Source organism: Nesoenas mayeri, assembly GCF_963082525.1.
Source record: "Nesoenas mayeri genome assembly, chromosome: 2".
In the NCBI taxonomy this organism is placed as follows: domain Eukaryota; kingdom Metazoa; phylum Chordata; class Aves; order Columbiformes; family Columbidae; genus Nesoenas; species Nesoenas mayeri.
In genome coordinates, this window is record NC_137543.1 from 13,712,532 (window position 1) to 13,784,620 (window position 72,089).

General features: G+C 41.8%; 2 protein-coding genes across 8 annotated transcripts; one reads left to right on the forward strand and one right to left on the reverse strand.

The window, feature by feature from the left end:
* Positions 1 to 8,166: 8,166 nt before the first annotated feature.
* Positions 8,167 to 35,494, reverse strand: FAM91A1 (family with sequence similarity 91 member A1). Of its 7 annotated transcripts, none has more exons than XR_013921839.1 (25): positions 35,343 to 35,494; positions 33,539 to 33,623; positions 32,691 to 32,842; positions 31,765 to 31,822; positions 30,090 to 30,157; positions 28,699 to 28,812; positions 27,214 to 27,304; positions 25,615 to 25,677; positions 24,483 to 24,589; positions 23,672 to 23,710; positions 23,452 to 23,564; positions 22,436 to 22,554; positions 21,900 to 22,012; positions 21,618 to 21,704; positions 20,759 to 20,891; positions 19,918 to 20,066; positions 19,314 to 19,448; positions 17,056 to 17,169; positions 16,068 to 16,140; positions 14,724 to 14,873; positions 14,144 to 14,251; positions 13,724 to 13,847; positions 12,612 to 12,681; positions 10,186 to 11,226; positions 8,167 to 9,645 (listed from the first exon to the last, which is right to left on the reverse strand). XR_013921839.1 is itself a non-coding variant. In XM_080339513.1 (24 exons), the coding sequence occupies exons 1-24, from the start codon at positions 35,412 to 35,414 to the stop codon at positions 11,050 to 11,052; spliced, it is 2,514 nt and encodes an 837-aa protein (XP_080195639.1). In that variant the 5' UTR covers positions 35,415 to 35,494; the 3' UTR covers positions 8,167 to 11,049. The 7 variants fall into 7 exon arrangements, 5 of the variants coding, with proteins under 5 accessions (XP_080195639.1, XP_080195640.1, XP_080195642.1 ...); XR_013921840.1 differs by having other exon boundaries at positions 8,167 to 9,742; XM_080339513.1 differs by having other exon boundaries at positions 8,167 to 11,226.
* Positions 35,495 to 43,026: 7,532 nt separating this feature from the next.
* Positions 43,027 to 66,958, forward strand: ANXA13 (annexin A13; the record flags this gene model as incomplete). The annotated part of the gene is made up of 12 exons (XM_080339062.1): positions 43,027 to 43,041; positions 44,475 to 44,549; positions 56,077 to 56,155; positions 58,791 to 58,885; positions 60,292 to 60,462; positions 60,993 to 61,026; positions 61,113 to 61,192; positions 62,353 to 62,421; positions 62,638 to 62,739; positions 64,642 to 64,717; positions 65,552 to 65,664; positions 66,839 to 66,958. 12 exons carry the CDS (start codon positions 43,027 to 43,029, stop codon positions 66,956 to 66,958), a joined length of 1,029 nt encoding a protein of 342 aa, XP_080195188.1.
* Positions 66,959 to 72,089: the final 5,131 nt, after the last annotated feature.

Consider the following 72,089-nt stretch of genomic DNA (forward strand, 5'->3'; position numbering starts at 1 on the left):
GAGATTGCTTCTTCCACGCTCAGGATCAGAGCATCCCCACACGTAGGAAGTCAAGGAAGGGAGCCAGGAGGCCTGCGTGGTTGAATAGGGATCTACTGGGTATGCTCAAGCAGAAGAGGAGAGTTTACAGGTCATGGAAGCAGGGGCTGGCCACTTGGGAAGAATATAAGGCTGCTGTTAGAGGATGTAGGAAGGCAGCTAGGATAGCCAAGGCCTCCTTAGAATTACAGCTGGCGAGAGGGGTCAAGGACAGCAAAAATAACTTTTTCAAATACATAGCGGATAAAACTAATACCAGAGGCAATGTAGGCCCACTGAGGAATGGGGTGGGTGCCCTGGTGGCGGAAGATACAGAGAAGGCAGAATTACTGAATGCCTTCTTTGTCTCTGTCTACTCTGCCGGAGGCTGTCCTGGGGAGCCCTGTACCCCTGAGACCCCAGATGAAGCCAGGTCAATGGAGGAGCTTGCTTTAGTTGATGAGGACTGGGTTAAGGAGCAATTAAATAGTCTGGACATCCATAAATCCATGGGTCCAGATGGGATGCATCCGCGAGTGCTGAGGGAGCTGGCTGAGGTCATTGCTGGACCGCTCTCCATCATCTTTGCCAAGTCTTGGGAAACGGGAGAGGTGCCCGAGGATTGGAGGAAAGCAAATGTCACTCCAATCTTCAAAAAGGGCAAGAAGGAGGACCCGGGTAACTATAGACCGGTCAGCCTCACCTCTGTCCCTGGGAAAGTAATGGAACAACTTATCCTTGGTGCTATCTCAAGGCATATCAAGGATAAGAAAGTTATTAGGGGCAGTCAGCATGGCTTTACCAAGGGTAAGTCATGCTTGACCAACCTCATAGCCTTTTATGAGAATGTTACAAGGTGGATGGATGATGGCAGAGCCGTGGATGTGGTCTACCTTGACTTCAGTAAAGCCTTTGACACAGTCTCCCACAGCATCCTAGTTGCTAAGTTGCGGAGGTGTGGTCTAGACAATAGAGTAGTGAGGTGGGTTACAAACTGGCTTAAGGAGAGAAGCCAGAGAGTGGTAGTCAATGGTGCGGAGTCTAGTTGGAGACCAGTATCTAGTGGAGTGCCTCAGGGGTCAGTACTGGGGCCAGTATTATTCAATATATTCATTAACGACTTAGACGAGGGAATAGAGTGTACTATCAGCAAGTTTGCTGATGACACTAAGCTGGGAGGAGTGGCTGACACGCCAGAAGGCTGTGCTGCCATCCAGCGAGACCTAGACAGGCTGGAGAGTTGGGCGGGGAATAACCTAATGAAATTTAACAAGGAAAAGTGTAGAGTCCTGCATCTGGGCAGGAACAACCCCAGGTTCCAGTATCGGTTGGGAAATTACATATTAGAGAGCAGTGTAGGGGAAAGGGACCTGGGGATCCTGGTGGACAACAGGATGACCATGAGCCAGCACTGTGCCCTTGTGGCCAGGAAGGCCAATGGCATCCTGGGATGTATTAGAAGGGGGGTGGTTAGTAGATCAAGAGAGGTCCTCCTTCCCCTCTACTCTGCCCTGGTGAGACCCCATCTGGAATATTGTGTCCAGTTCTGGGCCCCTCAGTTCAAGAAGGACAAGGAACTGCTGGAGAGGGTCCAGCGTAGGGCAACCAAGATGATTAAGGGAGTGGAGCACCTCCCTTATGAGGAAAGGCTGAGGGAGCTTGGTCTCTTTAGTTTGGAGAAGAGGAGACTGAGGGGTGACCTTATTAATGTTTATAAATATATAAAGGGTGAGTGCCATGAGGATGGAGCCAGGCTCTTCTCGTTGGCAAACAATGATAGGACAAGGGGCAATGGGATCAAGCTGGAACACAAGAGGTTCCACTTAAATTTGAGAAAAAACTTCCTCTCAGTGAGGGTGACAGACACTGGAACAGGCTGCCCAGGGGGGTTGTGGAGTCTCCTTCTCTGGAGACATTCAAGACCCACCTGGACAAGTTCCTGTGCAACCTCACTTAGGCGTTCCTGCTCCAGCAGGGGGATTGGACTAGATGATCTTTTGAGGTCCCTTCCAATCCAGAACATACTGTGATACTGTGATACTGTGACACAGGGCTGAAACTGCTTTTGGGGACATGCGCTTGGGCTGTGCTGCTGAAGTGGTCCAGGGATCCCTTCTAAGCACAAAGGCAGCGATGGATGATGTCTGCACACTGCACCGAGCACACACAGAGGCTGACAGCTGGGTTGGCTAAACAGCACAAACTCTTTATCTTTGAGAAAAAGCAATCGGACGGGGGAATGTGGCTGGCAGGCTGCCGGGCACACGACAGTGATGTCTCCCAGGGTCCGCTGTGCCGGCACCGCACCTGCACACGCTGGGAAGCCTCGTCTGCCCTGTGGGAACTTGCAAAGGTGAGGTAAAAGCAAGAAGCCAAGCCAGGAGCTGCTTTCACAAGCAGCTCATCCATCCACTCTCTGCAGGAGGAGACTCAGCCAGGAATAGGGATAGGAAGGGAGAGGGCCTGTCTGGAAAAAACATTTTTGGAAAACCAAGAGCTTCTGGGTAGCTGCTCTCACTCCTGACCTAAGAGGAGCAGACAGAACAGCACTTCTCTGCAATACATTGGTCTTGTGTTTCAAATGCAAGACTGCTCTCTGTTGGACTGGAAAAGCCCTCTCCACTGTTTGCATCCTATTAAAACCCCGTTAGGCAGCAACTGGTACTTTTCCAGTGTCAGCAGGAAAGCAGCACCGCTGGCTAGGAGTTAAAAATCAGTTTATTAAAAAAGTAATGGTTTGTTCTGCCTCCTAAGAAAGCAGTATCTAGATTTTTCCCTTGATAAACAAAGCAGCTGTTCTGCCCAACTCAGAGCAAGGACTGTAAACACTTCTACATGGGATGCTGATTTTTTAATCTTTCTAGCCTTGGGCTACAGAGTTTCTTTCCGTAATATGCAGCTACTTATATGAATTATACTAGTTACAGCAACGTAGAGCACCCCATTTCAGAGTAATGGCACACCTGGTTCAGAGCAGGGACCAAAAGCCCTGCAGACAAAAAAGACATACACACACATATAGGCATCTTGGGCCCGTGGGGTTCTCTTTCAGCAAATAAGCACTTTTTGTCCAGGGTGGCTTGTAAAAAATCCCCAACCAGTTCCAGTTTTGCTGGTGTAAATGCAGGTTTACACAAAGTGTGCAGAGAACGTGTCCACATGCAGCTTCACACAGGCGTCTCCTGTGGCACAAGCAGAGGGACCTGGGTATCTCACCCACTGCCCTCCCTGGGTTTCCAAAAGCAGAGGTTGATTCTGGCATCCCCGGTATTTATGCAACCCCATGGGTATATTTTGTAGCCAAGGTCAAGCTCTCCATTGATGGACTTTGGACAGGACAGGCTGCCTTTGCCCAACTCCTCACTTAAAAAATAGCTCAGCAACATTCCCAGGAGCTGCTGGGTCCATCAAGTCAGTCTTCATGGATAAATTCTTTTTTTCAATGCATTAACTCAAGTCAAAAGGCAATCTCTAGCCCATCCTGTCCAGAGAAACTGTATTTTATTTTACCTTGTTTCACTCATACCCCATGGTACCTGCACCCCTATACAGCCAGCCTGAAGATAAACACACAGAGCACTTCAACTATAGATCCTGCTGTCTGTTTAGTAATGGATTTGAGATACAGCTGCTCTGAAGAGTAGGAAAGACAGCACCTCCTTCTCCCTTCTGAAACATTATCACATGTGTGTTACCATGGATAAACCTTCAGCATCATCACTGACATGTATCCAGTCCCCTGCATAGCTGTAAAATCTGCCCTCTAGAAAGAGGGCAAGAAATGTTGGTCCAGTGAAGAATACAAGCCAACATAATCAGATTTGTTTGCCAAATAAACTAATGCTTTAGAAACTGCTGTATGGAAATTCAGCTAATAATACTTTATCAGACTGCCTTGGAAGCAAGTGCCAAGGAGAAGAGCTCTGGCTGGCAATTTACAAAGTAAGAAATACAGAAACGGTCTAAACAAATCACCAGCCAGGTTGCTGGGACACTCGAGTCTCATGCAGTTACTCAGCACAGAACCACCTTTCCAGAGCTGGACTCGGGTTCTCCAGGAAAGCTGAGTCACATTAATCTGCTTTTGTTGGGTGTACAGCCAACAAACAACAAGAACATGAAGCCGTTGCATGTAAGGAGTGACAAAGTCCCACACCCCATCCGTGTCTTGGGTTCCTGGTTCTGCTTCAAAAGCCACAACTCGGCCAGCCTGGAGCTAATGCTTAACCTAAGGGACACTGTTGTGTATCACAACACTTATGGTATCAACACAGTCGTTACAACTGATGAATGTAACTCATCATATCAATATTTGCCAAAGGCTTTGTCCTATTATTTAGGTAGTTTTATAAAGAGATACGTGATACTCTGCAAGTAACATTTTAACCAAGTCTATTTTCTGAAGCATCTTTATCCATGAAGGAGAACCCTGCCGCTTAATTATATTAAACTGCCCTATTTCAGTAACGTTCACTAGCAAAGAATATTGACCTGAATAATACCTTAAAAACAACAACAAGACAAATGCCTTTTTTTCATGATGCTGCCTGTTGCTGGAGGTGAAGACAATAGCAAGAGAAGTGCTGACACCTACAGGGCAACACATTTCTGTGTCTAGAATCCGCCATCTGGTAAATCACACTGTACGGTCCCGTTCGACAAGCACATGATGTAAGAGTATGACAGCTACTACATCTGATTTAATTGTAAAAATTATTGAAGTAATACCTCATCAGTCCTTTCCAAAATACGTCTTGTTTTTACACATCAGGTGAAAACACCATCCAGGCCAATTCATGTTGATTGTTTCAAGGAGTTCAGAGAGCTGGAAAAATAAGCCATGAGAGAACTTTCCAGTTCTATTTCTACTCCCTGTTTGTCAGTCTGCTCACAGCCTTGGCATCTCTCATTTCTGTGTCTAACTTCTTTACAGGTTTTTGGGGGGTAAGAATGGTCCCCAAGGACTTCTAATGAAAAGGTATGATTCCACTTCTCTGTTCTGCAAGACTGAGCTCTAGGATGTAAAAGGTCAGACTCTTCTCCCCTTCACCCAGCACATTTTCTACACTGTTACTCCTTGCCACTCCTCATCATTAGCTTATTTCACGTTTATATTCCCCTGTTGAATATATTCCTTCTATCACAACAACTCTTTCCAGTCAACAAGGCTGAGCCAAGACTCCATTCACTAAATCTTGTGGCTCATATGAATGCTATACGTGTCACAGACTATATATGCTACAGAACAGCTTACAAATGACTGCAAGTTTAGCATCGATGTCACACGGAACATTTTATTCCTGATGACCAACTTAATTCTTCCCATCGCTTCTAAATCTCTCTCTTCCCAGGATCGGGGACTCCACTGTCCTGCAGCTTTTGAAGAAGTACTTTCCAACTGAAGAAACAAAGCAGCAGTGTCTTGCCAAGCCAAATCGTTCAGTCGGAACCTGTGTCTGAACCTCTGCCTGAATTCAGCAGCTTGTGGGAAGTAAAGGCGCAGATAACTCACAGAAATGTAGAGCTATCAGTGTATGCAATGCTACTCTTCAAGCCCATGGTGTAAGGGGTGGACTCATGAGCGGGGTAGAAGCTGATGTTACTGTGATGGAAAAACAGAATAACAGAGATTCCCCCAATCCCTGTGGAGGAATAATTCCAGGCACCAATGCAGGGTAGGGGTGGACCTGCTGGAAAGCAACATTGCAGTGAAGGACTTGGGAGTTCTGGTTGATCATGAGTCAACAATGTGCCCTTGTGGCCAAGAAGGCCAACAGTGTCCTGGGCTATATTAAGAAGAGAGTGACCAGCAGGTCAAGGGATGTTATCCCCCCCTCTACTCTACCCTCATGAGGCCACATCTGCAGTACAATGTCCAGTTCTGGGCTCCCCAGTGTAAGAAGGATAGAATATTACTGGAAGGAGTCCAGCAGTGGGCTACAAAGATCATTATGGCCTAGAGCACCTTTCTTATGAGAGAGAGCTCTGAGAGAGCTGGCTCTGTTGAGCCTGGAGACGGCTGGGAGGGGATCTTACAAATGTTTATAAATATCTCAAAGGTGGGTGTAAAGAGGATGGACCCGACTCCTCTCAGTGGTGCCCAACAATAGGATGGGGGGGTACCAGGCACAGACTGAAGCACAGGAGGTTCCATCTGAATATGAGGACAAACTTCTTTCCTTTGAGGTGCCAGAGCCCTGGAACAGGCTGCCCAGGGAGGCTGGGGAGTCTCCTTCTCTGGAGACATTCAAACCCACCTGGACACCTTCCTGTGTGATCTGCTCTGGTGAACCTGCTTTAGCAGGTGGGTTGGACTGGATGTTCTCCAGAGGTCCCTTCCAACCCCAACCAGTCTGTGATTCTGTGAACCCACGTGAACATTATAAATAACAGGAAAGACGAGAAAAGATTCAAGGTTGGATTTTGCATGAGCGCGACAAGCACACTATAAAGTGACCAAGAGGGATGTGTAAGCTGATCACGGGTAAAGAGCTGAGGCTGCAATGCAAGAACTCATGGGAAACAAAATGTCATGAAGAAAATAGGCATCACAAAAACCATTATTTTCTATCTGTAGAAGGAAAGCAAAAGCTACAGCCCAAGAATGACAAGTTAAAGTTCTATGATGGTAAAACCACAAAAAGAACTAAAACCCTTATTTACAAACAAAGTGGTAAATAGGTTGAAACAAGACAAACACAGAAACAACTGTTCTCAAGTGATTTTATCATTGACTCAGACAACACAGAACCAGTTCAGAAGACAATGAAGTCACCTATGAAAGCCTTGCAACAGATTTCCTCACAGTTTATCACAGTGCTTTTTGCAGCTGGGTTGCTTCCTACAGATACATGACATCAAGAAATAAAACGTGGAGCCAGTTCTTTAGTATCTTCCTCTTTTACTTGAGGGGAAAACAAAAAGAGAAAGTCAATAAAAAAGCAGCTCTCTCTGAGGTTAGGAAATGAGCTTAGCTGCCCAGTAACCACCAAAAACTCTCCTGTATTGACGTACATAACAGAGCCACAAAGAACTCACTACTGCAGAACAGTGGTGGTTGGAGCAGTGGTGGGTTCCTCAGCAGCAAAACACCCCCGGAGCTTGAGGCCCCAGAGGCCATTTGGTGCTGCTGGACCAAGAAGGCAGCAGTAGCTCATTGCAGCCCCACAAGTACTTTACACCTCCAAGCCAGCTCAATTCCTAAAGCCTGACCAGCCCCAGCTCACCAGAAGGCCCATTTCCAAAAGGTATCTTGTATCAAATAGTTCCTAAGCAAGTGATCTTGATATCAAAGTCATCCAAAGTTTTCTTAAAGAAGCATTAAGAAGCATCACTTTGTTCCAGGGGATGGGGAAAAATTTAATATTAGCTTGAAGTGCTGAATGATAAGACCAGATACGTTTCTCTTGCAGTCTAAAAGGAGCCTTAAGGTCTATGGCAATGACAAAGCTAGAGGTGCCCATACGGAGTATTCAAGTGAAACAAATGACCATTGGATGGGGCAGGGGAGGGGGGCAAATCTACATATAGTTACATATACATTCTCAAGAAAATCTGAGCTAGAATAAAGGAAGGTTTAAACTCAAGAAGGGAGTTATAAAGGTTCTTTCACCATCTAGATCTGTAGTTCTGCTTTACATTGTAATCAAACACTCAGACACTCTGCAGTTATACTGCTAAGATGAATCCTGGGCCTGGCTTACTTTTAAGAAATAAACTAATGAAAATTTTGGTCTCATTTCTTCCAAGTTCCCAGCCAAAAGTATCTTTAGTCAAACAAAACGGATGAGACACCACACACACATGTGCCTTCAGATATCCAGTACCAAACACTACAGGTTTAGATTGTAGCTGAAAGAGGCGGCAGAACATTCATCATCCTCTTGTACTTTCCCTTCTTCTTAGAGGTTAAGCATATGGTATGGAGATGACCACAATAAAATAAGGTTTCCATTGATAAAATGACATTTCTGCAGGAAAAAAATACTTTGAGATTTGGTATTCCTGAGCACTACAGTGACAGTGTGACATTTTAGTGCTATGCCCAAGAAGAAAACTACTGCATGTGAAGGATTGTGCACACTGTTTGACCTACACCACAGTTTATTTGTAAACAGTTTTTACATGTGCCAATAATTTAATTGAACACAGACTTTGTACAATTCAATGTATAATATTAACAACGTCACACTAGAAGAGTGCAACTGTATTCTGTTACAGTCATACTTTAAAATCTTCAAAATACAAACCGTTTGGAACACTGAACAAGAAAGGAAAAATTGAGGACAATCATAAAAACAAAGAACTGTGAAATAATATGTCATGATCAGAACAACTGAAAACAAACCGCACACTTTCCAGCTGGCTGCTGAACAACTTCAGGTATATCCATCTCAGATGAATAGCACTTGGGCTGTGCCAGAGCACAAAGCCAACTTCTCTTCTGCAAGTTAAAAAAATCCTGCTGAAGACAGAAACTTAAAACAGGTTTACAATGTGTAATGCATGTGATTTCTTCCCACTGCCAATAAAACTACCTGAAAAGACGTTGATTTAATTTGTCTTTATTTGCAATGCAATATAAAATAGATTCTTTTGGTATGAAGATCTTTGAGATCTTATTTTTACATCACATTTAAAACAAAAGTCACATAATTTGAGTAAAGCCTCTGGACCATCCCAGCACTGGAGCTGTAGTTGAGTTTCAGGTATTTTATGGACTTCTTTGGTTGCAATCTACTCAGTAAACTTTGGATATACAGACTTGAACATTTAAGCTCCTAAACTAGTGTTGAAGCACCTAAGTTAGAGTGGCTTGAGTTCTAAAACACTGCAATGTAACTGTAATTCTCACCATTAACTCATGGGTACTAAACTCCGAAGAGCCGACTACTTTTATTTAGAAACTTTAGACAACCTAACAACAAAGTGTATCCTTCACTTAGTAACATAGAAGAATATGCAGCGAGAACAAGAAATTTTCATCCATTTTCAAACTTCCATACAACTTGTGCTATCATCATTTTACATACTAGTATAGACAGTGCATGGCAAAATTCAATACAATACGCCCAACTAGCTCATTACTACAGCTCACCGCAGCATTTGAAGTAACACCTATAGTACTGAAAGCGTAAGTCAGTGCTAGTGCTAGATACTGGCCTGATCTCCACATAACAATTCTCACAGTAACTGTTTCCTCTGCCATTTCTAGCAGATTGACATCCAATTCCCCTTTAATTTCTTTTGAAGGAAATAAGGCAACTTAAAAAACCAACAAATACTATGGAGAATATGCACATCCAGTACAAAAGTCACTGTGGTGTAAATTATCAACTTTATATAGATAATCTAGCTCTGTAATATATGCAATATACCAAGGTCAGCTGCTGTTGGTAAAATACAAAATCAAGACAGATGTAAGAAAGCAGCACTGAGCAAACTGAAGTACTACAGACTTTCAGTTTCTTGGAGCGCAAGTCCCACGTTTACACTTTAGGAATGTATATAAAGCAAAGGAAAAAAACATAAGGATGGACTTTTCACAGTTGTAACTGAAGCCACTGCATTATCCTCTCACGGTATGTTTGTCCTTTCCAAGCTTCTGTCACGTTTTTTCTCACAGCCCTACAGAACAGGATACAGACCCACGTTGCCATTTTTCTCCCTGCTGTTGTGCAGCATCATCTATGCCAAAGATTCTTGGCGCATTATGCACTGTGGGCTAGTAAAGACAGGGTAGTTAAGTCTCATTTTTAATTATGATTATTTAAAACAAGGCAGTTCCAGCAGAGAAGGGAGTTGGCAGAGTACTTTAGACAGTCGAGTTAGAAGTCTTAACATCTTACATCTCTTGTTCTCCTCATGTGTTAAATGGGACAGACTGGTTTTAAGTTGACAAAAAGTTCTTAATGACTAACATAAACAAAGTTAAATCATGCTACATAAAATCATCCCCTACAAATAAAGCCAGAACATGATTTTAGATGAAAGAGTTCACTGTTAATGTTTGTCATAATCAGCAGCTAATGGTTCAAGAAAAATATTCAGAGAGTTCTCTGCCTACACATCCTCTACTTTTATTTTCCTTTGCTAATGACAGCCATGTGAAAAGTCAAGAGTTCTGTTCTTTCAAACATTAATCAACAGGACAGATTAGTTACTTACCTTAAACTCAATTTATAACATCAGGGGTTTTCCCCCAGCAATCATCACCAGCTTCAAGTAACAATGAGGGACTAACGCAGAGTGATCACATCTCAGACACTCCTGGTTTCATCCAAAGCACAAGATGAATCCATTATCACAAAGAACCCCATGAGCAGAGCTGATCACTTCAGCCCTTCCGTAATCCTGCGCCTCCATCAAATTCTGCCAGAGATGAGAGTGCAACACTCGTCTTCAGAGGGGCCTTAAGTCACCAGCAGGCCTTTGAGTCCGCACTAACTCGCCCTCCTGAAGCATCAAATCTCTTTCCACCATACTAAACTGTCAAGGCCCCAGTGTTAAGCTGGACTACACAATTCAACAATTCTTAATGCCCCATATCACCATGGTACTTTTTTTTTAAACAGCTGGTATCACTGAGCTTTCAGAGGAAGAGCCAAATCTCTTACCTTCATACAGAAAGATCTTCAGTAATACAGTACAAAATTAAACAGAATTTATGTCTGAGTAACGAACATAGAAAACTACTATTGCAATTTTGTGGTGACAGCATAGAAATTTAACAATCATCAGAAAGCCTAGAAAGGGCGTGTTTAGTTATAAAAGAAAGATTGTCTCAAGATAAAAACAGTGCTGACAGCTTAAAAAGCTCTCTGTTGCAGCAAGATATGCAGTAATGAGTAACAAGTTCTAGACGGTTTAAGCACTTCCCCAATACTGCAACACAACACATTTTTGTAACACTATTTTTACACGGGTTATGCTGCAGCAGTACGCTTCTTAGTGGTTGGCACTAGGAATTAACCATAAGAGAAGAAAGGCATTTAGTGATCAACGCACGAGAATCCCTATTTGACCTGTTCCTTAGGTGTGGTTGAAAAAAACTGCGGAAGGAGCCCATCCGTTCCATTCGGATAATACGCCGTCCTTGAACACCAGATTCTTGGCGGGAAGTGGAACACCCAGATCTGCAGAAATAGGCTGCAAAAGTGAACTTGAGGAACCAGCGTCGTGGAGCTGATCCAGTGTTGAAATACCTTCCTAAAAGCAAAAGGAAGAAAGAAAAGTGTCTTAAAAGCAATACAAACAATGAAGGATTTAACAGGTAGACTATGACAAGCTAATCTCATCTGAAAATATACTTAGGGTTTCTGAAGTGTGTTATTTTAATCCCATAAATACCAAATCATTATGGACATAAGAACAGAATAAACACAAGGAAGCATGAAATAAGCATACATTTGCCTCAGCTGCAACTCTGAACACGTTATTTGGGTTCCAAGAAACCTTCAGGGAAGCCTATGGCTTGGATTTGAAGGAAAGGCCTAGGAACATGAATGTAAAGCTAAAAAATCCCAAGGAGAGCTATTTATCCCATCCTGTGCTAAGAGCTATGCCTATATTTGGAGGCACTGACTTGACCTATTTTGAGTACTTTTTTTGTTCCCAGAACATCTTAAAAATCACTTCAGCACCTTCTTTTTTTCTCTCTATACAGAACTTCATCAAGAAAAGAGCATCTCAGAGACAATATTTAAGAGATTAGGACAGGAGTCACTTCAGACTATTTGACAGACTGTTTCAAGGTCTCTAACCTACTGAGAATCTCCAGCATTCTCATCAAGAAGTGGTTTCATGGTCACATAATCTATAACGCTACCTGGTTAAGTAATCTGCAAGTTCCTTACCATACTGAAAAGAGAGAATTTTAGAGAAAAGTATCATAAGACATAAGCAGTTAAGCAGTCTCCATGTTACATGGGGACATGTCTTGCTAGCATACATGCAGAACTACAGGAGGCTGCATACTTGGGATTCCCCCTTGCTTGCTACACAAGACCTTTATTCTCTATCTATGCTCTTAAACTCCTCCCAGAATATGCAGTTTTACATATTTATACTCATTCATCATGATTTTCTAGAGGATCTTTGGACAAGGGCAAAAAGTATCAAGTTTGAAACACATGTTAATGTATTTTATTTTTTCCTAGGGGAACATGGTTGACTTGAGATGCAGATAGAAGTCTCCAAAGGTTAGCACAGCCGTGGTTTGCAGGAAATCTCCCCACATATTTAAGAAGCAACCAAGTAACCAGCAGAGTAGGCTGCCTCACAACAGGAGGAGTGAAGAACTATTTTGTTGTGCAAATTCAATTAAAAAACCCAATGAAACTAATTACACACAAGATGCAATCACAGAAGTTAAGGCACAAGTACTAAATAAGGCTAGAAAAGGGACGGGGAAGTACTAACTTCTTACAACCAGTAGAATTTGAGGTTGATACTTCTCTTAGTACAGTTACAATTTTTAAAAAAGCAAATAAAACAAACCACACATTCCCATACAGCCAGGAATAGCAAGTAGGAGGGCAAAAAAGGATGACAGATCGTACAGAATGATTTACACCTGGGTTATTGCTCCTTACCTGGAATGAATGAACAAAATTAAGGACCTGAAGAGATAGCTTCCTACTGGAATGCAAGAGTTTTTGAAGGCTGCCAAAAAACAAGAGAGAAGCAGCTATGTCCAAGATGCACAAAGTTAGACTAGTAAAGTACCACCATAGTAACTTGCTCATATGTAACTCCAGCAGTACCTAACATAAGTGACAAAGTGAAAAGCTTTCACACAAAGCTTAATAATGTTGCCATCACTGAAGAGGTGTTCAACTTGACTCATCTGCTCCTGAGTCTAGTCAGCTGAACGCTATTTTCCCTACCATTTACACTGCACTACAGTGAAGCCATTGCGAGTGAAAAATACTATTTTACAGCAGATACTGTAAATGGTATTAGATTTTATCATGTTTCATTCTTATCTGGCACAGTCTGGTAACGTGACTTTTAAGCAGCAGATTAGAGACACACTGTTAAAAAAGGAGGTCAACTACTATTATAAAATCCTTAAGCCATATTTTGAAGCAGCGTTATTTTTGGTCTCCAGAACCATGCCCTAGAAAAATGAGAAAAAATGAAACAAAAAACTACCATGCACACGGGCAAAACAAGGAGACACACCTGAAAAATCCCATTGTAGTATTTCATAAAGAAAGGCTACCATTAAAAGCAGAAAACGGCTTGGTCATAAGCCATGACTACACTTAGCAAATAAGATACCAATAGTAAAGAAACGAGCTAAAAGCATTTTACATCAAAGCATTACCAGTAAGCTTTCCCACCCCATAATGGTCAGGAGGAAGAAAGGAAGCCTGTGCTAGGCTAGGAAGGGGAAGTGAGTAGGAAGGCATCCAAATTTACCTTTTTTCCTGACATGTTCATAGACAGTTTACTAAGAGAACGAATTTTCACCTTACAGGAACTAAAAATCAGCATAATCTTACCACAGCAAAGGACTACTAGATTGTACATTATAGCTGGTATCTATGAGCCAAAAAGCAACCACCATACACACTAGAATTAGGTACTCTCTCTCAGTTCTGCTCCTGTAGTCATAGGGCTCTATGTATCATTTTTTGCAGAAGCTCAGGACATGACACATACAACTTGTTAAACATGTACCTGATAAATCACAGCTCACCTTTCTTTTCTACATAATCCATGAGTGGCAATTTTCCTGCACACTTTCTGATTCAACTCAGAGCTGAAGAGTGGAATGCCAAAGCATAATTCCAGGGGAACCCATTCCAGTTCTGTTGTGGGTACTGTAGAAATAAAACCAACAATCAAATTTTAAGAAAAGACAAAGCGAGAATATTGAGCCCAGAGTCAGTTATCACAGACCAGGATCCATTGGATAGTTCATACTTTTTAAGACAGTTCATCTACTGAACTGCTCAAATATTTAAGGGAATCTGACTTTTATTTTTTTCAAGGAGGAAGAACAGTTAGTGTTGCACTCATCCCACGCAAAAAATCAAACGACGTGTTCAGATCCTTAAAAACAAGCTCTCTCATCGGACTGAAAACATTTAGTACAAGCCACTCATCTTGTTTTTACCTTCAAGGTTTTGCCTGATAGCAGAATCCATTGAGGTTTCTTCTATTACCATCTCGAATGATTCTGTGCTCCCATTTACATCAGATCCTGATGCCAGTTCAGCCTCTCCTAAAGACAAAGTTCAGTTAGCACCTGATGTAAGGAACATGACACAAGCTTTGCTCAAAGACCATATAGCTATAAAACTGAAGGAAGGGACATAGAGAAACATAGGGCCTGACTCATTTTAGAACCAAGAGTCACTTAAGAATCCTCAACACACAAAAGATTAAGTTCCGGCATGTAAAAATGACTCAATTTACTTTTAAATATTTTGAAATTATTTTTCCCCTTCTGTTGACTGTTCTAGTCCAGTGATTTTTCAGTCTGTATTTGCTATTTCCAAGCTAGTCACAAAGCAGAATTAGGAAGTAACCCCACTGCTAATAGATTTACACTCAAAACAGGTTCCTGTCTGTGTTGGAGAGTATTTTCTAGAGTTCCAAATCAAAGAACTTAATCATTCGTTCACCTTTAGTAAAGGGACTGTACACAAAATTAAGGGAACACTGCCAAAAAAAGACAATTATTGGTAACCAACCTCTTCCATCAGAAGCATTGCTCAGCTTTCTGCTAGTGTGCCAACTTGAAGGATTCAACATAGTGACGTAGCCACAAAAATGCTGCAAGTCTACTTTGTTTCTCAGTATTTTTAAAGCCGTATGATTGCCCATGTTCAGACGAGAGAAATCTAGTAGAAAACAAAACACAGTCCAGCTTACTTTCCTCCTCCATAACCACACAGATCACCTCTAGGCCAGGCTAAGCTTTTTATCTGGATTTCTCTCTTGTAACGCTCCATCTTAGTGATCGCATTAGTAGATCTGTGATAACGCATAAGTGATCAGTCTTTCCACACCAAGAACTAATTGGTATTGTTTAGTAAAAGAGTCAAGGAGAAAGAAAAATACAAACAGAAGGTGATCTCTCTGTCTCTCTCACACAGCAGATATGGCAAGGCTCAGCTGGGAATCAGATGTCCAGCTCTTTCAGTGTCTCTTAAGGCAAATTCAGTACAATAATACATGTTCTGTATCTCTGAAATTCTGAAGAATTATAATATAGTATTGGAGGTTAACAAGGAGTTTCAATATCAAGTCATCCATGTTAGAACTTAGAGATCCTGCCTTCAAGATTTTTCACCTAGCATCAAGTGGGAAGAAAACAGACATCCCAGAGGCAGTGAATATAAAAGTAGCTAATTTTGAACCTAGTGGAAACCAAATTAGGAAGTTAGTTTTACTCCTAGTCACCACAGATTTTTCTAAGTGGTAGCTTAAATAATATGGAAATACATACTTTCTTGACAGCTCTCAGTTAGGAAGGCTATAGCCTCAACTACGCAAAGCTTGTGTCCTACTAATCAAAGACTATTTCAGAACATGTTAATTCCTGCCTTTCAAAATCAGTTGAGTCAGAAAGATTTCAAAAGAATAAGAGATTTTGCTACCAAAGCTCTTCCTGGGGAAAAAACCTCCATAACAGTTCCTAGTGTTACTACTCAAGATAAGTTTGCTCTGTTTTGGTCTCACCTGTCTTACATCTAAGAGGTACTGAATAGAAACATGGAAGTTAATAAATATGCAGTTAATAGATATGCTAGTTAATAAGCAAGTCTGTACAAAGAAAGATTTGGAGGTGTTTGTAGAAGTTACTTCTTTAGATCTGTGCTAGGAGAGAAGAGAAGCCAGAAAAAACATTCTAATTAGGACAGATAGAAAGAAGACCATTATCTCTAAGCTCAGAACAGACTTGTCAAACATTTAAATATTCTTTCCATTTTCTCATCAAACTTGACTCCTAAGTACAAGAAAATATGTAATAAAAGGATAACTGCAAGAAAATTAAATATCGTGTAGATATTACATTACAGACAGTCAGTTACCTCCTTGCTGCTCAGCTTCATCAAATGGGAAAGGTATGTGCATTGTCTCTCCCATCCCGTGCATGCCATGCCCCTAAGTATCAAGAAATAAAATTAGAAAGAGAAAAATCCACTCAGCAGCTTACCTTAGTCCTACTTGTGCTTACTTTTAAGATGTACCAGTCAAGTTAATGAAACAGATAAGCAGATCATTGAAGTTCTTGCTTCGATGAAATAAGTAATAAAATAAAATACCCCATCTTTCCCCCTAAAATGCATGCGAGCAAACACACTGAAGTTAAACTTCAGTGAGGAGGAGTAAGTTTTCTCGCCAATTACTATTATAAATGGATTTCATAATCACCAATCCCTTCTGGAGCAAAATTGAGTTTCCACCCCTAAGTACAGAATATTTTTGAGCAGTCAAGGTTTTCATAAATGGGCCTTTGAGAATGTGTAATTTTATGTCTGTTACAATATTAAACATCTATTTATTTGAAGGATTCATCCTGAGAGTTCAGCTGAACTTATGAAACAGAAAGGGAAGCTATTTTACCTGTCCTAAAGAGACAAACCCAATCTATTTCTGCTGCTTGTGACAAAGCACGTGTTGCCATAACTTACAGTAAGAGCTGAACACCAAGCACCACAAAAAAGTGCATTTCTTGAGTAACAGTTCAGACTCCCAGCTACCTTATACCACTACCATCTGAAAACCTTGTGGGCTCTTCATTTTCATTCCAGTTTCCTATATTGTCACTCTCCTAAATCCACATCTAATGGTTAACTAGTAAAACTCTATAACATCTGCATATGTAATACACGTTCAGTTCCAAACCCATGTGTTAACCACCACTGAATCACAGCAGCACTGGCTACAGAAGTTCAGCATCTTTTTCAGCTCTTGGCAGAAGTGAAGCTCTCCGACATTGTTACTCCCCTTTATCACATAACAGCTTAACTCAAGGAATCATGCATGTTTTCATCATTTATACAGAGTGCTCCGTACCTGAATTAGAACTGCAGAATGCGTTAAAGCGTCATTCAACATTGTGAGCACATTTGAAGTAGGAACTACTCCTGGGTCGTGACCCCAAGATGTTATTAGTAAGCGATCATAACCCTGGAAGAGAGAAATTAGGAGTATTTACAGTTGTAATGGACTATCCAAGCATGTAAAGTGAAAGACTAGAGTTAGACATTAGCATAGTGTTGCAATTAGGAAGTTACCACAGGTAACTACAACTCTGTAGTGTTATATTTTGTACCAATGATCACTCATGTTCATATTCCTGGTAAAGACAGAAGTTTGCCAACCTCAAAGTTAAAATCCTATTTTGGACAGGAGGTATTGGTCACTGATCCCTGTAGAACTATGCGGCCATCACAGCAGCCTCCTAGCAAATAGGAGATGAAAATAATCCCACAAATTTAAAAGCAAAATATAAGCTAGATATACTAACACCTTCAAAAGAGAACAAAGATATATCAGCCCCCACAATACCTATCCAATGGGGAGGGACGGGAAGGCAAGAACACTGATTAGGAAGCAATTTTCCTGTTTCTCAGTTTTCAAGATTGAATTCCCCTGCATCTCCATAAGATTTCTAGAAATGTCTCGACAGCTCTCTAAGAAAATGAGACAGTAAAACAGTAGCAGGAGACAGGAATTCACGTGTGCACACAGAGGGGAAAAAGCTCCAATAAGTTCATGATTGTGCAGAATGTGAGATCATTTAGTACAAGAAAACTTGACCTATTAGCACACTGAGATTCAAGTAGCACTGAAGTTTTTCAAGGCTGCCACACTGAATGCTTTTTACAAATACAAATGCACAAACCATACATTTACTGGCAGTTTAAGCTAATGACAGCTGAAGTTTGTATCAAGCTCATCGCTAACGGCCTTACAAAATGCCTTCTGCACTATAAGCCTTGATTTACTTAATCCTATGTTCTCTTAAATTAAGTCTTAGGAATAGAAGTATCACAAAATTTTGAAATCGGAGAGGTAAAGTACACATGAAAGAGGTTAGAGGAATGGAAAATACACTTACAAATCCTAGAGCCAGAGATAACTGCTCATGTAGGTACATTTAACAATACACATCCCACTATAAATATCTCTATACCATTCTGATAAACTTAACTCCTTAAGCACCTACTCAGAACAATGACATGAAAACTGTAGACGCCTCTGTGCAATTATAAATTTGAAAACTATAATTTTACAAATTCCATTGTGAGCAGTGAGACCCAAACTCTAAGTCTCCATGACATTTCAAATCAAAGACACAACGATTTTTGGTTCACATGAGTTTAGAAGTTGCCACGGCCACTTCCACCTGGGTTTGCCTAGTACACAGAATAACTAACAGTACTTCTTTGTGGCACATTTGTCCTTATCAGCATCTCAAAGACAAAAATGGGAGAAGGCAGCATCTGAAGTCTTTCAGGTGTAAGTTCATCATCTGCACTGTTTTGTGGGACTTTCTGCCAAAGTACTGTATGGATGCTAAAAAGTTAGGTGGATTTAAGGCTGAAAGGAATTCAGGAGAGTAGCTGATAGCTGCAGAGACAAAAATTCCAGTCACAACTTGTATATATAAAAAAAAACCACATCGAGCTCAGGAAGTTCCAGGCCAGAACATGAGGAAGGCTGAAAAACTCTTAAGGGGAGGTATTATATGTTATGCTCATTCTTCCTATGTCCAGCCACTGCTAGAGACAGGCTACTGTGCTGGGAAGACCCTTTGTCCAACCTAGTGCGACCTCTATTAAATTATTCTGTCACTTAAAACTGCAGGGGGAATTACAGCCTAGAACTTAAAAGTATCCACCACAGATTTCTACAGTGGACAAATGGGAAGTGATCATCTTTCCATCTTCTAAACCAGGCAAATTCATGTGTAAAGGTGTCCTTTCTTGTATAATACTAGAAAAAAAAAAAACCATAATATACTAAGTCTCTATCTTTTGATATAATTCTTCTATATCTTTGCGACACACTCTAGGGATGTAAATTCACGACTGTAGTACCACATTTTACAATACAGTGGAGTCACGATGCAACAAGAGACATAAGTAGCATTTGTTTTTCAGAACTTAGAACTAAAACAAAGATGCAACATAAAACTTGTTTCTAGAAAAGGTACATCAACTACAATGAATTGTACCTCTGACTTCAACTGTTATCGCTAAATAGCATACATCATATCTTTGAAAGGTTTGGAGAAGGGAAGGAGAATAAATCCGTGTATATGCTACCTGAAAAATGTCTGGAAGTTTTCGGAGACGTGTTCCTTTAGAGAGCAAGAGAGAGGGTGGTCCTTGTCCAGTTATATGATAAATGTACAGTTTGAACCAAACTGAACTGACTTCTGGTATCGCAGGCCCAATATGCTGAAGAGAGATTATTCAGGAAATTAGAACTTAAATTAGAACTTAATATTGCAACCATTGTATGTACAGATATAATTTAAGAAGTCGACCATTTTTAAAGAAATATAAATCTAGTTTTGCAGCACAGGAGTTCAAATGTATTACTTGGCTACTGATGATACTCCCGGTATTTAGTCCAGTATTGCAAGAGTCTTCACAGAAAGGCAACAGCAAGGTATTTTCTATGAATATAAATTCAAGAACAAAATATCTGTCATTGGCTTTAACATAGAAACTGTTAATATTTAATAAAGTTTGCTTAATTTATTAACATTTTTCCTCACTAAACTCTTTTGTTTTAGGTGAACTGCAATACTATTCCACTTGTCAATAACTGAGCCCCTTTAAAAGGGATACCTAATAGAAAAAGCTATTAAAAAGACATTATATTACTAGATACTGGGGGGGAAAAAAGACAGTATTTTTTCACCTGGGGTGTACAGCTGCTAATAGGTCGAATTTCATTGGTGAGTGGTGCCATGGAAACCAGCAGAGTGTAATTTTTGTTGAGCACTCTGCTGCAGGTAGCTGGATCCAAGCCGAGCAAACTCTCACATCGCAAGAGGTCCAAGGGAAATCCTACGTTGAAAAATGTAAGATTCTTAAATTATCATTGAAAATGGAACATACAGCTCAAAATATGATTTCAGATTTTCCATTTCTCACCACTAAGCCATGAATACAGTATTGTCCACAACTAAGATTTAAATTATTGCGGTGAATTTTAATGAAACTGTCATCGTTTTAGCAACTCCAGTCATACATGGTTGTCTGGCACAGAACTACAGCTCACCAGCCTCACCAGCCAGCTGATCCCAGGAAATAAGCACAGAGATACTGAGGAAGTTAAGTGAGATTTAAAAAAACCCAAATCTACATCAATTAGAACACACTCCCTTTCATATCTTGAAAAATGCTTCTTTGACAGAACAACTCTGAATAAACAATGACTTCTTTATTCTGGCCTTCAGAAGCACATCATTTGAAACCAATCCTTTCCTCAAAAGTTCAGCCTTTCTTGCCATCATTATGCTTTAATCTGTTGCTTTAGATGTCAAGTCCAAGCCTTGGCAACCAAATCTGTCATTCAACAGGCAAACCCAGTAATGCAGGCTGAAAGGATGATGAAAAAGTGACATTTTGGCCTAAAAATACTTTTAAACAAGTAGGATACAGACTGTTTTCTGAAACAGTAGTTTAATCAGAAAGCTGAGTCCATGGTAGAGAAGTAAACAAACTTAAGAGGATTTTCTCAGAAGTGCTCACAGTACCGTTATTTGGTTGATCGGGCTGTACAGCTTGTGCTCCTAAGTCTTTATTGTGCCGCAAAAACAGTATTGTGTTTCTCAGTGTAAGTGCATGATCGAAGTACCGCTGTGCTTCCCCTTCACCTGTGCTTTGAACCTAAACAAAAAACAACAGAAATGCATACAAGTGGCACACTGGAACGATTAACAAATTAGCATTTTAAGGCTTTGTAATTAACAACCCTGCAGCTTATATGCAAAGGTGATTTACAGCAACTATTAAATGAAAAGTGAGTCTTGGCCATCTTAGTAAAACAGTCAAAAAGTATCTATAAATCAGAACCACAACTCAGGTAAAAGGATTTAAATGTCCAGTCAAATTGACCAGTAGAAAAACATACAGCAATGAACAGCAGTCCCCCTACATAAATCTGCAGTTGTCCTTCTAAAATTATCTTTAAAAGGTTGATTAAACATACTAGCACATAATGGTCAAATTTTACTACAAAACTGACGTCCAGACTCTCAGAAATATTAACACCCTACTAAAAAGAAAATTATTTCCATTGAACAAGCCCTAATGCAGGTGTGTGTACAGAGGCTCTGGCAAATGTAGTTCACAAACTCATTTTGCTCCCCAGACTCACCACACTCATATGTAATACACGCACAGTGTGTCCCTGAAAGTCACTAGAGATATAAATGCTGTGAATGAGAAACATTTTAACTGAACCTCTTAGGTTTGATATGATAAAGTGTGTGTTCTTTTCACTGTATTGCTAAATAAGCAGTCTTACACGATGAATGTACTGGGGAGTTTTGGCCCCTTTACACTTCAAGTGCTGAAAAAGCATTTGGTCAAACATGTTTTAAACGTGATTACCTTTTCCAGCTCCACCAGGAAGCTGTCCAGACTCTCATCTGACAGCTTCCCAACTTCAAACATAGTGACTGCATGACTTTTCAAGTTCTGCAACAACAAAACAAAACTGTCTTAATTCTTTGAGAATGGAGCATGTAAAAGTTTATTAAACAAAACATTTCTTAACAAAAAACAATACAGGAGTCATTTAAAATAATTCCAGCAGTATTATATCAAAATCAAAGTACTATAAAGCTCTACATATTTATTCTTAGCATAATACATTAAACAAGTCTGACATACTGGTGAAAGATTTCCCATCATTAAAAAGGCAGTGAGAGTAGAATCAAACAGGAAGGCAATACGCTTCGTGTGTCCACTAGACAGATTCAAGCTGCTCACACTGGCCGTTTCAGCTAATAGAGAACAAAAAGAAAATATATGAACACATTGGTTTTATTTAAAATTAAAATCATCAGGTTTAAGTCTAACCTATTAAAAAAAAAGAATTTAAAAAATGTTAATTATTGCCACGCTGAGTAGAAGACAATTCCCTTATCACTACTAAACTACCGATTGACTTAATTCAGAAGTTGGTATCTTTGTACCAATGGATATCCATAATACAGATCAGCCTCCTCTTCTGAAAAAAAGCTATTTGGCTATGGAATTTTAAACCCAACATTAGACACCACCTCCCCCACTTTATATTCCATATGAAGAAAGGATCTATAAATCCTGTGTTTCACTTGTTTCCAAACCCCTTTACAGCCTACAGCACTCTAGAAATATAAAAAATAATTGATCCTGATGTATTAAAATTTACTGTTAGTGCTAACCTGGATCATCTTGACTGTTGGTATCTGTATCTGTGGCTGATGACCCAGCTTCCTGTACAGGACTTCTGTTTTCCCCACTGTCCCATGAAAGCAGCATCTTTTGAGGGTCCAAAGTACTCCTATTAATGTGAATTAAAACCCACATCTATCGGTCGCTGTAGCACCAGAAAAATCTCTCTGCCTTCCAGTGCTAGTAGCCCGTGCACAGGCATACCCGATACATGACTTTCAACACTTTAAGCCCTAAACCAGTCAAGCTTGATGTCCCTCAGAGTCCTGCTTCAGTGCAAAAGTTTGTTTGGGGGTTTGAAAATACCAGATTTTGAAAAAGATCTGAAAATCAAACCACCATTATTGAAGAAGGATCCAATGGAAAAAAAAAATCAAATTCACTTTGTTCTCACTGTCTGAATTAGTATTGAAGAAAACTCAGGCATCGCGGTAGTTTTAAAAGGTCTAAATGATATTGAACTGAAAGTGCCTGACAATTCTTAATTAATGCAACTTGGCACTCCAACTTGGAGAACCTTTTGTTGACGGGTATTAACATCACTCTCCCAGGATTTGGTACAGATATACATCTATGTGAGAGTGTCAGTGACAGAACTGCAATGGTACTTGACAGCAAGCAAGCAAATTTTATGTACATATTCACTGAGAGCAGCATCAAGAGACACTGTCTCCATACTAGCACAGTAACAATTGATTTCTGGCCTCAGGAGTTTAAAGCAAGTGTTCACTTATTTGCTTCAAAAGAGAGTAACTAGGCATTTAAAGGTGAAAAAGCCAGCACTAAGTAACAACACCATTGAACCTAAAGGGTAAATTACCACCCCTTTACCCACAAATTCAAAAGAAAATCAGGTATTGTTATCATTATACACATTACAAAGCCAAGTGAGATTCATTGTTGTAGAAGTCAAACAAAACAACCAATAGCTTCTACAGTCAGATTTTGGTTCTAGCTGTCTATTCAATGAGAAAAATAAGCCTTGCGAAAGAATGGAGACACTTACTTCAGTCTGTTTACCGAAGGAACATTCTTCCACGATGGATGAAGATTATCCAGGTTTATTACGTGGCCTTTTTTATGAGCAAAGCCTAACCGACAATACATGGACACAGCATTCTGAAGAAACACACATACACGTAATAAGGAACTGCTGTGTGAAACCAGGCTGCAAGACACTGAACTTTCCACATCAAGTTCAACAGATGCATCACACACACACATACCTTTACTAAAGATAAGTCAATCTCTAGGACGTTTGCAAGCTGGGAGAACAAAAAAAAAAAAAAGGAAAGAAGAATCAATAATAAAGTATTAACAGCACCAGATAAATCACCACCTGTGGGTTTCAGCATCTTCCTGTTGGTTTTCTTTATTTTTAAACCCAGGCTGTACTAGTAGGAGTAATTTTGTCTTCATCAGAAGTGATGAAAAAAGGCGATGAAGTCTCATAATTGTCCCACTTAAAAGTATGCAAAAGAAATACAAGGTAATCTTTCACTGTGTAATTTCTGGGTTAAATATGTATCTCATTTCTAGGTTAATCATGTGTATCAGAAGACACATAAAGAGGAAAACACTGGGTATATTTAATGGGTATTTTTCAAGTGCATATTCTAAGTTTTGAGAGTACCTTATGAAAACACATTTCTCATATTAAAATTATATACACTTATGCAAAAGTTATATTCCTACTTTATGCAAACACCCTGCATGCTTTCACTGTCAAAGGAAAATTTTCATTTTTTTTTATTTCACACTATCAAAACAGACTTTTCTAGTTCTGACATATATAAAATAGTCTACATTAGTCACCCCTGTATAAATTCATTCCAGCTGATAGAATTGTTTCACTGAATTGAAGGCACTCCCCTTCAAGCCTGAAGCACAAGATAAAAGAAAAAGGCTAGATCTTAAGCCTGATATTATCTCTAAATAAAAGTATTTGATATTGATCTCTGCCTTAAGTATTTTCAGCAGTGTACTTCAGCTCCTTTTGAGTCTTCCTATCTCCCTGATAGTAAAAGTTTAACTTACCTCTGCCACATTAGTGTGTTCATCTATTGAAACAAATATCTTGTACAGAAGTGTTTCAAAGTAATCACCTTGCACTCTGTTCATTACAAAACCTTCAAGTGGTGGCACTGGAAAGAAGAATTATTTGCAAAATTACAATTTTTTAACTTTATTAATCTGAAACTGCATAAAACCAAAAAATAAATTCACACTTGTTTCATTTCCATGGTACCTGCAGTCACAAAGAATAAAAGCCTAAAGACAGCATACACAGTATTTAAAATTCTCCCACTCCTTAATAAAAACGATTGTCAATGTGTTTTCTTACAAGAAGCCACTCTACCTCACGTCATAATCTTGCTGTCTCGTGCTTGTCTGCTCCCATAATTTCCAGTCACCCAGTCCATAAAATGATTTTGTAATGTGGATCGACATTAAATCACAGCTCCAAATGGAGTGGATAACAAAAAATCCACCCTACCCACACACTCCAGAGCCAAGACTCCCAGAGCTATTATCTAAGAAGTAACTCTTGTAGTTAGAGGACTTTCACTTAACTGATCTCTACTACAGCAAGGACAGGTACTCCTGCATGGCCAGGTTCCAAACGATTTACACCTTTGCAGATTATACTGAATCCAAAAACCCCCAAGACCCAGTACAGCAGCTGTTCAACGGGCAGTCGTATGCTGTGCTAGTTCCAGATCCTACGGAGTCCCCAGACACAGCACATGAACCACAACTGAGGTGACAAGACCATGAAGGATGGAACAGATAAAGTTGCATCTGTCTAGACAACAGAAGTCAAAAACCCATGTACTTTTGGTGAGGCAAGTATGACTCTCTATGCTACTCCTTTTCATTACAGACATATAGAAGGGTACTTATAATTCATGCCATGACTCTCTTAAAGAATCTCATCTTACCTAAATATGTATATAAAATAATCTAAGAATTCAAGATGAAATAAAACCTATATACAATTTAAAAGTTTTAATAGGGTTGAAAACATTTGGTCAGGAAAAAATTTCATAGCTCAAATGTTTCATTTCAGCAAACTCATGCAGACAAGCAGCTTCCAAGATGACATATAGAGGCCAACTGAAATTAAACCAAGGAAACGCAGTTATAATACCATTAAATATTTACTTACCTGCGATACAGCTGTCATCAGATATGGGTACATCAAGGTAAATAAATCCTTTGTTATACAAACCTTAATAAATAAAAGCACATCATTTTAGAAAAAAAAGCATTTTCAAGACTACTAACAATACAAAGTAGTCTTCTCCATTAGCAAATTCAGAATTTAAAGTAATTTTTCTTAATAGGCTCTGCAGTAGAACATTATTTTGCAACGCATGGATCAATAAACCACATCTAATATTAAACAGGCATCAGCCTAAACCAGCGTTCTTTAGTTGCAGACCAGTACAGCACATTTGGAGCTCTACAAGTGTTTTCAAGACAATGAAGCACAGTAGAACGACCACAGATTGAAGCAGCTACATTTGACAAAGATGAGTGTGTCCCTGCCTACAGTGTGTGTGTAAACAGGTATATATCTATAGTATATATAGTAAAATTACTGTCACCAATAAGATCTTAAATAAAACACCTGCAGTACACCAAGAACTAAGCTGTCTTCATGCTGATACAGCTGCTTTCAGCACGGGCAGTGACACATACTCAGCTACACAAAACAAAGTCTATCACAAAATCAGCTTTAATGGATCAGGATGATGATAGAAGCAAACACGCACCCTAAAGGTGCTTTTCAATCACTCTGCTTCAGATTCAGCTCTCATAGCTGATACATCCTTACTTACTGTGCCTGAAATATACTGATGGCATCACAGCTGGACTAAACAGTCCTCTTTCCCCACAAAATCCCATCCCACTGGCAGTCCATTACATTAATCATCTGTACATTCTTTTTCTACCTATGAGTTAGGGTAGAAAGGTATGTTAGATCCTTCTAAACCCACTAAACCTGAGCTGTAGCCATCTCCACATTAATCATTAAATGTTTTCTCCACATCATTAAGTGTTTTCTGAATCCAAATTTTCTTAAGCCCTACACTGTTTCAGATGCACGCCAGCACCTGAATTTCACCTAACTCAAGTTTGTTTTTATTGTTTCATTCTCCTTCAGTAACAGGCACAGCAATTCTACCTCACTTTCTTAAGAAAAGTACAGGGCACAGATTCGATTCCTTGTAGTTAGCCAAACATTTATAGACAGACTTCTCAAGGAGTTTGTCAGTGAATTTGTACTCCCTTGACTAATATGATTTGTCTATAACACTTGTTACACTGAAACAGGGAGACTTGTGCACATCATTTTTCAGTAACAGGGGCAGCCCTTTGAAAAACAAGACACATATTTAAGCCCCATTTTCATGGTGTTTAAATGGTACAAAACTACAAAAACTCTTTGAAAAGCAGGAGGTGAAGTTTTACCACCCATGATTACCAGCTCTGACATTGTGAATTCTAGTTTCTCTTGTCCTCATCTACCTCCCCCACAATCTTTACTGACAGTTTCTAATGAAATAATTTTTTAAAATAAATAATAACAGAGCAAAAGCTGCTAATGGCTCACTGTTAAACCATTTACAAGATCCAGACTGCAGTCTGTACAAGCTCTTCAGTATAGTCCTCTTATGCTTCAGCATAAGATTTATTCCTGCTCTCAGAAATCAATGAGCAAGATCTACAAACAGAAAAGGAATGTTCATTAAACACTTACTGTGAACTACATTGAAGTCTAATGAACCAGCAAGCTGAGGACCAGAATCAATTATCTTATCAATAGCAGACTTCTCCGATGTAGTACAAATCTAGGTAAAAGAAACCATGTTAATCTTTTATAGAAATGAGTCTATGCAACTTGTTTTAATACCACTCAAAAAATCCAAAAACATTACAGCCCCATCAATCATAAGTAACATAAGAACACAGGAAATAATCCACGTTCTTAAGCAAAATATTTGCACTGAAGAATTCACTGCAGTTTCTGTTAAAGTCTTAAATTTTTTTACTCTTGTCCCCACAAGAAACAGCTCTTAATCGCACAAGCACTTAATTGCACAAGCAATTTGGCAAGTGAAGTCCACAGCATAACAGGTTTGCTCTTTAAAACTTCCGAACTGAGTGTTCAGCCACACAACTGGAACATCCAGAAGGATGTCCATGACAGTATCAAAGTAATGTGCCTCAGGTTAACTGTTCTGAGGGGATGTCAGAATACAAGTAGTCACTGCCCAATATATTCCAAATAATAGCCAAAGAAACGATTTCATCACTGCATTAAATAAATTACACTCTAAACAAAAGACTTCCAAAGAAGGAATAAATCCAGATCAAATGCCTAGCTGACAGTCAAAAGAAACTGGGAATGGAAGGGAGGTTCAGACAGGACATTAGGAAGCATTTCTTTACCAACAGGGTGGTAAAACAATGGAAGAGGCTCCCTAGAGAGGTGGTCAATGCCTCAAGGCTGTCAGTGTTCAAAAGGCTTTTGGACAATGCCCTTAATAACAAGCTTTAACTTGGTCAGACCTGAATGGGTCAGGCAGTTGGACCAGATCATCATTGTAGATCCTTCCAACTGAAATAGTCTATTCCATGTCAGCTCACAAGCTTTTCACTTGCAAACAGTAAGAAAAGTAAGGACACACAAGGAGCAGCAACAATAACAAAATATATAGAGTCCACTGACATTCTGATTCTAATCATGCTGAAGGTGAAGACTCAATCAAAACTGAGCTGTCAGGGCTTAACAAGGAAATTTAAGAAAACATATTTTATTGCTTGCTCCCTACAAAGGGCTTCATCACAGACACGAGTTTGCATCAGCTGACGCAAAACCACCTCAGTACTCTATATAGTGCAGAGGAAAGCCACTGGTTTTAGGAACTAGGACAAGGGATGATGGTTTTAAATTAAAGGAGGGGAGATTCAGGCTAGACACTGAAAGAAATTTTTTACAATGAGGGTGGTGAAACACTGGCCCAGGTTGCCCAGAGAGGTGGTAGATGCCCCATTCCTGGAGGCATCCCAGGCCAAGCCAGACAGGGCTCTGAGCAACCTGATCTGCAAGAAGATGTCATTGCTCATTGCAGGGAGATCGGACTAGATGACCTTTGAAGGTCTCTTCCAACCCCAGCCCTTCTAAGAATCTATAACTATTATTATTCAACCAAAATTAGAGATGCAATCCATACTAAAATACCTTGATGTCGTCCTCAGTGATGTAGCCAGACTGCACCACCCACCAAGCTTCTATAGAGATCTCCACAGGTTTCATGGGTAACAGATCATGAGCAGTTTTCCTTCTGAAAAATTTCTGCAGTGGTACAGTCCATTTGAGATAGTAATAAAGAGCACTTCACATGTGCAAACAGCCTTTACGTAAACTGATTTTTATAGACATCCATTTTTAAGTACATTATATTCACAGACTGGCCACACACAAGTACTATTAGCCTTGCCATTTAGTAAAATGACATACTCAGTCACAAAAAGAAAAAGCTTCCCTCCCTGCTCAAATCATATGAAACTGGGAAGGAAAAAATACATTTACACCTAATGTTGCTAAATCATCACATAAACCCATATTGTACTGTGTCACTGACTAAAACCACACTATTCAAACACAGTAGAATCAAGTTCAAATTTAAACTATTTATGATATTTTCTAATGTGAACAGGCAAGAGAGCACAGCAAACCAAGTATACAACAGGGTATTTTAACAAAGTCCAATGATATTTAAAAAAAAAACCAAACCACGACCACACATTTGAGGAACATTTTATTTACTTTTTAAAAAAATTTACTTTAAAGGACAAAGTAGCCCACATTCTCAGTAAGCTCAGTGTTCTAAAGTACAGTGAATTTCAGGCCAAGAAAGAAAAACTGGAGGTCCCTGTTAATTTATAGACCTCAACAACTTCTCTTCCGTGGTACAGCCATCACTTTTTGGTTCACTCTATCAACTCCATGTTTTGGTGAGCGCACTTTTGGCTGAAGGGGCACCATGAAGCTACTACAAGAGCACTTACGAGTTTCCTAAGAAAGAGAGGAACTGTTGCAAACTAAAGGACTGACTTTTATCACCAGTCATTACCATGCTCTCCGTTTGCAAGGATGACTGTTGAGACTCATGATAGTTGTCTCAGAGAAAAATACAGACTACAAAAATTTACGCCTAGATGGAAGACTGTCCCAGAACAAACTCTGATCAAAACTGCACCCACAGAAACATGGAATAATTCTTCCAGAACCAGTATCATTATCCCATGTTTGTACTGTCCAGGAGGTACTAGTTATCTGGTGCTACAGAATAAACATAGTTCTGAAAAATATACGTTCGGGAAAGAAAAAAAATAACATATAGCACTGAATATCTTTTTCTTTAGTATACTTCAATTTTAAATTAAAATCTCTTTTTTAACTTCAGGAAACACAATATAATTAGCAATACACTCTGTCACATTCAATTAGCTATACTATCAAACTAACCAGATCCATGAAATTATTCCATTCTTCATTTCCTATGAAATAATATGGCAGGGAGGGGTAGAATGGGAAGGAAGAGGAGGGGGAAAAAAAGACAAACTTACTTTTGAAGACCTACATTGGTTCATTAGATCTATATACTGGTTTCTTCCTATACCAAGAAGTCTTAGACCTGAAAAATAAATATGGTTTTATTTCTCTTAAGACAGATTTAAACTTAAAACACATAAAATGTCCTTCAAAGAATCAGACCTACTTCTACAGTAATATTTTTAAGTACTCTTTCTTCCCAAAATAAAAGGATAGTTATAGGAGCTAAGCTCAGTTTTAACCGAATGTGACAACCACATGCATCTAAATCCAGAATCCATGCCCATTTATCTACTCTGTACAGGGTAAGCAGGGAATAATCCAATCTCTTTCTTTTATACTCTCATCAACAGGTAATAACTGTGCTTCAAATTAACAGAACTAAGGATGTATGAGATTTTGGTCAAGAGTTTTTCTTCTCCCCTAATAAATCCCACACCACACACTGGATTAGAACTAAGAATTAGAGCACAAAAGGTCACATAAGCCTCTAAAGGAGATGATTAAGATGTAGTTGAGTTAAACTGAAGACGAATTTAATTCTAGAACCTCTAGTCTCAACCATTAGGAGGTATGAACTGGAAAACTACTCCTTAGTTTTAAAACTGAGACAAAATATGGGTTAAGTCCAACTTTCTAGTTTGACACTACTTCTTATGATAAGATGTTAATAAAGATGTTTAGCCTAATTATACCTCAGTAACTGACCTGCAGCTGCTGCTAAAATAGCAGAATTGCTAGGGAAAAAAAACAACAACCAACAGGGAAGCATTTTCTCTCCATACTCCTGGATAACACTAGATTTCCAACAAGCTGCATGGCACTGAATAAAAAAGTTCTTCCTGATCTCTTTTCCCAGTGTGAACATGACATAGAGGCAAATCAGTAGAGTTAACTGACAATATCCTTTTTTTTTAAAAAAAGTACCAAACTGTTTTCAAAAGCTGCAGGTTACACCTCACCTGACTACACACTATCCTTACAGAGAACTATATAAATTCACACCAAAGGTGAGGAATGAAGTATTTAGCTATGAATAACTTCTCAGTAGCAGGTTTAACTAACACCCTCCCTATGCCAGCAGTTTGCATGCTCCTCTACAAGATGCATCAGCAGGCTATTGCTCTTACTCTGTTCTCCTCCACCAGGTTCAACAATTTTGCTTTCCTAATCTCACCATCCTGTACCCACAACAGTCTAACAAAAAGCAGGATAAAACACCTGGCACATGCAGGAGTGTCATGAAATCATACATCACATCATACATCATTCCTCCATCCACACTGATGCTAACTCACAGGGGTGTTAACAGCCTTTCAGAGTCTTCCCAAATCTTTCTGCTCCAACACGTGCCAAAAAACACACTAGGAAAGGACCAGCACCTCAGTTTGCAATGGCCAAGAAGACTTTCCACCCAGAAGTCCACGCAAATAGGAATGCAATACAAGGAGAGAACCTACACAGGATTTTGCAACATTCCTATTTGTACCAAATTAGCCCAATACCAGCACTGACCATACGGACAGAACTCTGTACGGAAAGCATACACTCCTGAGTATCGCTAGGTAAATGCTTCTACATTTTCATTCACGCGCTTGTGTTCAAGTGAACAGATGTCTGCAAATCTGTTTTCAGAAGCTCCTTATTTCAAACTCATTGAAAACAGTAATGCAGCTCAGTAATACTTACAGTCAGCAGCAGTGAAGTTGGGTAATGAATCATAGCTTTTCTCACTGTTCATTATATCCTTAAAAACACAAAAAAACTTAATTGCAACAAGAAAATCATCATTTCAGAGATACAGGTCCAAAATTTTGCCTTTTTTTTAAAATCAAAATAAAATTTTTAAAAAATCTAGTAAAGTCAATTACCTTATAAAACACGCCAACTACTTGTCTAATCATTACACAATAAGTTAAATAGATAAAAAAGACATTTCTGTTTAATATGAGCTTTACCAAGAAAAATGTTGACAGAATAAAGACAAAATCCTATCTTCAAAAAAAAAACAACCCACAGCACACAGAATGGCTAAATAACAGAATAAGCTAACAACTACTCCATTATGTCTGCAATCGTTGTTTATAAAATTAAAAAAACATTTCTCAAATTCAATGAAAACAAAAGAACTTTGCCACAGCGCTGACAGAAAACAGAACCACCTTTGTTCCCATAGAAAAGGATTGCTCCAAGCTTCTGAAAAATTTTCTACAATGGTTAAGTGTTCTTTTTGAAAAAGAACAAAAAGAAAATAACTGTTCAAATGTGCTGGTTTTTAAAAACGTACATTCTCATTGGTTTATTAATCTAACAGAATGAGCTATTTCTTTTACAGCTTGAAGTGAACAGTCACAATCTCAAACATCCAAAGGGAAGGACTGGCCTCAGAGCGAGTCCCACCCCTGCTCCACATGACAAAGTCCAGCTTTTGAACAGCTTACGGGGGCAGAAGGGAAAAAATCTGCAGGTACAAGTAGCTGTCTAGAAAGCTTCCTTAACTGTTTCTTCACTCGTTAGCATTACCCTGCCCAAAAGCGAACAAACTACATGCTATTGCCTCTCATACAACATCTCCAGGACAGAAAACAACGTTCTTGCCATAGTTTTGTACTCACCTCCATTATGCCCGTGTAATATGAAAATGGTGTCACCCTCAGACCTTTTACCATGATGTCAGACAAATGGTAAGGGTATAGCATGAGATGATCTCGACTGTATTTTAACAGATCCTCATAATATTTACGTTCATCTTTCTTGACGTGTTTAACTACAAGGAGAGAAAAAAAAAGTTACACTGTTCTATGAAATCAATTCTTTTTAAAAGTGTTACAACAAAAGGATTAAAAATAGTATAATAGCAATTCACAGAAAATGAAAAACAAAATAAAGGAGTGATGCAGGGCACTCAGCATCCAAGGATTTCTACATATGATATACTCTCAGAGACTGTAAGGATAACATCAGAACAGAGCAGATTTATTCCACAGGTTACCAGGAAGAGACCCATTGAGACAGAACTCATGTACGCTGTAGAAAATTATCTTCTAATTAATAAAACTACTATCGACTTTGGGAAGACGAATTAACGCAGTCAATGAAAAATAAATTTAAAGTCTGCAAACAAGTCATAGCCAACAGATCATGTGAAACAGGGCCACTGTCTGCATCTCATCTAGTGACTGCCTTTAGTTTATTAGTCAAATCCTTTCTTAACATTTCTTAATTTCTTGGAAATGGGCAGTGTAACTGCAGCAGGAATTCAGTTCCACCTACCAACTCCATAACTTTGAAGAGTGCGTTGCTAGAAAAGCCGCCAAATAGACTCAAAAGTCAAGACTTTTACTGAAGTTTTATCATTTAAAAGCATTTCTTTTCAGGGAATGAGGGCAGTTTTACAATAAAGACAAGCTTCCACAGGGAAGAATCAGACAGAAATGAGAAGTTACTTCACTTCTTTCCTCACCTAAGTTATTCCGGTATCGTAACTGATTGCGGATGCTGTAGAGTACGACCTGCCTTTCATATTCCCTCTGAGAATTTCCAAGGCCCTTGGGGGAAAAAAAAAGGTCTTTTAGCTGACACACATAAAACCCTTTCTAGTTAAACCACTGCAAAGTGTCTTATGAAGAAACATTTGCAGGAAGTTATCATTACCCAAGAAGTCACCCAGTTCAATACAGTGATAGTATCCCCAGTCCCTGTATGAGGTCAAAAGTATCTTCAGTTAAATATGTTTCTCTATATGCAATGCAAACTTAAGCAATATTCTTTAAATTTATTTCCTAGTACCATTCCAATAAAAAAGGAAGCATCTAATTCTTAAATCAAAAGTTATAAACAGTCTTTTAGATGGCATAAATCACCAAGCATTTTACCAAGCATTCAGCATCCTGCAGCCTTGAAGAACTGGCCAGAATTAACGTATCATAAACCAAGCACAGTGTGACATGTGAAGCTTCAATTGCTGCACCTAAGCAGCTTATAATGCAAAAAATAAATAATGAAACAGCTCAAGTTGTAGCTTCACACAAGGCAATCAAGTGATCTTGGGTCACAGGATTAGGGCATAAGCACAGGAAACTACTTGACTATCACAAAAAAGAGATAAAACAAGAACTCTGTTTGATGCTTTAAATGCCTTATTTCAAAAACTGTCCCCTCAAAATCCTTCATATTCATCTTCCATTCTGCAACAAGGAACTTTTTTTTTCCTCTCCTGATTCCCTCATTGATGCTCATGTTAAAAAAGATCCTAAATAAGAAGGCACTTTAATGCATAGATGGGAAACAAGTGAGTTGCACACATGCTGCAGAATCAAGTACTAGAAAATAAACACCTGATATCACAGATAAGGTCTATAATCAATTAAACATCCAAGTACAAAAATAATAATATCTATTCTAACACTAAACAAAATAGTATTCCAGAAGTTACATTAAGTAAATAATGCATTAAATACTAGCACATTCTCTACCCTGACCACATAGCCAACAGGACAGCACTCAGCTCGGCAGGTAAAGAGAAACCATCACTCAGCTCCTGAAATCTCAAACTCAAGGAATTCAGCTCCTCAGGGCCTGCAGGTGTTACTCATCCTCTCCACCCATCCTTTGTGCAAGGGTAGGAATTGTTTTTCAGCATCGGCTTTCAAGCCGCACAAGACTTTGGAGCTGAGAGCAAGCTCTCAACGGGACACGATACCTCTCCTGTGCTCTCAGAGGCCCATTAAACCCAGCAAATCAAAATTTCATGAGGTTTTCTCTTCCACAAGCCACTCACTGCAACAGCTCCCTGGCTACCGAAAGGCAGGGCTGTGCAGGTCTCCGGTGACACCTGTCCTGGCTCAGCTCGCACTGTTGGTGGTTGACATGGGGGACACCCCCCACCAGCTGCTCCTGCGTCTGCACAAGTCGAGAGAGCGCCCCACACCCCGCTCTGCCCACAGACCCCAAACCAGCCCCTACACAGCCCTCTCCTCACAGACACCCCCACAGACACCCACATACCACCCCCGCCCCTCACATACACACCTCACACCACTCACGTCCCACAGAGACCCCCACACACATCCCCCCATCACCCCCTCTCCACATGCGGACCCCACACCCGCGCTCGTACCCCCACACACCTCCCGCCCCGCGGCCATGGCCGCCTGCCCTTCCCCGGGACAGTCAGGGCCGAGTCCCCCCCTTTCCCCACACTTCGCCTCCCTCCCTCCCTCCGCTCCCCTAGGCCGGCAGCTCGGCCCCTGCCCGCCCGCCGGTACCTGTTTGACGCTGGCCGGCAGCCGGGCCCAGGGGTAGTTGTGGCGGATGTGGAACTCCACGTCGATGTTCATGGCGAGCAGGCCGGGCCGAGCCGCGGGGCCCCGCCGCCGGGAGGCGCTCCCGCCCGGAGGAGCCGCAGCCCAGAGCGGCCCTGCCCTCCGCCCCACTCGGCCCGCCGCCGCTTCCGCGGCCCGCCCCCAGAAGCGCCCGCTACGTCAGTTCCGGCGGGGCGGGGAGAGCGGTGGTGGTTACGCCGTGATACGGGCGGGGCGGCTGGAGGTGACGGGTCGAAGGGGTCATTGCTGCCCGGTAGAGGCCCGGTCACTTCCCCGCCGTATCGCCGGGATTATTCTGGTCAGGTTTAATAACCGCAAGCGAGACCCGGACGTTCGGTCGCCACCGCGGCTGCGAGCGGCGGGAGCGAGGCCTCGGCCGCCGTGTGCTCCGGCGGGCGCTCGGGGAGCCGGCGCTGAGCCTTGGGGCGGCCTGGGAGCCAGAGGATCATTTGGCTTGGGAGAGACCCCTAACATAGTTGATAAAGAGATTCACAGAATCATAGAATGTCCTGAGTTGGAAGGGATCCACAAGGATCATGGAGTCCAACTGCTGTCCCTGTATATGACGACCGCACAGTTCACACCGTGTGTCTGAGGGTGTTGTCCAGTCTCCTCTTGAACACCGTCAGGCTTGGGGTTGTGACACCTCCCTGGGGATTAAACAGAGCTGGCCCCAGTACTGAGCGGTGGGGAACACCACTCATGACTGGCCACCAACTGGATTTGTCTCCATTCACAACTCTTTGGTCCTGACTGTCCAACCAGTTTTTATCCATCGCAGATACACCCATCAAGGCCATGAGCTGCCAGCTTCTCCAGGGGAATGCTGTGGGATACAGTGTCAAAGGCCTTACTGAAGTCTACACAACATCCACAGCAGCCTTGCCCTCATCCGCTAAGCAGGTCACCTTGTTGTAGAAGGAAATCAGGTTGGTCAAGCAGGACCTGCTTTTCATAAACCCACGCTGACTGGACCTGATCACTGGTTTGTCTTGTATGTGTCATGTGATGTCACTCAGGATGATCTGCTCCATGACCTTCCCTGACACCGAGGTCAGACGGACAGGCCTGAAAATTTTTGGATCCTCCTTCCGACCCTTTTTGTACATGGGCATCTCATTCGCCAACTTCCAGTCAACTGGGACCTCCCTTGTTAGCCAGGATTTCTGATAAATAATTGAACTGAATAATGGTCTTCCCTCAACTCGGCTGCTTCCTCCCTACACCAACGCAACCGCCCCTGGGCTGACACTGGCGGGGAACAGATCTGAGATGAAAATACCTCTGTTACCTGCTGGGTTGGTTTTAACATTAGTTTCCTGATGCAGTACAGACACACCTGAAAAATGCTAGTGGCTGCTCAAGGCAAGGGCAGGTGCAGGAGCAGAAATAAGTATTTATGACAAGGATCAGGCAAGATCATTTAATTTAGCAGTGCCTCCAGTGGTGGTCTATATAGTGTGGGGACTGAAACTTTGCAAACCTGAACACCAACAGCAGCACATCCTCTTGGTACAGAGTCTTGAGCAAGTGCAGGAAGCAGCTTCAAATAAAATAGCAGCAGGTGCCCCTCCTTGTCTTAGTATGTGGGGTTTTCTGAGTCATTTAAAGTCTTATCAGTGTCAACTTCCCATGCAGAAGCATTTTCTTATTGTTTAAGTGTCATAGAGTTACAGACAGGGGAAGGGCTCTATATTTTTTACATTACAAAACAGTGAATGATTTGATATATAAGTAGAATAAACAAAGCAAGTCAGCCCCTCATCACTTGTGCCATTTAATTTTTAAGGCAGTTGTCCTCTATGCTTGGTAATAATCTCGGAGTAGTGGTGACAGAGCTGAAAGGAGACCGATAGAAAGAAACTCAGTGCTCTGGCATCTTCAAGTAGGTCCCTAGAGAACTACAGACCCAGGTCTTCTGCAGTGTCACAGTTATCTTCAGAATCCCAGTTCTGTGTAACTGCAGAAACATGAAGCCTCAGCCCGCAGATGTGCCCTGTGTTGCCAACACTCAGGAGATGGTGAGCAGCTCACACAGTCTCTAGTCTCAGATAAAGGCTCCCTGTGCATATCACTGGCAGGATTCAGTCCAGGAACACGATCACAGCCTGCCAACCTGACCTCATCCTTAATTCTTCTACCCCCAGTTGTCAGGTTTCTTAAAAGCCTTTCTCTGTCACACCCCACAATGGTTTATAAATAAGCCATGAAAAGAAATTAATAAGAAACCCTTTTTGTGTTGCCTATTGCCACATAAACCAGGTGGTACGGGTCTTTGACTGGTACTATCTGTTTGCTTTTGATATCAGTCATTAGACACACCTCTCAATAGGGCAGGACAGTTTTTCTTGGAGAGTTCTGAGGCAAATTATCTTGTTAGTGGCAGCAGCACCTGAATATGAGAATCCACAACCTAAAAATTCAGGTGCTGAGAATAACAATAATGTATGTGGTATTCCTGTTCCATTAGATTCCTACCAGCTGCCTCAGGCTTTTCAGTGATAGTACTAACAGAAGGAGAAAAAAACCCACAAGATCATTAGAAAGAAACTATTGACATGGAATAAATCTTCAGAGAGGCAGAATAATTGAGCAGAGATGTGATGAGAAGCGAACAGTGCATGTGCTTGATTTTTAACAGGATTCTCATTTATTAGCAGAAAGGGTGCCATACAACAGAATAGTTCTGTGTTTATTAATGAGTTTGGGTATGTGCAGGCAACTGGTTCAAATTCACTTTCTAAATGACAATCTGTTGTGGTTTAACCCGACAGGAAGCTCAACACCACACAGCCATTCACTCAGTCCCCCTGCCCAGGGATGGGGGAGGGAATCAGAAGAAAAAAGTAAACCTCGTGGGTTAAGATAAAGGCAGTTTAATAAGACAGGAAGTAATGATATTGTTAATAATAAGAATATATAAAAAAAGTGATGCACAATGCTCACCACCACCCAGCCAGTCCCCGAGCAGCAGTTGCCCACTCTCCTGGCCAAGTCACCCCAGTTTATATACTAAGCAGGACAGCATATGGTATGGAACATCCCTTTGACCAGCGTGAACCCACTGTCCTGCCTATGACCCCTCACAACTGCTTCTGCACCTCCTCGCTGGCAGAGCATGGGAAGCTGAAAAGTCCTTGACTTAGTATATGCGCTGCTTAGCAATAACTAAAACATCAGTGTGTTATCAACATTATTCTCATACTAAATCCACAGAACAGTGCTATACCAGCTACTCAAAAGAAAATTAAGTCTATCCCAGTCAAAACCAGGACAGTATCCACCCTTTATTCTATACCATTTTCCTCATGCCCTTGTGTTTCAATGCATCCCAATTAATCACCACCACTTTTCTTGTCTTTTGTTATATATACACAGACTTCATTCCCTTAGTCTGTGGGCCCTGTCTCTAAAATGTATGTTGAGTTCATTTAGTCCATGACTTTGGGCTCCATCCGTCATAGCAGTCCTTCAGGGCAGGAGCATGGTCTGTGCTGTTGGGTTGTTGCATGCTGAACCATTCTGGTTCCATCAGTGCTACACTTGTCTGGTTCTGTCATCTCTGCACTTCATTCTGTTTCATCTTCTTTTTTTTTGCTGGGACTCCTAGGACAGTTTCTCCACAGCCAAGATGAGGGAGAAAGAGAGATTTTCTTCATATTGTCAGAGTTGGCCAGCCAGTTCATCCACCATTGGTCCCTCTCTGTCTTTCCAGCTCAGAACTGCCAAGGAGTTGGCATATGGCATGAGAACACTCCCTACAAACTTCTGCCAGCTTTCATCGGGATCTTTGGACAAGGTCATAGATAAAACACTCTAAACTGCTGCACCTTCGATTGGCATCGTTGAACTCTGAGGTTATAATCACATTGGTTTAAATAATGTATGGAAAATACAGTGGGCACCAAGGATCAGGCCACTGACCCTTTTTTCCAAACCTTAGGTTATCATTAAAACCCCATCCACTCCCTCCCAGCTCTGCCTTTCAGGATGGATGTTTATGTATGGCATGTTGTGCAGTTTATAGTTCATCCAGCTGACCCCTCCAGCAGCTGCAGCACTGAACAGAATTGTCCCGGAACACAGGCACTGTGTGCAGCCTTCTCCAGTGTTTTACGACTTTCCCTGATCTGTGGTAGTTCTCACAGGTAATCAGCTCTGATTCAGAGATTGCTACCCCTGGTCTGGCACTCACTAGGCCTATGCTGCTGGCTATATATAATGAATATTCTTCTTCTTCTTTTTTTTTTTCTTTTCTGCGTGGTACATATGACTACTTACTTAAAGGCATTCACTTCTGGACGGAATAATCTTTTGTGATGACAAGCAAAACAAGGATTGAACAATTTAGCCTGGTGTGCATCATTCATTAGCTGCTCTCCTTCCACATTCTGCAACAAATTTCCACTTACCTTTGTTTATCCCTCTGAAATATTTTTAGACCATCTTCTTTTTGCCTTTGATGACTCTTGCTATTCATAATTCATTCTGTCCATTAGTTTTTCTAAAGTGATTCCCATATTCTTGTTCTCTGTATCTACACATGGCCTCAGTTATGGTTTGTTGTTGTTTGGAGTTTCATTTTCTTAAAGAGCAGCTGTTCCAGACTTACTGCTACAAATTTTTCTTAATATGTTTGCTGTTTTTCTTTCCTAGAGAGAAAATTTGCCTCTTGGATTTTAATGTATTCTCTTCCAGTTATTCTCAGCAGCCCTCATTCCTGAGATCACTTACTCAAAAGGCATTACATTTCGGTTCACTGACTTTTCAAAAGTCTGCTTTTTTCTTTATTCCAAGTCTCTTGTGCTTTCCCCTTCCACATAAGATAACTCAATGTGTCATTACAACTTTCAAACTACCTGCCCCTTCTGAATTCTCCACCAGTTCCTCCTTGTTTAAAATCAGAAGTAGCAGCTTGGCTTCTTCTAGTAAGTTCTGTTTCTGAAGCGAGAAGCTGATTACGTTGTGCTCAACAATCTTGACGGGCTGGTGAGGGGCTGCCAGTTTGCTTTTCCCACTGATGGGTAGCTGAGACGTATCTACAGAGTAAAATATAGCGCTCTGAAACAGCGAGGTGAGCTGCGTCGGCACAGCTGTCCTCTGAACTGAGCACTGGCACTGAGCAGCTGGTGCCACCTTCACCAACATGGGAGAATGTCTATTCTCCAAGATGACTCGTCTCTTTCTCAAGAGTGATTTATACAGCATGCCGAAGCTGCTTGTTCAAATTGATAACTGTTGACCAGATCACAAGACCAAATGGTTTCCAGGAAACTCTTCCCTCAGAAATAATGTTTGCTTGCATATCTAGAAGGACGGTGACTTCCAACTGGAGACAAATTTATTGTAAACTTCAGGTTTTAGCTGAGTTTGTTGGCAGGATGAATTGTTTATTTAGGACTTCCGCTCCAGTTTTCAACCCCTTAAATTCCTCTCCAAAGTAAACATTTGAAAGCTTAAGTCCTAACTGCACCTTATCCGTGTTAATGAATGTCTTGGTAAAACTGCCTGAAAATCTTCCGGTCCCTGATAGCGTCTGATCAGTCCCTGGTCAGCCCACTACCCTTTTTGTCTGGTCTGGATAAATCTCCAAATACTGTTCAGAATTCTTGTGGCTGTCTTTACTTTCTGCAAATTCTCTGTCTCACACAGGTTCACCAAGGATCAGCAGAGTCAAACAGGAATGCCAGGCACTGTAAAAGCCATTTCAGAGCTCGTACCAGTGCCGCAGTGGAGGTTGGTGGGGGCATTAATTCTGTTGACTCTGGTGTAATCCACAAGCCTTGTTTCTCTGTCAGAGAGAAATCCAGGTGCCTGTCTCTCCAGGGAAAGTTCTGCCTCTTCTTGCAGCTGAAGCACCGTCCCGCTTCCCAGCTGGTGTGGGCACGCTGCTACCACAGATACCTCTGCAAAAAGCACAGAGTTCAGCTTCACTTAGTTCTTACCTTTTACCACCCTGGTACTTTATTAATTCCCTTACTTCACTAGACTGAAGATTTTAATTGCCTCTTCCATTTAGCCTCAGTTAAAGCCCATCAGCTTTAACCTATTCTATGGTTACATTTAGAGGAAACACTTGCTTTGTGGTCACCAGCGATGATCTCCAGAGTAGCACTGTTATCAGTCAAGAGTTACACACTGTGCTGTGCTGTGTTTCTTACCTGAGATAATATTTTGTCTCCTTCTCAACTTTTTGAATTCTTTCCACTCCACCTTTCAGAAGAGAATGTTTATAGGCACCTTTCTGATAAGCCCTTAGTGCCTCTCATCCTTGGCATCCAACCTGCTTGACCTTGCCATGTCATAATACCCCTCCTTCAGTTTTCCATCCTGCTGGCAAAAGGAGGAGGAAGGAGGTGGATGCAGATTCCATTCACCAGATACCAAGAGATGCCCCTATCTTATCACCTGGAGTAGTCTCCCACAGGAGTATAGCCCTTGGATCTTCCGCAGTGAGTCAGTCCTGTTGTTAAAAAAGCTGAAAAGTACCATACAACGCTGGATTTTTGGTTAATTATACAAACTTTAAAACTCCCAGTACATAAACTAAGTCAACTAAATTGATCAGTGGGAGTAGCACATAATTTTCCTACTGATACCCTATCTGCATGTTTAGATAGACCATTTGCATCCACAGCACAATATAGTATGACTCAATCTACTGTTTGTTTTAAATATTTAATGAGTTGTGCCTTCTGGGCTGCTGTGTTTCACTCTTAATCAGTAAAAGCAGTAGGGTTACCAGTCTGAATTTGAGCTTATGAGTGCCCTCCGATGTGATAGATTCCAGAGAAACCTTACAGTTGCTTTCTCTCCAACTTTAGTATTTCCTTCAATGTCAGTTGGGACTGCTTTATTCCCAAAAATATTATGAAAGAGGTGGGTAGTTCCCAGCTCAGCAAAGGCTTTGAAGATGCCTTTTGAGACAGTATTTTTGCACAAAGCACTGAATTCTGGATAAAATTCTTCATGCTCACATTTGATTTTTGCATTGCATGAGTTCAAACACCATAACCAAAGGTGATCATTTAAGTGTGTTTGAATGGCAGCGAGGTCTTTGCAGGAAAGTACTGTCTGTCAAATCATTTAAACCCTAGAATTATTACCACACTTGCAGTAACAGTGATTTCCTTTTGCTTACTGTTTAGATAATCGCATAGCTTTTCTGTTCAAAGTATTTTGTAGAAGCTGAGGGTCCTCAATGACATATTAAATACCACTAAATCCCATAAGATGTGATATAAAGTCTTCAGAGGAGGCATCCTTCTTTCTAAAATGTTCGTAAAGTGTTGGGCGCTACCCTAGCTGTATGTTTTTAATCATTGTAATAGCAATTAAGTAAATGAGTATGTATCATCTCAAGGCTTATGTTGTGAAATCCTGATTTTCATTGGAGAAACCAGCCTGCTTCATGACCTAACAGGATGTGATAGTAGGGATAATAAAGTCGCCATGTAATGATGAATACGCCCCACCTTGAAATGGCTAAAATTTAAATAATGTCAGAAGTTATTGATTAACCGAGGGTTGGGTAGGATTTAGCTGCTCTAGTAAAAGTTGACTATTCCATCTGAATGCTTGTTTTACTGAAGAGGAGTTGCATCTTCCACGCTCAGACTAAGCAAAAATGGGCAGTTCACATGTGAGTAGTTACTTAATTTGGATTGTCAAGAATGCAACAATTTCCCAGTTTTAGTTTTGTCCATTTTCACTTGAAATGGCATCAATATAGCTGCAAATTAAGATTTAAGCTCAAAATCTGCTTTAAGTGTGGGTGGGAAACTTGTATGTAGCTGGTAACACTGCTTAATTGCAGAACATTAATAATGAAACTATTACTATAATACACAGGTTCTGCATGTTTTAATGCTTACTGTGGCTTAGCTAAAAAGGGCAGCGCTTCAATGTTGAGGAAAATAATTGATGCACAGTATGTAATGGGAAAACTAATTTGTGTTAGTTAGCAAATTTGTGTTGGAACATTCTGAACACTAAAATGACTCTGTAAAGATGTATGAAAACCTTCCTGTCCCGAAGGCCAACACTTTCAAAATTTGTCTAAGTTTGTCATTGAACAGTAGGAATGGAAATAATCTCAATGTTTGGTGCTCACAGAAGGACCAGATTAAAATCCAGGTGTCAGTATTTACTACATCAAATTACAGTATGATTTTTAACTGAGAGAAATCTTATTAGGAGCAGCTGAGGGAATGGGGGCTGTTCAGCCTGGAGAAAAGGAGGCTGAGGGGAGACCTTGTCACTGTCTACAACTACCTGAAAGGAGGTTGGAGCAAGGAGGGGGTTGGTCTCTTCTCCCAAGTAGCAAGTGATAGGATGAGAGGAAATGGCCTCAAGTTGCACCAGGGGATGTTCAGATTGGATATTGGGAAAAATTTCTTCCTTGAAAGGGTTGCCAGGCGTTGGAACAGGCTGCCCAGGGAAGTGGTGGAGTCACCATCCCTGGACGTGTTTAAAAGATGTGTAGATGTGGTGCTTAGAGACATAGCTAGTGGTGGACTTGGCAGTGTTAGGTTAACAGTTGGGCTTGATCTTAAAAGGTATTTTCCAACCTAAACAATTCTATGATTCTATAAGCACACAACGTAAGGGTTGTTGGCAAGCATCTCCTGAGGGTCCTGACACGGGAGAGCCTTTCACTGGACACTACACTGAATGCAGTGTAGAGCAAACATATTCAATTAAACTAGATAGTTGAGGTCCGTCTATGGCAAGAGAAATCACAGCACTGCATCTCAGGCAGCTTTAGCAGTTGCGTGAGTTCCATGCTGGACAAGATAGCCTGGAGTTGTGTTGTAGGCTTCAGAGGGAAGAGGTATGAGCCCATGTTGGAAGAGAATCCCATGATTCATCCCGTGACTCATTTGGGAGTTGCATCGTTCTTTGTCTCTGGGCAATTACAGGTAATCTTGGAGAAATGCCCACATCTGTAACAGCCTGAAGATACTAAGTTCTTAACAGAGCTTTTCCACTGCAGTTTGTTCTTTCTCCTCATCTCGTGTTTTGCAACCACAGGTTCTGTAAGTGTCTTATGCATTGTGTTTTTTAAACCTCCAGAGCAAGTCTTACAAACTCACAGACGATATAAGGAAACCAACCGTAGGGGCTACCAGTTTGTCAGCAGATGAGCCAGTAAGCACTTTTTTCATGAAGGATGAGAGGGGCACCGTGGTGTTGCAGCACCTGTTGCTGTGGTTTATGGTGGCTTTGGGAGGCGCTGCAGTGCACAAAGGCAACTCCTCTTTCATGGGCAAGACTGGCACTGGAAAGCTGGGTTAAACTGGGTTGTTTCATTCTGTTGAGTTCGACGTCTTTCCAAAATTTTGTCTGCTTTGAAATTTCAGAAGCGATTTTTTTTTTAATAGCCCAAATTCCACCGGGAGAAATATCAAATTAATCATCTGTGTCGAATGATGTATTTTATTTGGTTAAATTGACTTAGGTTTTAAAACTTTTTTAAAAAATCACTGTTATTAAATCAAGCTAAACATTGTTCAAAGAAAAGTTCCGTTACATGGATGTTAAAATGGAACATTTCAGCTATATTAAAATGTCTCATTTTAAAATGCTTTCATCAAAACTAATATCATCCTGAACATGTTGATTTGAAAAAAAGTAACAAATTTTACTGAAAACAATGCTTTGAATGAAAAATTTCCGACCAGCTCTAAAGTGTACCTTTCTCTCAAAAACTAAACTCTCAATTAAGAGCTGCATCTCCTGCAACACTACAACTCCCAATCTGCATATTTCCACATGCTTTTTGCTCTCTGAACTTGATCCGGTCACTTTTTCCACAATCAAAGAAAGTTTTTTACTGCACATCCTTAGAGACTGGAAGTCTCTAATTGTTTTCTCTGTTTGCAGCCTTGTCTATATTTCTGCTGTCTTCAAAATTACCACAAGTAGAATCAATTCACCTGACAATCTGGGTAGTTGCTCTGCTGCAAGCAAGGTGCTTTGGGAATCACAGCAATGATTTTGATGATAAGATGGTTTGAAGCTGTATGGATTTTTGTCTTTTGTGAAATGGTGTAATTGTGTTTTTTACCCTTCTGTCTCTCAAGAATCCAAGAAGGCTTTTTATGTGTTATTCTGTTCGCTGTGATATTTGTGACTTGAATTAATTTGGGGGAAGGGCAAGTTCTTTGTTTTTAATTTAAATCACTTTTTGAGATTCTCTGAGACACCCTTGAGTTTCATCTTCTCATTGTAAAGCAACCCAAACCTTCTGCCAGGGAGGACTTGACAATGTAAGAAGGGGGTGGCAGGTTGTTGTGGGCCAGATGGTTTGAGAACTTGAAGGTAAAAAATTTAAGTATAATCTGGAGAACACATCTGCCTGGGGCTCCTCTTGGGGATCAACTCACAAGCATCACAAGGGCCTCTGTGTTGCCTATACACGTTTCTGTCCTTGTAGAAATGTTTCTTTAGTACAAGCATCACTTATCACAGCGTGATTTTATCATCTCATCACAAAGCTCAACATTTGTTATTTGTTGCTTCCCCTGGCAGACCAATATTCAGTGACAGGCGATTCTTGTTCTATCCCTGGCCAGGAGCACACAGGCGGCTGAAGACAGAAATATCTTCTTGTTCAGCCACCCAACACTGGGAAAGAGCTGTGGCAGATTCTTTACATTTTCGTGGTCCCCTTTTATTCAGGAGATTTGATGTTCCTATCAGGTCTCAGGCTGTCCTGTGAGTGCAGCTGCAGTAGGTGTTAACAAGCATCTACCCTTGAAAAATTTATACTGCATTTGTGGCAAAAATTAAAATAAAGAAATAAATTAAAAATCTGAAGCATCAAAGGGTCATCACATTTACGTATTATGTAATGTAAATAGGTCAAACAATTCAGTTTTCCAAAAACATTAAAAAATTCAAAATATCTGAACCATAATGTTCTTCTTTGGGTACAACATTTTTAGTATTAGTGTATTGGGTTTTGTTGTTGCTGCTCTGGGCGACTCGGCTGACCTGGGAGTATCTTGAGAACCTCCTCCACTGGAAAAGAGTTGGACACAGAGACCTCCAGTTTCGGTCAGACCTGCTGCAGTTTCGTTTGTCAGACATTAAACACACGATGCCTGTATAGCAACAGCCCTTGTATGTGTCTATGAATATACAGATAGTGTTTAGATAATGCATCTTGCAGAGGAATGTTTTAAAAGCAATGAAACATTAGGGACCAAGGAGAGAAATGTAATTTGGGGGCTTCCCTGGTGGGGTGCTACATTCCTCCAGTCCTTCTCCTTTTAAATAATTCAGATTTAGAATATAAGAAAGAATCAGTGTGATGTTCCCAAAGATTGTCTATGTATTTCAAGGCTGCATAGGTATACCTAGCTTCCATGCTGGCATATACAAGAATTAACTTCAGATCCATGAACATTAACTTACCAGAACTCATCACAAGTCTTAGTTGAGGTAACAAGTGTATATTTTTTAATAAAATGTAAGAATGCTTATCTGTGCATCAGTATGCAAGTCGAAGATTTCGTATCTCAGCTGAAAAAGAGAAGGAATATGCTAGTTTTCAATCATTTTAGTTATCATTGTCCCTAATGGCCCAAAGTGCTTTCCAACTAGCCATTATGGTGAATAAAATAAAAGTAGACAAATCGACCCCCCACATAACAAAGAATCAATTATTCCAGGTGGGGAATTCTAGATTTGCTGCCCTGGGTGAATAAAGCCATTTGTTTGCTATTTTTTGTGGCTTCCATTTTCAAGATAAGTATTAAAGGGAAGTGATGTGAGGGATGACTTGTGCCTGAAGGCAGGCGTGACGTATCTGGAGGTTTCTAGCGTCCTGCCCTGCCTCAGCTTCAGCTGCCACACCGGGGGAGTCAGGTCCCCGTCAGCCCCGTGTCACCTCTGCCCGCCCCACACAGGGGCTGGGAGCTCTGACACAGCTCAAAGGTCTCTGTATTTAAGCAGAAGAATAAAGCCCTCTAGGAATAAAAGCTGCGGTTTTGCAACATGGGTGTTCCCGCTGCATGTTACCTCTGATTTTAAGAGTAATCTGCATTGGGTCCCACCAGCCAGAAGTGGGTTTGGACGCATTAGAACTGGACAGTGTAAAATTCATCCATGAGAGAACCCTCTAAACGTATTTTTTGCTTTTAATTGTGGGCTTCTCTATCATAGTGATCAGCATGAATAAATTAAGTGGATTAAAAAATGGCCATAAGTTATTATGAGATGGTATATTAACAGTTACTCAAAAACAGGACATTGCAGGAGAGAGGTAGTATTAATTTTGCAGTTTAAGTAACTGGCAGAGCAATTAGCTTCATTGTTGCCACCTATTTATAATAGGAAAAAATAAATACAATTAATTCTATTAGGATCTTCTCACTGTAATTTTAGTCTCAGATGTGAAAAATAAGGTTATTTGCACCTCTCAATTTGGAAAGAGGCACTAAGTCATTGCAAAGGCTGTTGAGTAATACAGTCTAACCTACGTGCCTTACATATATTGTATTATCCAATATAGACTTCACAGAGAAATTGTTTTGTTCTTGATAGCAACAAACTGTCAGCAACAAGCTGGCCTGATGGTCCGTGTTGCTGTCGTACAGCTGTTAGACCCAAAACAGCTGTAAGGACTTGGGGCAGTGACAGCCTGGCTGGCAGGTGGCGGGTGGCATTTGGAGACGCCGATACCATTCTCCAAGCAGTCGCGGAGGCAGATGGCAATTTTCCAGTTGCGTATTGTGTTTGAATGAGAAAATTACTCAAACAAATGAAGGTGACAGGTAGGTTTTACAGAGCAGCAGAGGAATAAGCCTCACGGTCAAAAGGACACGTGTAGTCCTTAAGGCAGCCCTTGCCGATTGACATACGTCAACAAGGTGTTTATCAACCACACCTTTTTATTACCTGAGCACAAACCCTGGCGCTTGCTGATATTGCCCCACAGCCAACATGCCACAGCTGTTCACTTCTGTTTGTTTTTAGATGTTAGTGCCCATCTACTCTGACCTGTGTGCTGAAAGCCTTTACATTTCTCATTAATTCCTACCTGAATAATTGAGACCAATTATTTGAATTTTACTGAAGAGGCACTTGAAGAACATCTTTCTTTAATGCAATGATGATAGGAGATAGTGAACTCACTATCTACTAATGGTGAGATATCCTCACCCATGACCAGCCTTTCCCAGTTAGATGAGACCTGACCTTGCCTACCAGTAGTTGCTCTTTGTTTCTTTTGCTTCTTCACTATATTAAAGAGCTCTAATATTTGAAAGATATTTCTCATGGAGGCATCTGTACACTGAAATGGAATGGCCTTTATCTGTTTTTCTGCCATTTCTCATTGATGGTCTGGAGCTTTCTGAGCAAGTCACCTTTTTATTATATAAGAACAACATACCTTATATAGCATTAGGAGGCTGTGACTATTCTTGTTCTGCTCATACCTTCTGCTATGGTCCAAAAACTGACCCAGTTGAAAAGGACCTTAGGTAGCATTACAATAGGTTGAAAAAGGTTATGTGACTGGAAATACCTGTTTCAGTAAATCAGGCTATTGATGAATTACAAACGTAGCATCATGTTTTCAGTCTGTCTTTGGAAGCAGATCATAATCAAAATCCAGCAGCCTACTCCCATGTTTATTCTTGTATTTTATTCTTAATACAAGGAAATGCTTTGGAATGAGTGATGAGATTTGAGCTGTTTGTCACTAAGACTGTCCCTTTGGGTGGGAGGTTAGGGTTTATTCTGCTAACAGGATGTTATCGTGACAACGTGTGACTAGAAGACTGAAAACCACCCAGTCTAAGACAAAGTGCCTATTTTATTTTTTTCCTGTCCAGTACTATCAGTCTAGTTAACCTTGGATTCCAGTTGCATGATAGCTCATTAAAGGCTTCTGCCAAGATAAATAATTAATCTTCAGTATATGTGTGTTGATAAAATATTAATCATGTAGGCACTCATTTGCCAAAAGCTGTCTTCTGTGATTGTAGCATATTAGATACAGTTTAACTAGTGAGATGAACATCCCAGTTCTGTTGTTTATCAAGCTAACAAGGTGACTAGATGGTTTGGGACATCTATTGATAGACAGAAAATAAATTTTCCTCCTCTCCACACAAGTGAAGAATACAGAAAATCATAGAATTGGAAAGTATCTCGAGATGTCAGCTCATTTATCCATTGCCTACAGCAGGACCAGCTCTGCCCCAACCGGTCCTGACAGCTCTGGCAGTGCTGAGCTGGAGGACAACTGGTTCGTCAGATGGAGACGAGGCTGCCCAAAGGTGTTTGAACGGGCAATTCAGTGCCTGTGCATAGTGAGAACTGAGAAATCTCCACAGCTTCCACTGTTTCTGATCTATAATGGTTTTTCAATTGTTTTGGCTTGTCTGTTGTTTTTTCTGGCATTCCTGTGCTCACCTTGGGGACGTTATGGATTGTTTGAGGCTTGGTTTCTTGAAGAGACAGGATGAATGACAGTACACTATGAACATAGCTAAAAATATTTGAACCCACTGGACAACTTTTGGATTAATTGTCCAGCAGGATATTAGTCTCGAAATGATTAGGTGCCTGTCATGTTTCTTGAAAATCTTGGGAAGAGAGAGGTTGTATTAGAAATCCCCTGAACAAAAGACTGAAGCATGAACTCAACCCTTAGAAGACACCAGAGAATCCACAGGGTGAGGGTCCATTACTCCTGTGCCCATCAGAGGAATTGCTTCGGCTGCAGTAGGCAGCAGAGGCACCAAAATCAGCCAGACAGGAGATGTCAGTCTGTAGGAAACCAGGCAGAGAGGTTTCTGGTGCCCATCTGCTCTCTAGAAAGGAAAGCTTAGATTGTTGTGCATGGAGCAGGTTTGTGTAATTCTTTCTAAAACCTTGCTTTTCTCCAATGCATTTTTGTAAACATAATTAAACATATGTGAAAAATAAGAGAAGTGGTGAAATAGCTGTGGCATGATTCTGTTGCGCACCTCCAGTAACCACTGGTGATGCCCTCAGGTATGTGAGATCTCTGCAGCAGGTTGACAGATGCAGGTCCCACGGGAGACCACTAATTTCTGACAGACAGCGGGCACCTTACCCTGGGGCATCTCTAACAGCGCCAGATACCTACACTTAGACAACTGAACACTGCCCTAAATTTCGTTCCAGACCCCACTTGCGTGTAGCAGTCAGGGCTGTAAAGAGCGTGGCTGAGTCAGTCTGCCCTATCTACGTGCTGCCATTTTGAGATTTAATTTTTATTTCTGTTGAGCAAAAGAAAAATGAAAACAGCAATCCAAAGAGAAGCCTGGAATTAGACATGCACTAAATAAAGCACATAAAATGGACCTGGCGAAAATGAAGACTGGGTTAAGCACTCGACATCCCTGCATCAATTTTAGAGCTCTGCCCGTAGCTATTAGACCTGCATTTTCACTGCTTTGGTCAGCAGACACATTCCTGCTGGCTCTTCCTAATAATTTACTTATAAGGGTCTGCATCTGCATTTATCTGTGTGCATTATCAGCATCGATCTGTGTCAGAGCTGCAGTGGGTGAGCACTGTCAGCAGCAGCCACCCTTTCTGTTCTGATGGTGCTCCTTCACAAACCTCTGTTCCCCAGAATGGTTGTGGCATCTGCTTGAGATGATGGAAATGAAAAAACAGTAATTGCTCAGCTGTATGATCAGGTATTTTCAGGTAAGGTACTTTGCTGTCTTTTGCGATACAGGAAGCTACCTGACGTGCTCATGGTAGCATTTCTTCTGTTCTTGTCTATGGACAGATGAGCACTCTGTACCTACTGCAAGCTTAATTGTCTTTAGCTCAAGGAAGATACTCAATTTTGTCTTCAAAAGTATCTGCAATGTGTTGCAAAATCCAACCAATTCAAACTACTGATGCCTTGAATCCACCAGAGCTCTAATTTCCCCCTTTCTGCTCTGCTCGCCCCCCCAAAACCAGCCCCTTTCTTCATTTATTTGTGCACCATTTATTCGTTTATTCGTGCACCATAAGGGCACTACATGCTGAAAGATCAAAAAACAGTCTCCAAATGCTTCTCTAAGCATTGCACACCATCTTCACATGTAAACTCGTCTTACATCCCCTTAAAACATAATTTACAATAGGAAAAACTACTTGGTGTGCTTTACAACAAGGTAGAAGTGTTAATTTTAGATTAGTTATAATCTATCCAGTTTAATAAAAAATAAATCTGTGGCAATTCTAGCCAAAGCTGCAAAGGAAAATAATTGTTACTTCAAATATGCTTTTGTGAGGCAAAAACTGTTTGACCTAAGGAACGCTCTTGGCAGAAAAAACCACAAGTGGACACAGGCCATGAATACAGCTAGGCTGGAAGTGAAAAGAGGGTTTCTTACCACCAGAATTCTGGTTACGCTAAGTAATGTAGAAGTATTGGAAAGAAATGTAGAAGAAAATGAAGTAACAGAGTAGTTGGAGCTGGACCAATTTATGGGAGCAAGTTCCCTTGCATCTTCTGTCCAGCTGCAAAGTTTGTATGCAGTCTCTCCATCTGAAATTTCAGACTCCACATCGTGTTATCACCAAAACTGCTATAACACTTGTAAGTCATTAACTACTCAAATCTAATCTAAGATCCTAACTCTAAAACAATAACTATATTGAAGTGACTCTGCCCATATTGCAAATGTTACATCAATCTCTTTTGCCATTTAACCCTTGCAGGAAAAGCCACCTGTCAGTATCCACGGGGTAAGAAGCAGCAGGGTTCTCAAACAGCTCTCCCTCTCCTGCGTGGGAAGGCTGTATCAGGGGACAGGTTCAAGGCTGCGATCAGCAGGTGGTCAATTTTAACCAGGATTTTCTTGATGACTCAGGAGTTGGCCTTGGCAGTCACCTACCCAGACTATCAGATTTCCTGTCCATAAAGCTGATGGTAGTATTATACATGATACTACAAGAATGATATTTCCCAGGCACGTCATTTAATGTCTTACAGTGATCTATTTGAAGTTGGAGGCTTTAGCAGAGCTGACTCAATAGATTCTTCTGAGGCTTTAAAACAAACATATCCTGAACAACGTAAGAACCAGTCCTTCCCTTCCACATGTTTTTCCTTTGAAAAGAAATATGCTTCTTTATGTCTTTATGAATCACCATGAACCCACAATGTTATTTCAGTCACTGGTGCTACCATTTTCCTACTGACTGCAACTGTGCTACACACAAACACAACAGATACAATGACAATTTGCACCCAGGAATTAGGGACTGGCTAAAGCAGGGGTGTCAAACTCATTTTCGTCAGAGGCCATGTCAGCCTCAAGGTTGCCTTTCAAGGGCCCAATGTAACTTTAGGACTGTATAAAAGTAGGAGTAGTTACATTTATGCAGTCCTAAAATTACATTGGGCCCTTGGAAGGCAACCGCGAGGCTGATGTGGCTCCCAGTGAAAATGAGTTTGACACCCCTGGGCTAAAACCTGAGCCTAACTGATCAGCCATCAAGGCACGAGAGAGCAAACCACTCTCCCAAAGTCCTGTGGTGACATTACCAGGACCAGGTGCCTCTGTGACGGGGTTGGGGCAGAAGAAGCTCCAGAGGTGACAGCAGCAGCGCAACAAGGGCAAAACCCCCAGCCCAGCACAGCTGGTGGGTAAGGCAAAGCAGAGTACAAACCTTTGGCTTTGCGTAGGTGTTTCTGTCCAGGCTGAATGATTGAAAAGTGGGAAGGAATGCCAGACAAAGCCTTTTTCCTCCCACTTCTCACTGATGCGTCTTCTGTCCCAGGTCAGAAGGAAGGAAACTGGAGCAACAGTTCTTAACTCACATTGCTGAAATGAATTTGAGGGACTATAAATCCAAATAGCATTTGGATAGTATGAAATAGTCAAATCTATGCATTTGATCTGCTATCACTTTTCTTTGTATTTTGTGCTCTAGAACTGTCTGGGTTTTTGCTGATTTTTCAGCCGCTTCCCTGGTCCTTACCCTCATAATGAAATGCTTTGCAAATAACTCTAGAATAATTTCAGTACTGACTGCCTAATACAGACAGCAGGATCAACTGTGTGAGTGGCATGAACATCATCTGAAGCTTAATGTCACCATCATTTACTTCATTCAGATATTGTGTGTACCCTGTTCCTACAAACAGCTGCTTCCCACACAGCGCAGTGTAAGGGCGGCATGATCTCCTTCAGCTTGCAGTGTCCATTAGAATTGCCACAGGTGCTAGAAGTAATTATAAGCACGTTATCCAACATAGTGGTAACTGGCAATCTGAACAGTCATGTGCTAAATTATGGGCTGAAGTCTTGAAAACACTTTGCATGTTAAACGTGGTATTAGGAGAGGGGAAACCATGCTGGCACCACACACTGCTGTCTGCAGACGCACACGACTGGAGGAGCAGCAGAGCATCCTCCTGGGTGCTACACCACCATGCTCAGTATATCCACCATGTGCTGAGGAGCATCCGGACCACAGTCCTTGCATCAACACCATGCCTGTACGACTCTCCAGCAAAGCAGCCCGTTGTGCCAGCACCATTGGCATCCTGAGGCTGTATAACCAGAGTAAACTTGCATTTTATTGGAAGATCCTTTTATTCTGTTCCTCCAAACTCATTACTGAGTTTGGTTGTTTGTTTGTTCTGGTGTTACAGGGAACAAAGGTGAATTCTCATAGGAATGAAAATGAGGGTGTAGCAGATACATCAGAAAAGAAGAAATAAATGAGAGCTGCTTAATTTTCAAGCATGTTGTGCAAAAAGATATCTTTTGTATATGATACCATCAACAGGGAAGCATGTATACCCTGACATAATAGAAAAATATTAATGCAATTCATTTTGGATAAAGACAGTGATCAGTGCATCTATTTTCTAACTTTGTGCTTTTCCCTTTCTTTTGACAACCTTCCTGAGAAATGTGAAGATCATTATTAAATAAAGTATCCTACTAGACACAGTTGCTTAGAGTTACTAGAGATTAGTTACTTATATGCATCTATTTCCACCTTATTGGAAAGGTTTAGAGAAGCGTGTGTCTGTGTGTCAGAGCATACAGTGGGTTACATGGTTACAAGCAACGTTTGTGATAATGTTATGGTAATGAAAGTGTTACCTTGTGCTGTAGAGACTGGGAGAAGTTATTGCATTATTATTGTACCTCACTAATTGCTGTTGTAAAAGTAACTTTCCATTTCTGTGGGATGGCTGTACTGCAGCAGCTACCATTAGCAGTATGTTGTATCCTCGTTGCTAACTGCATTAGAAGAGCCAAGTACCTAAATGGTCTTTATCACAAAGGTACATTAGTAAAGCAGTGCAGGGACAGGATTTGAGTTTTATCCTTGAGGAAAGACCCTTTGTTTTTTGACAGAGAGCTGCTCTATCCAGAGCTGCAGCTCTTTCACCACAACTAGTAGATCACAGCACGAAACTTTTGAAGAATACAGGCAAACAGACTTCCAGGCTTTATCTATACTCGTAAATAAAACAGGTCGTTTTCTGGCCAGATGGGTACATGGCAGAGCACGGCCCACAGCTCTATGGCTAAATTCTCTTTATCCCACAAGCAGAAGAATCTTGTGCCTGATGTATTTCAGGAATCATCTCTGCTCTGTGCTGTCCCCAAAGACAAGAAGGCTCATCAGCCATTTAACCTCTTCTGCTCTTCAGCAGAGTGCTGTGCCCTGGGCTGTCATAACCCCTAATTAACAGCAGTGGGGAGCCAGTGCTTGGCAGCTCTGCAGAGCGAGTGGCCTGATCGACACGTTGCTATTTGAATGGAAACGCCAGAGCTTGCAATGCCCACTTAGACCCCCTGAGCAGGTGGTGTGCATGTAGTTCCAATTGATCAAGAGCCTAGGACCTGTTTTCTAGTCTTATTTTAGAGCTGAGACATTTAAAAGCTCTAGTTCATTATATTACAGGGGCTGAAAATGCTGCTGACCTGCTGGTCTCAGATACTTCTGCCCTTGTGTAAGAAACAGCAGAACAGAGGGTGTACCAGCATTTCAGCTTTTGTGATTCACAGCTTGGGAACAGGCATGGTTTTGTGTTTATGTTGATACATCGGGCTGTAAACTGCTGCTGCAGCTGTGAACTTTGAGTTATTATCCCTGATAGACTTAGCTCAAAGTAACCACATACACTATTTTGCCAAAAACAAACACAGAAAAAAAGAAACCCACCAGGTTAATTGCGTTACATATCTCCAATTATCGTGTTTGCATGAACGCATCAATGCAAAGAAGGGTTTGCAGGACCACTTTTTTTCAGGGGATTGTGATTGTAATCTTCTAGTACTTACAAATATACTGCAGAGGTGGGGCATGGTCCTGTATGCATCTGATAAGGCATTTATATTGGTCTGTTTTAAAAGTGGTGCAAACAAATAATATTTGATCTGTCATGAAGACGCCTAATATAAAGTTATTACCTTTAATTTATTTGAATAAGCCTGACCTGGCAGAACAAAGCTATATAGAATCAGCACCCTGTGTCACGTGGTAACAGCTATTTGTGGATCCATTGCAGGAGCCCTAGTGAGAGATGTAGTATTTCACTAAAGCCCACGGTGAACATCACGGGTGAGATAGCAAGAACTTGGCCCAAACCTCTGCCATTCAGAAAGAGCCATGTGAAATTGTTTCCCATGTGTCTGTTGTGTCTCTGTTTTCCTAGTCAACCAGTAAACGCCATCATCAAGGTTTCGATGCAGACCGAGACGCCAAGAAAATACATAGTGCCTGCAAAGGAGCGGGTAAGAAAGCTTGTGGTTTTTATACAAAGGACAATTCAAGATTATTAAGAGCATATACATAAACCTAGGTCAGAACAACTGTTTTGACCAGTTTCAGGTAATCCTTATGCTTTCTGTCCCTTATTGACTCAAAGAACATGCACACCCATGAAGTTTTATATGATTAAGATAAATGGGAGGGGAAGCCAGTTTCTTCCTCAATGACTGGTAAGATCTAGTTTGATAATGGATTGGCTCCAGAGGATTGGGATAAACATGGTATTTGCTTCCTGCAATAGAAACATGAAGCTGTCAAGGCTGATATGACAGTCATGGTGTCCAGCTAGTCTGATCAGATTTAGAGTCATAGTTAAATGTCCTTTCCCAGGCTTTCAAGGAACTATCAAAACCATCACCTCCTCCATATGTTCATCAGGCTGAGAGAGTTGGTGTTGCTCAGCCTGGAGAAGAGAAGCTTCAGGGGACACCTTATTGCAGCCTTTCAGTATTCAAAAGGGTCGTCTAAGAAAGACGGGGACAGACTTTTTAGCAGGGCCTGTTAAAATAGGACAAGGGGTGATGGTTTTTAGATAAAGGAGGAAAGATTCATGTTAAACATAAGGAAGAAACTTTTTACAAGGAGGGTGGTGAAACACTGGCCCAGGTTGCCCAGAGAGGTGGTAGATGCCCCATCCCTGGAGACATTCAAGGCCAGGCTGGATGGGGCTCTGAGCAACCTGATCTGGGTGAAGATGTCCCTGCTCATTGCAGGAGGTTGGACTGGATGAGCCTTGAAGGTCCCTTCCAACCCAAACTATTCTATGATTCTATGATCAGAGCCCACTGCAGCTCCATAGCTGAAACGTGTATATGATGGTCCTCGATTTGCATTGTTGATTTTTAACCAAAAATACTTGCTCCCACCGTCTTCTAAGATAGTTTAAAGTAAGCTGGCTGATTTGTTCACTGATGTGAATGAGGAATGCACAGTGTTCGTGGCATCCTCAGGTCCATGGAGGTCACAATGTCCATCAGAGAAAGAACAGCCAAACAGCACATGAGAGCAGCAAGTTATTAATTCACTCCAGGCATTTGCACAGTAAACATGCATTTAAGCATTTCTTCCTGATATAGCAATGACACTCAGAATCAGCTAGTTAAGTGCTGAATTTTGGGAACTGCTCTTGTGCTATTAACTGAGCCCCCTCAAGACAGTTCCTCCGAGGACTCTCCTACTGAGAGTTTAACCCCATGCTGTCAGATAGTAGTACTTTTTCTTCTAAAATTGGATCAGGCCTTCTCCCTCAGTTCTAAGCAGGAAGAAATTGACAAGGTGCCCTAAACTTGTCCTGTATGTACCTGGTGCTGATACGCAGGGATAAAAACACATCAGCTGCTGCTGAATGCCAGTATCATTTGTCATTTTATCCTTGGTACTGGTAGCTCCTTGGAAACCCTTGTTGGTCCCTTCTCCTGAGAACCTGTAGTAGGCACGGCACAAGGCCCAGTAGGTGGACACAAGTAGAAGATCACAAGGAGAGCATGGAGGAGTGTCCAGCAGGATGACGTGCATGCATCAGCAGACCTTCCATACAGCTTGATGCCTTCGATCTGCCATCTAAACCCTTTATATGCTATGGGCATTTTGTCAGTACCCATCACATGCAGGTCAGAGGTCTCTCCTAATAGACATTCTCCATTTCAGTACTTGTCTTGAAGAAATAGTGCCCAAGGCAAGCTGCTGGCCCTCAGCTGGAAGTGCACCAGGACACGTCTGTTAATGCAATAGCTGCTCTATTGTGTCATTTGGGCATCCAAGTAACATCACTGCGGTCCTGTCTCCTTAGCCACAAACATAACAAATGCCTTCCAGCAGCTTTGTTTAGTGCAAACATCTGTTTATATGGCTGAGGGCAAGAGAAGTACAAGGACAAGGTCATTGCATTTAGAAAGCTGCTTCCAACCATTGCATAAGGTACAGCTCAAAGCTGCCCGAGGGTTTTCTCCTGGAGGGGTGCTAGGTGTTTAATTACCTCAGGAGATGCAGCTGCTGTGATGCCCATCACTGTGGCACCTCATGCTCTCGCTTCACTCACTTTTGCCCAGCAAAACAGCATTAGCGGAGATTCAGAACATGAAGGCTGGTTCCTGCTCCTCTTCCTGGCTCCATTTAGTGCAAAGCCCAACTTGTTTTGTACGGCTGTACATTCAGGCTGTGGGTTAATTAAGCTGATTTAAACACATCATCTGCCCCCACACCCTTCGTTCTGTTGTGTTGACACAAGTGTTCACAGCTTCATGAAGTAGATCTGGTGGTTGATCCCTCGGGACTACACAAATGAGCATTTCCACCCAAAACTTGTATGTCAGCCTATGGGCACTGGCACAACCCTGATTTTAGGGGCAGTGTCAGACCCCAAACAGAAGACTCAGTTTTCCTGATAAAATATGGGCAGCATGAGGTGGTGAATGTTTATTTTGATATGAACACTGTAGCTGATTACAGTAAAATATATTCTCAAAAGAATCTTAGATGCTACCAACACTAAAGTTGGTACCAGTGGCGACATATGAATAGCAATTTTCTTTCTCTTTAGAGATAATGTTTTCTTTAGATTTCTGATGAAGTAACTTCTATGCACAACTTCTCTTTCAGGAACTGATGAAAAGAAAATTATTGAAGTCTTGTCAAGTCGAACATCAGAGCAGAGACAACAAATAAAACAGAAGTACAAGGCTCTGTATAACAAGGTATTTCAAAATAAATGGCCTCTCTGCTTCAAACTTTATGCCTGCTAGAAATACAGCCTACAGGCCTCTGCTTTTGAAAATATCAAGAGCACATTGGATTCAAGGAAGATACCAGTTAGTTTCTGATTCAGCAATTTATTTTATCATCTCCTAAAATACCAATCATATTTCTAATTTTAGGACTCAGAGTCTTCTTGAAATCAGCCTTAGCCAGATGAGAACATTTTAATCAAAGCTGGGAGAGCTAGAAAATAATTAATAACTGAAAAAATATTTCAGCTTGTGTTCCTCTTCAGCACATTCACAAGGAATTAATGTAGAAGGGAAATTTTGACTCAGAACCCCTCTCAGACCAAGCGCAAATTCACAGGAACTATTTGATCTTACATCATTATATTTTTGTTCAGTTCAATAGATGGAGTATTGATTTCTTCCAGTGATGGAGTAGAATTCATATTGCAAAACTAAGAAGTCTCTTTGGGTGTTTGATTTCTGGAGGAGAAAACATAGGCTGTCTTAAGGATTTTGCATGTGAGAAAGAAAAGGTTCCTGTATATTATTTGGGTAAACAGCTGAATCCTGCTGCATTGTACAGTTTTGGTCTCCTGCTGCTCCAGGAAGCAAAGTTCATGGTGCACGTTGGTGTCAGGCTCTGGCTTTAATAGACTGAGCATTGATTTGTGATTGTGTAGGAGGGTATTTAAGAACAATAGATTTAAAACCGCGCTTCTCGTTTGTTGTTCTGAACTTGTCAAGTACTTCCCGTACTACAGGAAATGTTAACTGCAGATAGGGCTTCAAATAAATCATCTGTCGGCATCCTAAGTGTGCTTACACTAGTGAGTCTTTCTCCACGGTCATACTAAATTTTGTACTAGTAGATCATATCACAGAAGGTTGATTTTTTAATTTTAGTTTTTGGGGTTTGTTGGTTGGTTGGTTGGTTGGTTGGTTGGTTTGGGTGTAAAAAATGCTGATTGCTTGGCAACAAATCACTTTGTAGAGTTTTGTTACTTTTTCCAGTAAGTCGATTTTGACCAAAATTGGGAGAGAAGTTTGGTAAGTTTGATCCCCTCTGTTGCAGCTCTTTCAGAGCAGAAAGCTTCTGTGTTGTGTTTCAGAGTAAATTCTCTGTTTGCATTCAGTTAAACAAGAAAGAGTCAAAACTGGACTGCTGTCAGCTGGTATTTGAAAATAGGACAATCATTTCATTCAATCTGAAACAAATATTTTTAGGGAATTTATTTTTTTTAAAAAAAAGCTCGATGTATTTAAAGGCCTTTTTATGTTTTTGTCCCTTTTTGGTGCAGAAGCAGCTTTGAAATCATTAAATTCCCCAAAACAAATTAAGAAACCCTCTTATCCCACCTCAGCTTTTGCACTAACCCTTCTGGCTGCCCCTGCAGGATATGGAAGAGGTCCTGAAGGGAGACCTGAGTGGCCATTTCGAAAAGGCTGTGCTGGCTCTGCTGGACCTGCCCTGTGAGTACGAGGCCCGAGAGCTTCGGAAGGCCATGAAGGGCGCTGGGACAGATGAGTCGCTGCTGATTGAGATTCTCTGCACACGAAACAATAAGGTTGGGACACCAGGCATGACCTTCCTTAGGTAGCAGGGCAAAGAGCTCACCAAGAGCATACTAGGGCTGAAACTCTTGGGCTGACTCATATCTGACATGGATGGCACAGAGGAAACACTGATGATGGAAAAATCCCGAGGTGCCTGTTAAAGGTGGCTCTGACAGGGTGGAGGTGGCTCCTACCAGGTACAGGAACATGTTCCTCTTCAAAAAGCCCTTTAGCTTATACCTGAAGGCAGGTGAAATCAGAAAGACACCTGCACAAATCAGGCATCCCTTGGAATGCTGTCCTGAACCAGGCTGGGTTGGAGTCGTGTCTCTGCAGGGAGTGCCAGCATGAAGGGAAATGGGAATTTGGCTGCTTCTGCCTCCATGCCAGCTATGCCTCAAGCAACACAGGCATGATACTGACTTACTGGGGGTTTATTTGCTTGTTTATTTATTAAATCCATCTATTTTGATTTATTTATAAATATTTCCCTTGTTTATTTATTTGCCTACTTATTTATTTACTTCATTTGTTTGTCTAGGAAATTGTAAACATAAAGGCGGCATATAAACGGCGTAAGTAGTATTGTCTTTCAAACATCTTCATTTAAAGCCTTTAGCACTGGGTGAACCCTCACAGATTTCTGGTTTCTTCTCCACAGTCTTTGATAGGGATCTAGAGTCTGATGTTAAAAGCGACACAAGTGGCTCCCTAAAGAAGATATTAGTCACTGTGTTAGAGGTAAGGCTGGGGGCTTTCTTCTTATGCACCTACCTGATAGAGACATTTCCTTTTCTGTATCCTGTATACCTCGGGTAACCATAGTAAGTATTAGCTGGTATTATTCATTCTGCTGCTTCCCACCAGTGGAAAAATACCCCCAAAAAATGGCAGAAAGCAGAAACAAAGAACAAGCCTGGTGGAAAGGGACCTCTGGAGCTCCTCTGGTCCAGCCCTCCTCAGAGCATGGCTAACTCCAAACTCAGATCAGGTTTTCCTCTGATTTTTTTCCTGCTCTGGACACATGCTGTCTGGGGGAGGGAGCAGGAGCCCCCATGGGGTGTCACGGAGGCTGTGGACATGGGGGACCAGCAGACCACCCTGCTGTAGGGGAGCATCGCCAGGGTATGGTCTAATGCCCTGTAGCTGCCCAGCCCCAATAGTCCCATCCTGCTCCAGAGGTACCTGAGTTACCATCTCATAAGGGTCTCAGCACAGAGCAAATAAAACTGGGAGGTAAACTCTACCATACTCCTTTATGAGGACAGGCCTAGAGAGTTGGGGCTGTTCAGCCTAGAGAAGAGAAGGCTCCAGGGAGACCTTATTGAGGTCTTTCAGTACTTAAAAGGGACCTAAAGAAGGATGGGGACAGACTTTTCAGCAGGATGTGTTACAGCAGGACAAGGGGTGATGATTTTAAGGTAAAGGAGGAGAAATTCAGGCTAGACATGAGGAAGAAATTTTTTACAATGAGGGTGGTGAAACACTGGCCCAGGTGGCCCAGAGAGGTGGTAGATGCCCCATCCCTGGAGACATCCCAGGCCAGGCTGGATGGGGCTTTGAGCAACCTGGTCTGGGTGAAGATGCCCCTGCTCATGGCAGGAGGGGTGGAATAGATGAGCTTTGAAGGTCCCTTCCAACCCAAACTATTTATGATTCTATCACACAGGCTTTACCTCTGAACTCAGCAAAAACAAGGGCTGTGGTAAACGTGAACAGACCATTCAAAGTTCTACGAGGTCTCACCATGTCCCAGTACTAGGAGCTGTCAGCAGATGGCAGCAAAAGTATAACCAAAATGTTTGTAAGGGCAACGGGCTGACAATCTTCCCTTCCACTCGGAAATGTCACCAGCATTTGGTCTGTTGTGGGTTTTTTTACTGTCATGTCCTTTCCTGCAGGCAACCCGAGATGAGACCCAACAGGTCAATGCAGAACTCGCTGAGCAAGATGCCACAGATTTGTATAAAGTAAGTGCAACTGTGGAAACATCTCCATTTGTCCGGTGTTGCCCAGCAAGGGCTGCCTCAAGTGACCGAACACGCCAAGTATGGGGCAATGCCAGTGTAAAGAGATGAGCGAGGGGGACACGGGTTGGAGACTGGTAGATCAAGGGCTCTGACTGACTTTTTGTTTCTATTGTGAAGAAACAAGCACTTCAAAAAAAATAACATTCAATCTTTAAGGCAGGAGAAGGCCGCTGGGGAACGGAGGAGCTGGCTTTCAATGTGGTCTTAGCAAAGAGGAGCTATAGTCAGCTGAGAGCTACTTTTCAAGCCTATGAGAAGGTGAGTTACTGTTTTGCGATGTGCATTGTGTAGGGCCCAACATGTAGTTTGCAGACCCTACAACAACATGCAGAGCAAGCAATCCCTTATTTGCCACTTTTAAACTACTGAATGCTTTAAGAATTTTAGAAAAACAGTTCTATGTGACTGAATCCTGATCTTACAGAAAGACACATAGGGCATAAAAGCTGTACCTTCTGCCAGTGAAGAGCGTATTCCCCTTCATAACCCAACATAACATCCAGCCAAATCAATGTCATGATGTAGTTTCCTTCCCACAGCTGCACAATGGTGGGTGTCCTCACCTCTGCAAGAGGACCAGCAAAGGGACAGGTTCACAAACTGCCCTGAAGCAGGGTTTTGCTTTTCTGGGCTTTTCCTCTCCTCCAAAGCAGAGGCCAGCAATGTCTCTCATGCTGATGCCCCTGCTTCACACGCTCATTGGCTGGGCAGAGGAACATCTCCAGCCTCTTCTTCTCTGCCCACGCTGGGCCGGCAGCCTGTGCAGGTACTTTGCTGTAATTACCTCTGTCTTCAAGCATAAGGCAAAGTAGGTAGCAGGATCCCAGCTGTCTGATACTTCTCCCTGTGTCACCCATGAGGCGTATTTTACTTATGTCTGGACCTGGAACTAACCTCCACTGAGACGTCTCACCTGGAAATGACCTGTGAAAGTCAAAGGAATGGGAGATCCAAGGTCCTTTTCCTGGCAGCGAGGTGGAAGCTCAGCAGAGACATTTGTTCTCAGGAGAGTGTCTCCCCTGCAGCCTCATAGTCCTGAGCTTCCCGAGGATGACTTGGAGTTCAGCTGTAACCCTAGGCACTGAAGATGAAAAAAACTCCAGTCAAGGCCATATTTCAGTGTCAGCAGAATAAGGAACCCGTAGCTGGAAAAATGTTTGCAGCTTAATCCAAGTTTTGGTTTGTTGCTGGCGAGCGAACAAAATCAGTCACTAACTGATACTCTCTCCCTCAGAGTGGTCCAGGCCCTGGGGGTTCCATTAAATGCTTCAACAGCCAAGCTACCTTGGCTTTTTGATTCCTAATCCAAGAAGATCAGGTTGCCCAAGCCAATCCACCACATCCTGCCTGGCTATATTTGAAGTAGAAGTGGGCCAGGATAAGAGCCATGCAAACATCAGTCCTGCTCTGCATTTGGAAAGATAAATAGGGCCAGACCTAAACCAAGTTAAGGGCTGGCAGAACTTAAGCCCAAATCCTCAGAAGGTACCCTTCCTGCCTTATATTCTCCTAGCTCTGACCTACAAGTCCACTAGAGCCTTGAACCATGCAGGGCCATCCTGATGTTCAAAACAGAGCAAAGCAGAAGACTTTGAGGTTCACGAAGTTCACAAAAGTCAGGATAAACTCTCTTTTGAAGTGGCAGTCTGTTTTTCCCCTTTTCTACAGAATAATACAAAAGCTTGGAAACAACTTCAGTGCTTGTAAACTTTCCCTGCAAAGCCAAAGACAATAAGTAACAAAACTTCGTAGAGCTGGTAAAGCTCCAAAACTTATCATTTGTGTGGGAACCATCCAGAGCCTTTGATAAAGGAATTAAAGGAAACTCAAATAGTTTCTCCTGACTAGGGGTCATTCAAGAAGAAGCTGCAGCTTCTTTGTCCTAGAAGCTCTCAGGTACGTGAGACTGCTTGATTTAGGTTGTCTCTTAAGCTTTGTGCCTTACCTGGCCACATAGACTTTCTTCTCTTGGTGCCAGTGGATCTGTGAGCACTTACACCAGAGGAGAACTTAATTTGCCCTTTAATTACTCCCTTGGAAAGGCTCTAAAGGATCTGAATTGGCCTTTTGCTATTGGATCCTAAATCTGATGCTGGTTTTATGGCAGTGGGATGACATGTACTGACAGGGTCTGATGGCTTCTTTTGTTTGTCCTCGTAGGTGTGTGGAAAGGACATAGAAGAATCCATTAAAAGTGAGACAACTGGAGACCTGGAGAAGGCTTATCTGACTCTTGGTAAAAAAATAAATAAAGTGGCAAGAGCTTTGTTTTCTGATTCTTGCCATCATTTGACATTTGCTTTGGAGAGGTTGTGTACAGCCTGGTGACAGACATCGAAATAGCCCTAAACTGAGCCGACATATCTGCCAGGAAAAGAAGAGCCAGTTTTCAGTAGTGATTTGGGGACTTTGTTTTAGAAATAAAACTTGCTAGACACAGCTTCTCTCCACACAGCTGAATTATTTGCCCTCTAACACAGGGTGGCCACCTCCAAGCTGCCCCGAGGCCACAGCTGTTGATAACTTCCAGCGGATGCCTTGGCACTGTCAGAAGTGTGTTAGCCAGTCACCACAAAAATGTACAGGGTCGTCCACAGCAATTTAGCTTTGGGGATGTCTGTGGCGGCTATCTGAGCCCATGCCCTGGCTCTGGTTGTCTTACTGGTATTGCTGTTATCCATCTGGATCTAGGCTCTCCCAAATCTTGCCCCTGTGAGCTGTGGAGTGAGCAGCTACCCCAAGAATAGACGGGCAAGAGGAACTCTAGAGGGGTAAATGCTTTTTCTCATTCATTTCAGTTTCCATGTGGAATGACAGAGCACTCGGTGCTAATCACTGTGTAAAATGCTTTACCTGTGGAGAAATGTACGTCCCTGTTCAGATTCCAAGACTTCCCCTTGCATACTGATAGGGGACCAGCCACAGATTGAAAGCCCTGCCAGCTCGTATGTCTGAGTGTAAACTCTAGAGAGTTTCCTCTGTTTCTTCACTATTTATTTCCTTCTCATTGAAGATGTATCACAAAGTGTAAATATACAAATATAATGAAGTGTCTTATTGTTCTCTCTAGTCAGCTGTGCCAAAGACTGCCCAGGTTACTTCGCCACACTTCTGCACAAGTCGATGAAAGGAGCTGGGACTGATGAAGAGACCTTGATTCGCGTCCTTGTGACCAGGGCTGAGGTGGGGTACCCCGTGATCTGTAGTACCTCACATGAGCTCTGGGAGAAATACAAATGTAGAGGGTATGGAGTGAGTCCTGATACGTCATATGCTCAGTCAACCCATTTCAGCACAATGACATCAGTGGCCATACTCTGCATTTGTACCCAGGCAACTCTAATTTTGATATTGCATGTATTTCTGCTTTCAAAAGAACTAAACCAGAAAGCACACAAGCAATCTCAAGTGGAGTCAACTGTAACTGCTTAAAACTAACCCATGGGGAGGTCTGCCCCCAGCAGGAGGTGTAAAAGTAAATTCCTAGTTAAGCAATGATAAAGCAGCAGTTCTCAAATTGAGAATTTCTTATAAACATATGTTGCTAATTGTCTCTGGTTCCAGCTGGGAAAAACAGATGGGGAGGAGGGGAGAAAAATGAGGAGCCAAAAGAGATAATTGTCATTTTAAAAAGCAGAAAACTGTACAAGACATTTGAGATCTTAAACACAGTCTTTAAGTTTTTCTTCCTTGTAAGCTGTGTAGGCTGTAACCCCAGGGCTGTTTCAGTCTTGACAAAGAGGAGGAGTCAGTCACAGGGACAAGGAGAGTATATTTCTCAATGACTGGCAGTGTGAGAAATGAAGCTCCAGGGCAATCTCTCTGTCAAGACACAGTCCAATCATGATAACATTTAAACCCTCCCAGTGATATAGATCAGAACTGTGCCATGAGTGCCTTTTCATGGGAAAGCTCCAGACAAGTCGTTTAATTCTTCCCCATAGTAACTAGAAAACTGCTTCTGTGGGTAGAACTAAACTGTTTTAGCTATACTCCTGGAAGTGCCTCTTTCCCCGCTTGCCACCACGGTCTCAGGAGCTTGCAGCGATCTGTGCGAGTTTGTCCAGTACCAAGCACTGGGCAGAGGTGCCCCGGCCACCCTGGTACAGCTCTCCACACAGGCCCATACCCCTCTCTGCGGCTCGTGTCCCCTCCCCCCACCATCTGACATGGGCTTACCTCAAATCCGAATGTTAAGCTAAAAGTCCGCCAAGAGTTCTAGACATCCTGCTTTTTCCTCTCCTCCTCCCACCAGGTGTGGTGGACCTTGGATCAGACCCCAGGGGTGCTGGTAGGACAGGGCATATTGCTCAAAGCACTTCCCACTCTCCTAACGAGGCTCTTGGTGTCTCCTCAGAGTGACCTGCCAGCAATAAAGGAGAAGTTCCAGCAAATGTACAAGAAGTCGTTAGCTGAAGCTGTCCGATCTGATACCTCTGGGGACTTCAGAAAGTTGCTGCTGGCTATTTTGCACTAAAAAGCCATCAAGAATGAAGAGGCATGCTGAGCAGCCACCTCTTGATTAGTTTCCAAAATAGCATGCAAAAAATGTGGCATTAGCACAAAGAAAAAAATCCAATTTATTTTCTTTCCAGCTGGGAAATGTGTTGCCAAGTAATGCTGGATGTGAGGTTTATGTTATGGCTATCTCACAAAATGTCCTTAAGTAATAAAGACATGTTAAAAAAACCCTAAATCTAAATTGACCTCTTTGCATTTGTATATGTGAAAGAATCTTTTGTCATTGTTTCTTCTGGGTAGACTTGCTGTCTTTCGTTGTGAAGATAAGCTCTGTTCTTTCCCCAGTTTGATGAGTCCCATGTCATGCCTTTACAGTCCTGCCAAGAGAAAATGGATAGTAATTTCTTCCCAGCCCATTATCACAGCTCTTTAAACAACCTGAGGGCTGTAAATTAGTGATTTAAGTCAGGCCCTGATTAAAATCCTGCTATCAACAGGGAAGGTCAGAATGATTTCTCTGTCTGTGAGTTGCCCTCTCAGCATAGTCACCTCCTAAGTTATCCCCTGAAGGAGATAAGGACTTGCAGTCCCCATCGGCACCAGCTCCTGAGATGTGGTAGGAGCATAGCTGGGAAAGAGATGGGGCTTTGTGAGGTGGACCTGTCAGGCAGGGAAATGCTGTTCCCACAGAGGCAAACATGGCCTCAGGACAGCTGCATGGTCTCCATCCTTGGGGGTTTCTGAGATCTGACTGGATAAAACCCTGAGCAACCTGGTCTGATCTCATGGTTCACTCTGCTTGGAGCAGGAGGTTGAACTAGAGACCACCAGAGGTCCCTTCCTCCCTGGATTATCCTAAAATCCTATAATCCTATGAGAGAAAAAGTAGATGAAAAACAACGTGACAGGGCTGACAAATAAGAAAGTGTGTGCCAAGGAGATGGGCTTGTAAGCATCTCTGTGTCTGACCCCTTCCCCCTTTTGAGTGTCCTGCTCTGCAAGGGGAAGGGTCTTTCAGACCGAGATCCTCTGAGGTGTGATGGCTGATGGCATCTAATTCCCATTGAAAACTTTATTTCTGAAGCACTGGATGTCTGTTTCCCTGCTCGTATGAGTACCACAGCAGTAGTACCTGGCCGCCTAGTTATAGTCTGTGAAGATGGGGCAAAATAAATGGAAAATGGGAAAGATGGAGGGCTTTTAAGAATAGTAATCTGTGTGTCACACAGGTGTAAAATGATGTTCTGACATTTTAGAGGCCTGATCTTCCTTTGACAACATTTCTAGCAACCTGAAAATATCAGGGGCTGATCCTGTACCTGAAATGAACCATCTGATTCCAGGTTCGCCTTTATCAAAGATATTTTAATGTTCAGACCCAGCAAGAGCAGAGCAGTGCAGGATCTGCACATCTTCTCGTTGCTGTTGCCATGGGGCTCTTGTAACCAGAAACCATAGACAGGATAGATGAATAATCTGCTTAGGTGTCCAGTGTTCCTGGTGATATTTCATCCTCCAGAGGTCACACTGTATGTTCGGTCCGAGATAAGCTGGCAGATACCCATTCTCAAATGACATCATTTGAAGAAAAAGCCAGCGGTGTCTGAAATGCACAAGAAGGAGCTGTTTTAGGCAAAGGATTTGTTTTAAAATATTCCAACAAGAGTGCTCAAAGCTATATGAGTGGTTTCTGTGAAAGCTCTAGAAGCTCAGCACACTTTAAACCCAGCTATGTCCTTATTTAATGTGAAGCACTTAGCTTTGGCAGCCAAATTTCTTTTTGCCTGAAGACTGTTTTAATTAACGCTAGTAGGTCATTCTAACTAAAGAAGGAGGAGTACAATCGCTTTCATCTTAATCTTTCACTCTTTAATTAGAGATTGGCCTGAAACCAAGCCAGGAGCCCACACATCTTCACAGCCACACATACTGGGCCAAACTCATTATTGAATTACATGCTATATCTCTCTATCTGTACACAACACCAACAGTGGTGGCAGTGACACTTGTGAAGTTGCTCTGTTTTTCCAATACTGTAGGATTAAAACTTGTCTCTGTGCCTCTATAACACAAGTTCAGGTCAGGGGTTCAAAATTCAAGTTCAGATTTCAAGACCAGAGGTAGTCTGTTACCTCGCCTGCAAAATCAGAACCAAACCCAGATTTGATCAAGTCTTAAACTAAGCCTTAGTTCAGAATTAAGTATCATAACAATGTGAATGACAGATGTGGTGATGGGACACTCAGGGAAATCATGTTTGCTAAGCAGCTAAATAGAAAATGAGTAATGCAGAAGTAACAGAGGAATGGGAGAGAAGGATCATAAGAGTATTTGAACTGAAAGAATAAGAAGACCAGATAGCTGACCACAGCAGACTTCTCTGTGGGCAAGCGGCATCATTCACAAGTTGCAACGAAGGAACTTCTAATCAGACATACAGAAAAAAATCTTCACCAGGAGAGTGTTTCAGAACTGGAACAGGTTGTCCAGAGAGATTGTGAAATCTCCATCTCTCAAGATTTCAAAAATTCATCTGGACAAGTCCCTGGGCAACCTGATCTAACTCTGACGTTAGCTCTGCTGTGAGCAGGAGGTTGCACTAGGTGAGCTCCCAGAGGCTCCCCAACCCAATCGTCCCATGACTCTGGGAGAATTAGGTAGTTTGTGAGCAGAAGACTCTCTCCTCTCCAGCTTATAACAATTAAAATGGTGTCAGGTGCCCATGTTACCCTGGTTGCTCTCCCAGCCTGGGCTGAAGCCCATCATCCCAGCCAGCCACCTCTGCTGCTTGGGGCATCTTCCCATCCTCTCCAACTCATGGCATCTGATTAATTCTGATCCCTGTAATTGTCTCTTTCAACATGAGGAATGTTAATCCTGGGGTTTGCTCCCTCTCCCAGTTTTACAAAGACCATAATAAGGAATATTTTTTCTTGTCCCCCTGTCTATCTGGACTGCAAATTCTGGGACAGTGATGATCTCTCTCTTGGTAACTGTGCGGGCTGGTAGTCATTGAGACAGCACGTATAACACTGAATAAGCTCAGTGAAGTTTCTGCCTTGAACAGTCCTTCTTCCTTATCCATATTTGTTCATTTTCACCTGAATTGTAATAGGATCAGTGTATGAGTTTTAGAAGTTGTCTGACATCACCAGTCTTCTCTGTGCACCTGTCTGCTGGCTGATTAGATTACAGCTTTTTTCCGCTCTGCTGCTCTATGCATGGTAATAGACATTTCATCATCCCATTACATTAAAACATAAGAAGAGCAGCTCTGGGTCAGATCAAAGGTTCAACCATCCTTATCCCAAAACTGAGCAACCCCAAACACTTAAGGAGGGAGAGCAGAAGGAGCAGGGTGAGTACACAGCATTGCAGCAAAGTGGTTGTTCTTTGGTAGACGCTTCCATTTTCTAGAAACCGGCCACTGATGCAGTTCACACAGCAGTTGTTGCAGAGCATTGTGGTTTTTAACACGCCCCAGTGGCTCCAGCCTCCTTCAAGGGCTATGGGGGACCTGCAGCATCACATACCACAGTGCTGCTGGGTCACATAATCTGCGAAGGAGCCCACCTTTGCATTCAGACCAGCCCATAATCTGTGCAACATCCCACTCTCGAGGTTAATGAGGTGTCCCGTCCTCCCTGAAAAGACTGCTCAGGCCTGGTTCAGTCAATAGCATGCCAACCTAGAAAACCTGCCCCAAGAACTCATTCAGAGACAGACTTTCTCAGAAACAGCTCTTCCCTCTCAGCGGGGATCATGCAGCAGCAGTAGGAGCCATATAGGACATACTGTTCTAGGATACGCCATGAAAAATGATTTCTATTTTATTTATAAAGGAAATCCTAACTAAGCAGTGTTGATGTGCCCACTTGGTTGGAGATGTGTCTGAAACCATAATCTCTGGAAAGAAAGAAGAGAGAGTTGTCAAGCAGGCAGCAGGAGCTTCATTGCTCGGGAGCCTTGGCCCCAAATTGGCAGGGAGCTGTGTGGGGACTCAGCAGGGATCAGCAACCCCCCCGAGAGCAATGAGCTATTTAAACAGCACACGCTGTACTCAGGGTTAGCAGGAGTTTGCATAACCATGCAAAGCCCTCGAGTCTGGGATCTTCTAAATAAATGCCACATTTATCAGTATCTAAAGCAGAAGAACATCCCACCTACTCTTCCCCAACCCCATAAAACAGGGTTGTTAGTGAAGTCAGATAGCATCATTTGTTTCTTTAAGGGTTAAAAAAATAATCCACATCCACTGCCAGGAAGAGGCAGAACTAAACAGGCAGCAAAGAGTTAGAGCCAGAACAGAGATATAAAGCTGAATCAATCATCAAAACAGACCGCAATGAGAGCATACACATACAGAGCAAAAAAGAAAGCGAGAGGGCGTTTTGTTTGGGTAGCTAATGTTCTCTGGACGAGGAGAGAGAAATTCTCCTTTGGGTTATTAATGCCACTCTAAATATTTATAGCAAGATCATGGCCAGCCGGTGAGGCAGCGGCGGCGGGGAGCAGGGAAGGGAGGGCACATTTTTCCCAGCGCCCCAACATTATCCTCCATGTCGTCTCTTTATTTGAGGGGAGGGAAAAGGCTGTGCATGGCCACGTTTACCATCAAAGTGACTCGTCTGCAGGAGTCAAGTCCCATGGCTCCTGCCTTTTCCCTCCCTCACCTCTCCTGGCCATTCACACATGCACAAACTGTGCGGGAAGGGAAGATGCCGCAGCCTCCAAAAGCCGTGCCAGCCCAACTCCACCCCATCTTTAACAAAGGTCTGGGCCTTCGGGGTTTTGTCTAGCCTTCAGGCATTTCACCATGTTCTTGCACTGCATTGAGAAGTCTCTGGGAAAGGCCACGTACCACACGACCTTGATGCAAAGCTGTTGTTTTTAGAGGAACAGGCTGCCCCCATCCCTGCAGTCTGCTGGGACGTGGGGGCAGCAACATATGGATGGCTGCAAACACCAGCTCCGCATGGGAGCTGACATAAGGGCACTGTGGCTCCCAACACTTTTCGCTCATTTGCCTCACTGTGACTAGACACAGACATGACTCACCCATGAGCTTTGACTTTGAAAATATGAGAAGGAGTTTTGCTTTAACCTTGTGTTTCCCTGTGGTAGCGATGCTTAGAAATGACATTTTG

Excerpts from the sequence above, each read along its gene's own strand:
- FAM91A1 (XM_080339513.1), bottom strand. The coding sequence starts at position 35,414 with ATGAACATCGACGTGGAGTTCCACATCCGCCACAACTACCCCTGGGCC. Across the intron at positions 22,013-22,435 it reads CAACAGTCAAGATGATCCAG|CTGAAACGGCCAGTGTGAGC; the intron begins GTTAGCACTAAC and ends GTTCTCTATTAG. Across the intron at positions 12,682-13,723 it reads GGATTATGTAGAAAAGAAAG|CCTTCAAAAACTCTTGCATT; the intron begins GTGAGCTGTGAT and ends GTTTTTTGGCAG.